A 72,089-nucleotide genomic window follows, 5' to 3' on the forward strand; every position below is an offset into this window, starting at 1 on the left:
AAATGACGACTGATGAACCAGAAAGTCTTGTCAGGATGTAGTTACTTGCCAAATCCCTAATTTTTGCCTAAATTGCCCCAGGGTGAGGTACTCAATCTAGCGGGATGCAAATATATTTCTTTTTTTCAAGTCTCTAATTTTTGCCTGGATTACCCTTGCGGATTCTCCACCGAGACGCTCATTTTTGCCTAAGCCGCCCTTTCGGGTTTTCAACTTAGCGAGCTATTCTGTTTTTTTTATTTGCATATACTTTTTTTTCTAGGCAAAGTATCTCTTGACTGCATCTGAATTCACAGGACGAGTGAAATCCTCCCCATCCATTGTTGTAAGCATCAAAGTTCCGCCTGAAAAGGCTCTCTTAACAACATATGGACCCTCGTAGTTTGGAGTCCACTTGCCCCTGGAATCGGGCGCGAAAGACAAAACTTTCTTGAGCACAAGGTCACCTTCTCGGAACACACGAGGCTTGACCTTCTTATCGAATGCCTTCTTCATTCTCAGCTGATATAACTGACCATGGCACATGGCAGTTAATCGCTTCTCTTCAATCAAATTCAACTGGTCATAACGACCCTGAATCCATTCAGCATCAGTCAACTAGGGACTTGAGGGTATAATTTTTCTTTTTTCCCTTGGAAAAATTTTGAAAAATTTTTCCTGATTTTTGATTTTTTCATATTTTTCACCCTCCTTTTTTTTTTTTTTTTTTTTTTTTTTTTATTTTGATTGCATTTGCAATGCCCCAGTTTGACTGGTTTGCTGATTCTCATGATACAGCTGAATGAGCCTCTTTGGTGCTCAAGAAGTTGGGTAATCTCATCAGGAATCCCCTTCAACATCATCTTCCTCGGCTTCGAATACAAAGAATTCAAGATTGGGAGACGGCGTTGGATCATTATGTTCAATGGATTTAGAAATCCCTGCATAATGATTTTGGATAATGAAAAGCTTTTGAATTTAAACAAGCAAATCATTTATGCAGATGAAAAAGCTGTTTTTGTTTTTCATGGTTTTTTTGTGATCACTGATTTCATGCAAAAAGCAAAAAGTGAAAACAAATGGAAAAACAAATGTTTAACAATGCATTAATTGAATGAAAACATCATTGTATATATGCTTTGCCAACAATGTCATCACTTCTCCTTTTGGCATGGGAGAAGGGTTTCACACAAAGTGAACAAATCACGCTGACTTATGAATGACCGTAGGAACATCCACAGCGACCCAATTGTGGCAGACACCACCAGGAATAACAAAATTGTTCAAGTCTTCTGCGTCTTCTTCAATGATAGCAGCAGCTTCTTCAGGTTGATCAGCATGGATGGAACCTCCACTCTTGAACAAATGCTCATTGAATGCCCCAGAACAGTAGCCTACGCCAGCCCGGGATTGGTTAACCAGGAATAAATCCATCAACAGCGTTAAGTCTGGCAAAAATCTCTCTGAGTTCACAGCTCTCTTGCTCAGGATGATCCATCACTCTGGCAGAGTTGGCTTTGGTATAGTACCGGCGAGGTGCGTCTTCAAAATAAATGAAGATCGCAGGGTCAGACCACTGGACGGGAGACCGGAACAAAACACTTGCTTATGCAAATGATGCATGAAGTGTTTATGCATATGCTTGTTTTTTATATCAAAGGAACCCGAGGGTTTTATTTGCAAACTTTGAAATATTTAAGCATTTTGATCATACATGAGAATATCTCATCAGATATATCAGGTGAAAAAATTTTCCCGGTTTTTTCATGTTTTGAAATTTTTTGCAAATAAACTCCTTTGAGTTCCTTGAAAATTCTCTTTTTTCTAATGATATGGATGCAGATGAATGCGTGAATGCATGAATGCAACAATCACACTCAAGGATCAAGCAAGTCACACCAAGCAAAGGTCGTGGGAAAGCTCATTGTATCCCTAATATCAATCATCCATTTTGGTGGATTTAGGTTCTCACCTTATCGACACCCAAGTTCCATTGATATTAACGGTACATGAACCGGTTCTAACATTCTTAATATCAACCAGCCGCTTTGGTGGATTTTAGGTTTTACACCTGATCCGGGATCCATTGATATTAACAATGTTTGAACGACTCAACCACGAATCATGGGTTTGTTGAGAGTCACGAGCATGGAGTCTCGGTTAAGAACCACCCAAAGGGAGTGTACTAGGGTTTAAACCTGCCAGACATGTTCTACCAGAGGTTCCCATAATCATCGTTCCATCTTTCGAATATTATCGGAGGAACGAATACTCGTATTCCAAGAATATTCTCAAGAGAAACTCTTATGAGTGTAGTATCGCGTAACAATCGTATCAGAACTGACATCTGAACGACCTCCGCACTACGGTCCTAAAAATAGGCCAAGATGGGTTTGGTAAACTAAGGTCCTTGGCTTCTGCGGCACATGATTGAAAGAATAATGCCTAACCACAAATAACTTGTGTGACATTATTAGTCCAACATGACCTCCACCAAGTGAATGGGCTCGCAAGTCAACTGGCTAAGGAATACTCCACACCAGTCAACAAGACTATGCCATTCTCCTATCCTAGAGTGCACTCGAGTTCGGGTATAGAACTCATCTCACAGATCACCAAAGCAAACAGCAATTGTATATCAAGCAATTCAAACATTACAATCAATACAGTTATCCCAAATTGTACAAAAATATGTCATATAACAAATAATAATATAGCACAACAAGGGTGAAAAGTAGGCAATACCACCAAGGATTCTGGTGAGTTTCCCCAGCAGAGTCGCCACTTTTCTGTAGCGGTGTATTCGTCGCTATATGATCTATCGATTAAACCATAAGCAAAGCATACAATGAAATTTTCGAGTCGCCACCGCACTTTTATTTATCCAAAGGACTGGCTAAAAAGCGAACAAAAGCCTAAGAAGTTTTACACGTAGAAAACTAATAAAAAGATCAGAGAGTCTGGGTAAGGGGTAAATTACGCAATGGGAAGGTGTTAGGCACCCACTACGTCCTAGGTACTCCTAGGGAGCCCTTTTCACACTTGTTGTATTAAATTGTTATTTATTATGACATAAGTATTGTGCAAACATGATTGGGATGATGAGAAAAGAATATACAATTTTTATTGGGTTATTGGGTTTGAACGGATGAACCCGCTGCCTACGTACCTTCCATCAAAGGTAAGGATCAAAACGCCGTAGTTCGGCTAAAAGATTTCCAAAAGTTGGTGGATTCAATTTTAAACAATAGCACTGAGGCTTTTCATTATCAATGGGAGAAAACTCGACCAAGACCAACATCCACCATGCGAGGATAGCTTCGACGTACTAGAGGGGTTAGCCCTGTTTTCAGTACGGAAGTCTTACTGTCGACTCACTAAAGATAAGGTGAGGTTTACATCAACCACAATGATAATTGAAACCTATGGCTAATGCATGAAAAGATTAACAATGGACAAAGCCAAAACAAGTGAATGGGTGAAGTTAATTGATTGTGATTATGAAAGTAGAGTCAAAGTATGATTAAGATTGATTCAAAGAAGTATTATGAAATGGAGTTTTGAAAAAAGTCAAGGACTTGGGGTCCAGGTTTTTAATTTGAAAACATGAAGAAGTTTGCACAATATCTATGTCAAGTTTGAAAGTGATGTGTGAAAAGGTTTAGGACATAATGAGGATGAATGGATGAAGATGGATTGTAAAACTTCTTAGAAGGTTCACCTCTTGAGATCATATGGGAGATGATTCAAGTGTGTCCTTTGGAATAAGCAATGAATAATAATAATGTAAGCAAGCAAATGATACCGGATGCCACTCAATGGTCTTACTCCAATCTCACAAACAAAAGCGGATATCGGATACCAATAGATGGATTTACACCAATCTCCTAAAACAAAATTGGATATCAGATGCCACTCAATGGACTTATACTAATCTCCTCAAACAAAGAAACTTGGATACCGGATGCCAATCTGTTTGGGCTTATACCAATATCCAACATATGATCATAGGAAAGCAAATGCCAACTTACAGGGACTTACAATTGCATCCTCACATAAACAAACAGAAGCAAAACATGGATGTCAGATGCAAATCTATATGGGCTTACTCTAACCTCCACAGTATGGTCCTAGGAATACAAATGCCAACTTGCAGGGACTTATAATTGTATCCTCACATACAAACAAACAAAGCAACATGTGATCACAGGAAAGCAAATGCCAACTTACAGGGACTTATAATTGCATCCTCACAATCAAAGAAAAGCAAAACAGAGACAAGATGAGTGGCCAAGGTGATGGTCTTATACTCACTTCCATATCCTAGGAGCAATGGCCAATGGATGGTCTTACAATTGTCCTCAATGGGTAAACAACAATGATAAGTCATAAAGACAAATGAGATGAATCATGCAATGATGAGCAATTAATGATGATAAATGCATAGAGTATACAAGCAAACATGTGCATATGAAACAATCAAGCAATCAATGAGAATCAAACAGCACACTCTATAACCATACAAGGAGGCTCATACAAGAGGGTTAGGCATTGAAGCCAACTGGAATAGGGTCAAAAGTTGCTCTTAACCTTGCCATTGAGGGGCTAAGGTGAAGCAGATGAAAGGATATGAGGGGTGTGCCTCATTGCTCTTATCCCTGGTCAGGGAGAGCATCTGAATATCAGAAGGTGTGGGAGTTCAGAAAGTAGGAACTCTCTCCACATTATTGACTCGATAGATCTTGGGCTTGGATCTCAATGCTACAACCATGTAATGGGAGCAAGGAGAAGACTCACAGAATAGTAGGGGATAGGTTGCTTATCCCTTTGATCTACCAATTGCCTTATTTGAAGGGCTTTTCCTGCTTGGGACAAAATTAAACACACACAAGCATTGCCTCTTAAGGAGGACTTCAGACAGTTTGCCCGACCAAATAACAGGCCGGGTCTCCAGACTACATGAAGAAAGAGGGATTACCTCAAAGCAAATTGCTAAATAGCAAAGCAAAGCAAGTTCAAAGAACTTAAGCAACTAATGGTACTTGATTTGAAGAACTCAATGGAACAGTGTTGTTTGGATGATGCAACTCGAAACAGATGAAGCTCTTGGTTTGAAATGATGGATGATGAAGTTATTTCAGCTCAAGAATGCACGAGATAGCTTGAATCAACTTCTGCCATGGCTAAGCTTCCAATGGAACAGTGGTTTTGGGCTGCTTACAGATGTAGAAATGTGATGAAAACAAGCTCACAAGGTTGCTTGGGTGATGGAACAATGCTAACCAGGTCGGGTTCTTTGAAGAATTTGGCAGATTTTTGGAAAATGGTCAAAAGGAGGTTTGAGAGAATGAATGTATTTTTCTGAGTTTGATGGCTGCTAGCTAGGGTTGAATGGGCTGAAAATGAGGTTATATATGTCTGTTTAGCATTGTTAATGAAGGCACTAATCAAAGTTAACTTAAATGAAGCCAATTTGCATTTTTGCTAACTTTGAGCCAATTGCAACAAGGAGGTATGGTCTGCCCGAGTTTGGGCCTCAAACATGTCTTAAATATCCTTCCAAACAATTCCCAAATGGCCAAATTGAGTAAAAATTGTTAAATCAAAAAGTCAACTTTTTCCACACTTGAATTCAAATAAGACAAGTCCAAAAATGCCATTTTGATCCATAGATTTTTGGTACATGAAATTTATATTTTTGGAAAGAGGAGATGAAATGTGGTTTGTAGGAAAAAAACCCCACCAAAATTGGCCAAATGGTTTGAGAGATATGGCCTTTTGAAGTTCATGAAATTGTGAAAATGAATTGATCATATCTTGCCAACCATACATGGGAATTGAGTGTTCTTGGACTTTTTGAAAATGGGAGAACAAGATCTTCAACTTTCATGTTGGGAAAAAATTCATTTGAAGCTTGTATCATGATGTAAGTTTAAGATCAAGAAGTTTCCATTTTTGGCAAATTTGAATTACAGGTCAACTTTCTATTTTGGGAAATTTTCTGTTTGACTTGATTTTCTTCCATGATGAGGTTGGACATGCATGCTTATAAGAGGCTTATATAAGCATGAATGAACTCCTTCAAATCAATTCCATCCATCAAATCATTGATTAAATCCACAGTTGACCAAGTTTGACTTTCTGTTGACTTTTCTAGGTTTTGCATGATTGAACCACTTCTGATGAATTCCAAACCCTAATTCCTTGAGAACTTGATTCCAAATGATGTCCCAAGTCATATGAACTCTTGATTATTGATCATGGTGCCCAAATTCTGCAAGAATGGCCACCATCCACTACAATGACTGACTTTGACTGATTTTGACCTAATTGCTGATGATTGCTTCAGCTGCAAGCAACAAGGTTAGAATGACAATATTTTTGTACTTTTTGGTTAGTAAACATATGAAAAGCAAAGATATACAAATGCAAGACATGCTTGGTGATCAAGAATCAAACTCACAAGGCAAACTACCCACTAGGAGGGGAGCTAGGGCATGCAATGGTCCTTGAGGCCATGATATGATATGATATGGCCCATGAGGGATCTTGGGGCCAAAATTGGGGTCTTACACATCCGAAGTGGAAAGATACAGGCAGCTACCTCTACAAGCAGCAAAAAGTCCTACCATGGGAAGAATGAATCAAATGCTGTGTACGGTCAAAAGAATCATAATAAGAAAAATGGTGACCATGCCGTTGGAGCAGTGACAATCGCAGCCCCGCCAGCTCAAAACTTCCAGCACAGACAAGACTGACCAAGAAGGCAGTTCACCAAGATCAATATGACCTTGGTTCAGGCACTGCAAAGTATGCTAAAGGCAAACTTAATCACTCTCAGAGGTCCTCCTGCAAATGTCAACACTACTTCGCCTCGTTATAATTCCAATGCCAGGTGTGCATATCACTCCGATAGCCCCGGGCATGATACAAACGATTGTTGGTTGTTGAAGAACAAAATTCAGGATATGATCGACGCTGGGGAAATTGAATTCGAGCCTCCGGAGACTCCTAATGTCATCACTGCACCTATGCCTAATCATGACAAGGCTGTTAATGCTCTCGATGACGATTCTCTCATCACTGTTGTAGCGGACTTAACATCTCCTCTCCTGGCCATCAAGAAGAAGTTATTGCAAGCTGGTTTATTTCCAGGTTGTGCTGAAAATTGCGATCTCTGTATATCCCGACCCAATGATTGCCTGAAGTTGAGAGGTGGTATTCAACGGCTTATGGACGATCATACCATTCTCTTCGAAAAGGTTCCTCAGGTGGAAGACCCTGTGGAAGAAATATCTGTGATTGCAAGGTCCAAAGTTCCAGTGAAGATTACTGCTCCCAGAGTACCCGTAAAGATTACTGCTGAGCCCAAGGTAGCCCCCCTGATCATTACTGCACCTGGCCCAGTACCGTATTCTTCAAGCAAAGCCATTCCGTGGAATTATGGAGGTGATGTTTACATCCATGGCGTAAAGCAAGTTGGTGATTCTGCTAATCCTAATGACATTGTTGGGACTAGTAAAGTTACTCGAAGCGGAAGGATCTTCTTTCCAGAAATCTCACCTCCAGTTCCCGAAAACCGAGGAAAGGAACCAGTCAACCCTTCTCAGTCAGAGATACCGATCGAAGCTACTACTGAAGACGTCGCCAAACGAGAAATGGAAGAAGTGCTGAAAATCATCCGCAAGAGTGATTTTGATGTTGTAGAACAGTTGGGGCATACCCCGTCTAAGATCTCGATGTTATCCTTGTTGTTATCTTCTGAATCTCATGCCCATGCCTTGATAAAATTCTTGAAGACTGCTCATGTACCTCAGGAAACATCCGTCGATCAATTCGAAAACTATGTTGCTAACCTGACTGTTGACGATGGCCTAGGTTTTTCCAATGCTGACCTGACACCAGCAGGGAAGAATCACAATAAAGCCCTGCATATCTCCATTGAGTGTAAAGGGATCACCCTGTCTCATGTGTTGATCGATAATGGCTCTTCTTTGAATGTGTTACCGAAAGCCGTGCTCGATAAACTTGACTGTAAAGGCATTGAATTGAAGCCTAGTGACATTGTGGTGCGTGCTTACGATGGTGCAAAGAGTGTTGTCCATGGTGAAGTCGTCCTCCCTATCAAGATAGGACCTCAAGTCTTCAACACTACCTTTCATGTAATGAACATTCGCCCCGCCTATTCCTGCTTGCTGGGACGCCCTTGAATTCATGGGGCAGGCGCTGTAGCTTCGTCTCTCCATCAAAAGCTGAGATATCCAATAGAGGGTAAGATTGTCACTGTGTGCGGGGAAGAGGAGTATATCGTCAGTAGTGTGCATACCTTCAGATATGTTGAGATGGATGGTGAATTCTTCGAGACTCCGTCTCAGTCATTTGAAGTGGTTCCTCCGCCCAGTCCTGTCCTTAAGCCAACTCCCCTTGTGCCCGAGGTTATTCGAGCTCCTCCGGCCATGGTTTCCCTGAAGGACGCTCAAGCTGTGGTTGAAGATGGTGGCTGTACTGGCTGGGGTCAACTGATCAACATACCCTACAAGTCTGATAAATATGGTCTGGGATTTAGCTCTGAAAAGATGGTCAAAGATCAAATCAATGCTGTAGAAGATGCTGACAGTAATTGCGACCTGGATAGCTGGATCTACCCAACAATTGGTGACGGACTCAATAATTGGAAGGCTGAAGACACTATCTCGATCTCCTTTAGTCAGGAGTAATTGTTATTATCCATTTAGTATTGCAATTTTTTTAATTTTTCAATTGAAGCATTGTGTCTACGCCCGGAGCACAATAGCTAATTTGTTAAGGGTTTGTCATTTCATAAGCATATTCATATTCAATAAATCAATGGACTTTTTGCATTCAAATATTGCGCTCTTTATCTTTCCTGTCGTCTTTCAAACGAGCTATGTTTTCTTACACACACTCACGTAACAAATTGCAGATCCGTATCCACTCTGGATCCTATTGATAATAATTCCGCTCCTGTTCATTATGACTTTGAAAATCCGATCTACCAAGCCGAGGATGGAAGGGAGGAAGATTGCGAAGTCTCTGGAGAACTCGCCAGATTGTTACTGCAAGAAGAAAGGACTATACAGCCGCATGAAGAGTCAATCGAAAGTGTAAATCTGGGTACTGAAGTAGACAAGAAAGTAGTCAGAATAGGAGCAGGCTTGGAAGACAGTATCAAAGAAAGATTGATTCAGATGTTACGTGACTACGTAGAGATTTTTGCTTGGTCTTATGAAGACATGCCCGGATTGGATACTGACATAGTAGTGCATCGTCTGCCAACGAAGGAAGACTGTCGTCCTGTCAAGCAAAAGGTTCGCCGCATGCGTCCTGAGATGTCTGAGAAAATCAAAGCCGAGGTTATGAAACAATTCAATGCCGGTTTTCTAGCCGTTACTTCTTATCCTCAATGGGTTGCTAATGTAGTACCAGTGCCGAAGAAGGATGGCAAGGTACGAATGTGTGTAGACTACAGAGATTTGAATAAAGCGAGTCCCAAAGACGACTTTCCACTCCCGCACATCGATGTTCTGGTAGATAACACCGCTCAACACAAAGTATTCTCCTTCATGGATGGATTCTCGGGTTATAATCAGATTAAGATGGCACCTGAGGACATGGAGAAAACTACGTTTGTGACGCAATGGGGCACTTTCTGCTACAAAGTAATGCCATTCGGTTTGAAGAATGCAGGAGCAACATACTAGCGTGCTATGGTAGTTTTGTTTCATGATATGATTCATCATGAGATAGAAGTATATATGGATGACATGATAGCCAGATCTCATACTGAAGAAGAACATCTCGATCATTTATACAAACTATTCGAGAGGTTGAAGAAGTACAAGTTGAGATTGAATCCGAACAAATGCACCTTTGGAGTAAGATCCGGTAAACTCTTGGGCTTTATTGTCAGTGGTAAAGGGATTGAGGTTGACCCGGCCAAGGTGAGAGCTATTCAAGAAATGCCAGTTCCCCGTACGGAGAAAGAAGTCAGAGGTTTCTTGGGACGCTTGAACTACATTGCCCGATTTATCTCCCACTTGACCGCTACCTGCAAACCCATCTTCAAATTACTGAGGAATAATCAAGAGATGATGTGGAATGACGAATGTCAAGAGGCTTTTGACAAAATCAAGAAATATCTCCAGGAACCTCCAATTCTGATACCACCAGTTGAAGGAAGACCTCTAATCATGTATTTGACCGTGTTAGAAAGTTCAATGGGGTGCGTGTTGGGGCAACATGACGAGTCTGGTCGAAAAGAGCATGCCATATACTACCTGAGCAAAAAGTTTACCGACTGTGAAACAAGATACTCACTGCTCGAGAGAACTTGTTGTGTTTTGCCCTGGGCTGCTCGCCGACTAAGACAGTATATGTTGAATCATACCACTTTGTTGATTTCTAGGATGGATCCCATCAAATACATGTTCGAGAGACCTGCCCTCTCCGGAAGAATAGCGAGATGGCAGATGATCTTAACGGAGTACGACATCCAGTATACTACCCAGAAAGCCATCAAAGGAAGCGTGCTAGCTGATCATTTGGCTCATCAAGCGGTGGACGATTATCAATCTATGAATTTTGAGTTCCCGGATGAGGATGTCGTGCTTGTTACTGATGATGAAAAAATTAAACCGGATGAAGGACCCGAACTGGGATCCCGATGGACTATGGTTTTTGATGGATCTTCCAATGCATTGGGCAATGGTGTTGGCGTTGTAATCATTTCTCCCGGAGGTTACCATACACCTTTCACTGCTAGACTGTGTTTTCATTGTACCAATAATATGGCTGAGTATGAAGCATGTATTTTGGGACTCAAAGCTGCTATAGATCGGCGAATCAAGTTTTTGAGGGTGTACGGAGATTCGGCCTTGGTAATCAGTCAGATCAAAGGAGAATGGGATACTAAACATCCAAATCTCATCCCTTATCGAGAGCGGGTAATGACATTAATCCCATACTTTGAAGAGATTACATTTGAACATATTCCACGAGAGGAGAATCAGTTGGCAGACGCATTAGCTACCATGTCATCTATGTTCAGAGTCAGATGGGACAACGAAGCTCCCAGGATCACTATTGAACGATTGGATGAACCAGCACACTGTTATGAACTTAACACTGAGAGGGTGCAGGAGAAACCTTGGTTCCACGACGTAAAAAGATATTTAGAAGCTCAGGAATACCCTGAAGGGGCATCCATCAATGACAGAAAATTCCTGAGGAAGTTCTCCGCTAAATTCTTTCTGAGTAATGGAGTGTTATACAAACGTAATCATGATTCGACTCTGCTTCGCTGTGTGGATAGAAAGGAAGCAGAAAGGATTATGGAAGACATGCATGACGGTATTTTTGGGACTCATTCTAATGGACATACAATGGCCAAGAAGATTCTGAGATCAGGGTATTATTGGTCTACCATGGAAGCTGATTGCCACCATCACTCCAGAACCTGTCACAAGTGTCAGATCTATGCGGACAAAGTACATGTGCCTCCTGCTCCATTGAACGTGTTGACAGCACCTTGGCCCTTTGCAATGTGGGGCATCGATATGATTGGAGAGATTAAACCCACGGCTTCTAATGGACATCGCTTCATTCTCGTCGCTATTGATTACTTTACGAAGTGGGTAGAGGCAGCCTCATTCGCTTCTGTCACCAAGAACGCGGTGGCACGGTTCATCAAGAATAGCCTTATTTGTCGATACGGCATCCCTGAAAGAATTATCACTGACAATGGTACTAATTTGAACAACAAGATGATTACTGAACTCTGCACGCAGTTCAAAATTAAACACCATAACTCTTCTCCGTACCGGCCAAAGATGAATGGCGCCGTAGAGGCTGCTAATAAGAACATCAAGAAGATCATACAAAAGATGACAGTAACGTACAAAGACTGGCATGAGATGTTACCGTTTGCTCTCCATGGTTATCGCACTTCAGTACGCACTTCGACAGGGGCAACTCCTTTCTCTTTAGTCTACGGAACGGAAGCCATTTTACCAGTGGAAGTTCAGATTCCCTCTCTAAGGATCATGAAAGAGGCGGGTTTAGGCGAGGATGAATGGATTCAGACTCGGCTCGATCAGATAAATTTGATTGATGAGAAGAGACTTGCGGCTGTTTGTCACGGGCAGATATATCAGAAGTGCATGACCCAGGCATTTAACAAAAGAGTCAAGAGACAGATGTATCAAATTGGCGACTTGGTGATCAAGCGTATCATTCTACCACAAGGGGATCCCAGAGGCAAGTGGACTCCCACATACGAAGGGCCATTTGTGGTTAAGAAGGTATTCTCCGGTGGAGCCATGATACTTGCTACAATGGATGGCGAAGACTTCCCGCATCCTGTGAACGCGGACATAGTTAAAAAATACTACGCATAAAAGAGACCCGCTAGGTCGACGTATCTAGGCAAAAGTAAGGGCATCCCGGCGAACCAAAAGGGTTCGGGCAAAAATTAGGGATAAACATATAAAAACGTACACCCGGCAAGTCGAAAACCTGAAAAGGCGGCTTGGGCAAAAAAAGGGTATCTTGGTGGACTGAAAACCTGAAAAGGCGGTCCAGGCAAAAATTAGGGATTAAAGCGTATGACTACATCCCGTTCTCTGTCAGCTTCAACCAAGTTCAAGGGACTGAACAAGCCAATCACCTCTATCCGACAGCAGGAGATGAGATGCTTGAAGACATAATGACAGTAGTGAAATCAGAATCGATAGGACTTTCTCTGCATAGCTTTCTCTCTGTTTTCCTGGCAATGTCCTCTTACTAGGATGTCTGTCTCCTTGTACATAAATTGCCTATTTGTAGGCCCTCTGTCAAAATCAATCCAATTTTATTTCCAAAAGATGCTTTTGTTTTACTTCCTCTGTTTTGATTGCATAAACGTCCATTGATTTAATTTGAATTGATTTATGCATTTGAATATGATCAATATTTACAAAAATACATGCCTAAAATAGAAATAGCAATTACTACGAGACTTCAGGACCAAAGAGAAGGTCTAACCACGCTTTCCAATGAGTCCGTCGCTAATTCTGTCCCCCAACAAGAACCAGCTATTTCCCAGAAGAAATTAGCAAAACTGGACGAATTGGTCACCTCTTCTATCCCCAGCCAGGCTCTGTCAAATGTTTCTACCATTAGACAGAAGTCAAATGCCCCAGCTGAGACAGGGTCATCAATACCAATATCTCCGACCAGAAGAGGAGATTTATTTCCCCAGTAGAGTTCCCTGGAAGAATGTTCAGACGCATAGTGCATTCATTACATCATTTCATATTACATACCTGCATACCATGCTCACATTTACTTCATTCCGCATCATATACTTTACATCATTTCATAGCATGTATATGCATACCATGTTCGCAAGCATAAAGCATCTCATGCATCATGACATTGCATGAAACTAACGTTATTTTTCAGGCTAATTATCCTCCTGATCACATTCAAGATTCGAATACAGCTCTCAGATATAATCCATCTGACGAACGTTCTGACATCCTCCCAATGGTGGCATCTCTAAGCCCACCCCAGATATTCACTGCAAATACAACAAATATTATCAGATACAGCCTAACATACGGTTCATTCTGATTCAACCCAACATATGACTCCTTTAGCTCAGATACGGTCTAACGTACGATCCATTCTGACTTTCAACCAACTCCAATACGGTCTAACGTACGACCCATTTGGATACTCAAATCCTCAGATGCTGCCTAGCGTACGGTACATTCCGGGGTGTAGTCTAGCGTACGACTACTTTCTTCTTCAGATACAGCCTAACGTACGGCTCATTCTGCAAATCCAATACGGTCTAACGTACGACCCATTTGGACCTTCAACTCAGATACGATCTAACGTACGATCCATTCTGACTTTCAGCAACTCCAATACGGTCTAACGTACGACCCATTTGGATACTCAAATCCTCAGATGCTGCCTAGCGTACGGTACATTCCGGGGTGTAGTCTAGCGTACGACTACTTTCTTCTTCAGATACAGCCTAACGTACGGCTCATTCTGCAACTCCAATACGGTCTAACGTACGACCCATTTGGACCTTCAACTCAGATACGATCTAACGTACGATCCATTCTGACTTTCAGCAACTCCAATACGGTCTAACGTACGACCCATTTGGATACTCAAATCCTCAGATGCTGCCTAGCGTACGGTACATTCCGGGGTGTAGTCTAGCGTACGACTACTTTCTTCGTCAGATACAGCCTAGTGTACGGCTCATTCTGCAACTCAGATACGATCTAGCGTACGATCCCTTCTGATCTTTCATCCCCAGTAAAGCCATCCGCCTAATGAACAACTCACTCTGGTATTCAGACACGGTCTAACGTACGATCCATTCTGATCCCTTATCCCCAGCAGTATATAGCATACTCTGACTCCTCAGCGAAGTCAACAGCATAATGGATGACTCACTATACGGTCTAGCGTATGACCCGGTATGACACCCATGTCTCCAGGTATCGTCTAACGTACGACGTAATCTGGAGCTCTCATCATCAAACTACCTGGATGGCATCTTTAAGCCCATCTCCATCAAGACTAATTGACAGGTGCAAATTTTTGGGGCATTCTAGTGTTCAATAATCTTTCACCTCCAGACCACGAACGGCACATACCATTCTACTCTCTCGGTTCAAGAATATTGAACAGGGGCAGCTGTCATACCCCAAAATTTGCCCGTTGATATTACAAGGTATCTTTCGAGGCATCCCGACTTATTCTGCAAGGCGCTGATCTTAAAGGAACAAAAGCCCAGCTCACAACAGACCCAATCCAGAAGAGGCCCAAACTAGCTTGCTCGCTAGGCGAGCAACTCCCTCGCCTAGCGAAGCTCGCAAGTACCAGAATGGTTGGGCTTCATTCTGAGCCCATTAGGTCATAAACTGCATGCTCGCTAGGCGAGCAAATCCTTCGCCTAGCGAACCTTCGCTACAGGCTCGCCTAGCGAAGCTTGCGAATGTTATAATTTTCGGGCTTCAGTCTGAGCCCATTAGGTCACCACTACCACTATAAATACCAGCTCTTCAGCCACGAAAATGGACAGACACAAACAGAGAGACCAAGACGGACAGAGAAGGACGGAAACCCTGGCGTAGAAACCCTGCTAACCTAGAGAATTCAGAGTAAGGAACCCTGAAGGCAGCTCATCCGCACCGAAGCTACCGCCGCCCAACTCAATCCGGCATCCAGAGTGATCAACCCCTTTCAACATCGCAATTGCACACAGGTTTGCGTATCACCACTGTTTTACGTTTCCAATCGACATTCTTTACATACATGATGCATTACGATTAAAGTTTTGATATGCAATTTGATTTCACATGTGAATCCAAGTATGTCTGAACATCCTGTATAATTGTCTATGCTATGCCTGTAATCCAATGCCATGAAAGTTCAGGTTTCCGGAGATCATGCTGCCATCAAATCCAAAACCCGTGGCCACTCGCTAGCACATCGCTAAGCGAGCCTGCAGCGAGCATTCGCTGAGCCTTCGCTAGGCGAGGCAGGAGCGAACGAAGCAGTGGCTGTTTTGCTTCTTTGCTGCGGTGCCTTATGTTTGTCCGATCAATATTCATGATAATTCTGCATTATTTGGTCTGATTTAGGGACTGTTATATTGTGGGGCAATTTCCCATTGTACTTTACTTTGGTACTCTAACCCGTGTGTTGAATTGTGTAAAGGCTACAGATTCTCGAAGAAACGGCTGGCCAGGTGTTCCACCCTATGTGTGGGATACCCTTATGGAAATTCACTCTGAATTACTCAATTAATTTTAATGTAGTGCTTTTAATGTATTATTGTTAATGTATTGATTTTAATGTGGAGATTCATCCTAATTACCTAATTAACTTTAAAATATGGACTTTAAATAAATGACATCGGACCTCTCTTTGTTACCCCACGATTACGTAATACGGTCATGTCCCGCGAATATGGGGATACCCTTAGCAAAGACCCTTCGGTTAAATCATCATAAAATAAATCATGGCCCCTCGGATGTTGCCTTCGAAAATACGATTTTGTCCCTCGATGACCCTTCGGTGTAGCCTATGGCTGAATGATGATAGTCCCTTCGAATGCTAAGGTATCCTCACAACTGTTGCCTTCCATGACCAGCCGATGACCCTACGATGACCCTTCTACATCCCAAGGATAAAAATTACTTACTTCTCAATAGTAAGGACAGTTTTACCCTCATAAGGATAGGAAATACCCATAACGACCTTAGGAAGGTATAACCCTTAATTGCTCATTCATAACCACTTTCAAAACAACTTTCAAAACTAAACAACTTCCCTTTTCAAAACAACTTTCAAAACTAAACGAGATAACCACTTTGTATACATTCATACAAGAATCATTACAAAGTTAAATTCTCCTTTTCAAAACATTTTCTACACATTTTTCAAACACTTGTTCAAACAAGAAAAACATAAATGATTGAGCAATTAAGAGCCCATGGATAACCATGGATACAAAGGGTGCTAACACCTTCCCTTTGTATAATGTACCTCCCGAACTTAAGAATCTAAATTAAGGTCTTTCCTGTTCTTTTCCACCTTTCCTTATGGGATAAAAGAAAAATCGGTGGCGACTCTTGCTAACCGCAACATTGCGATTAAAAACACAATAAAGTCAGTTCACCGTATGACACATGGCTAATCATAATAACATGTTTCTTGATGGAACACAGGTTTGACAATTTTGTTTTGAAACCACTAAATATGAAATAGACTAATAACTTCAAAACTAAGAAGGTTTGCGAATGATTTTAGTTCAAACTGTTTAGAACCACCAGATATTTGGCTAACCTATGTCCAATAGTTCAATAAAAAGTTAATATGCTTGATAATATTAAATATATACCCACCTGTCGCAACCTGAAAAATACAGTGTGCGAAAAAAACAACCGGCGAAAGAAAAAGACAGAAGAGTCGCCACCGTGCGTTATTTATCCCAAAGGAGGGAAAGGAAACGCTCGAAGTAAACCTGAAAAAAGGAAAGGAAAAGACAAGGTCTCGCAACCAAATCTTGGGTTCGGGAGTCGGTTATGCGAAGGGAAGGTATTAGCACCCCTACACATCCATAGTACTCTACGGGATCCACTTTTGTAGTTTTTGTCTAAAGGGTGTGGGTTTATCTTATGCTGTTTGCCAAAAAAAAACAAAAAAAAGGGTTAAATGAAAATGACTCGCGCAGATGTTGCATCCACTGCATACGTATCTCATCTGAATATGAGAATCAGAGTCTTCGTAGCTCGGCTGACCTATGGGTTGGGGGATGTGTGCTCGCTAAGACATCGCGTCTTATGCCTACGTATCTCATCTGGAATGAGAATCAGAGCAAGCCGTAGTTCGGCTGACTACGGGGTTATGGATTGGGTTTTGGACGAACGACGTCACTACGCAATCTACCGGATGCTCGACCTTCGGAGACTTACTCGCCTGTAGTAGAAGGAGTAAACGTGTTGCTATGGAGAAGAACAATCAATAAAGGGTATGAGTTTGGGATGCTCAAGGGCAAAAAGGCAGTCCTTGACGAAGGAACCGCGCTACCTGCAGGGATATGAATACAAAACACAAAACATGTATCTCAGAGTAAAATGCCACCAAGGGGCTCAAACATTGCCTCCTATCGAGGTCTTCCAGCTAAGAAAACGATAAAATATGAGAAAGGGAAAAAATTACCACACGGATAAAGATCCGAAGCTATAGCAGTTAAAGGGGCAAGAAACCCTGAAATGTCTCCAGCTGGACCGTCAAAGGAAATCAGTCAACACGAATAATCAGAATAAAACTCCAGGGGGTATCCCACAAATAAAGTGGGAAACCACGCGAGTATCTCTGCGAAAGCCATGTGAGCCCTCACAAAACTCGACAAAGGGTTAGAGTAGTAGGATGAAATCAAGAGAAAACAATGCCATGGAAACACAAGACAGGTTAGAATAAACAAAATAGGGTAACCCAGAGTTGCCCCTAAATCAAAATGTAACCACATGAATAATTCCATCAAAATTCACAAAAGGCTCACAAAAAGGTATCAAATTCACCCATAATACCTCATACATTTAGAGCATTCAAATAAAAGGCATAAAGATGATGGATATAGGGCAAACCTGATTGGAGAGCTTGATTGAGTTGCGCCCGTGAGGTTTACAAGTTGAGTTCCTTTCAGGGTTTGGAGGTTGCTCTGAACTCTGTTGGCTTTTCTCTCACTATCTTTTCCTCAGGGTTTTGCTTCTCTTCCTTCTTTCTCCAGTGAATCTCCCAGTGTAACTCCCAGTGTGTTTTCCTCTACTGAAACTTCAGTATTTATAGACTGATTTTCGTGGGTAATGGGCTCAAATGAGGGAGACCCAAGTCCAAAATAATTTGTTATATTTTATTTATTTATTTATTTTTATTTATTTAATTAATTAATTAATTAATTAATTAATTAATTAAATTATTTTTCTTTTTTTTTTTTTTCGTTTTTTTTTTTTTCCAGAAAAAATGAAGGGTAAATTTTGGGGTATTACAGCTGCCCCTATTCAATCAACTGGAGACCCGGAAAGAAGATGGCAGTTGCTTTCGTACTTTCGAGGTATCAAGGGATTGAATATAATAAAAGCCCAAAAATTTGCACTGAAGTGAAGTGAAGTAACAATGTCTGTCAGAATTAGCAAAGAGGTGGTCTTGAAAGAAGAATTCGTCTGGTACGGTGAGAGTCAGTTTGAATATCGAAAAAGAATGTTAAACTGGATACCAAAATAAATGGTAACACAGAAATAACCATGGCTTGAATGCCGCTCATCAGTCTGAATACTGGAAAGGATTTCGATCTGAACATCGGAAAATGGGCCTGAATGCCACAAGTCGCATCGACCTGAACGTCGGAACCTTCTTCGATCTGAACATCGGAAAATTGGCCTGAATGCCACTTCGATCTGAATATCGGAAAATTGGCCTGAATGCCACTTCGATCTGAATACCGGAAAACTGGCCTGAATGCCACAAGTTGCATCGACCTGAACGTCGGAAACTTCTTCGATCTGAACATCGGAACACTGGCCTGAATGCCACTTCGATCTGAATATCGGAACACTGGCCTGAATGCCACAAGTTGCATCGACCTGAACGTCGGAAACTTCTTTGATCTGAACATCGGAACACTGGCCTGAATGCCACTTCGGTCTGGATACCGGAAAACTGGCCTGAATGCCACTTCGGTCTGGATACCAGAAAACTGGTCTGAATGCCACTTCGGTCTGGATACCGGGAAAACTGGCCTGAATGCCACAAGTTGCATCGACCTGAACGTCGGAAACTTCTTCGATCTGAACATCGGAACACTGGCCTGAATGCCACTTCGGTCTGGATACCGGAAAACTTCATGCCTGTCAGCATTGGCAGAAATAGGGAATGATAATAGAGGCGGCGCATGGGCTAATGACACTTGTTGGGGATAACAAAGGTAAGTCATGAACAATCTTCAGTCTGAGTACTGGAAACAACTTCTAGCTTATCACTTGGGATACCGAGAATGTTTTATGCTTACATGCGTATGTTTGAATTTTTCAATGGCGTAATGCTCCATGAAAATGGAAATGCTACGCGATTTGGAAGGATGCAATGCAATATGATTCTACATGCAGGGATGCGAAATGCTGGGTAGAATGCCAAGCTGAGGCAAGGGATCTGCTGGAGAAATGATCACCATCTTCTGGACCCTGGCAAGGCTGTTGGAGATGCACAGCGCAAAGAACTCTGTGGGGAGATGACTAGCCATGCGGTGTTCTGGCCATACCGAGACTCTGATCGGGGAAAGAATGGCATTGGAAGCCTGCTGCTGAGGAAAGCTACAATGGTTCTGGCAACCACGATTTGCGAGAGATGACTCAGCAGGGGGAGCAAACACTGATACGGTACCGAGGTTCTGCTTCAAGGAAAGAAACCATGGATCTGGCATTGGGATTATCGATCTGGCATCGAACTCTAAGGAGCAGCCACTTCTGCTGGGAAGATACAGTCTGGCACTGTCAACTCCGCTGAGGATATATAGTCTGACACTGTCAACTCTACTGGGGAGTGTATGTCTTGAAACAACCGCTTGGGGAAGTACGGTGGTGAGAAACTGCTGGGGATTGAAGAATCCAACACTCTGATCAGCTCTGCAGGGTCAAGACACTGAATTTGTCTGTTGGTGACTTCACTGGGGAAGATATTCACGATCATCTGCAGGGAATTTTAAGGAAATGCCCCGAGGGTATCTGTTCTGAATAGACGATCCAAAGCACTTAAAATTTACAGCAATTTTAAATGTTTATTAAGCATGTACCTGTAAAGCCCTTATGTGTCATGATGCAATGTTTATCAAAAATTCGGACGTCATTTTTGCAAACAAAACAGTAAAATGAAAATGAAAACAGAGATATACTGAATAACATGATTTTATTGATTGAATGGCCTCTGAATAGGCATTTACATTAGGAAGCAATCCCTGGAAAGAGGTAATCGCACAAAAGATAAAAACAGAAATTAATCTAATGGCAATGTGAAATGGATTTCTATTGGGTTCCAATTCTGCTATGACTTGCTCGTCTTCAAGATCCTCCAGATGATCAGCCTTCTGAAAAGGTGATTGGACTGTTTCCTACCTTTCGAAAATTTCCAGTCATTGGCACGAGATGAGATTTAGAACTACTCAGAACGCAGTCATTCGCTTAATCCCTAACTTTTGCCTGGATCGCCCTTTTCGGGTTTTCAATCCACCGGGATACCCATTTTTGCCTAAGTTGCCTTTTCAGGTTTTCAAGTTACCGGGTGTACGATCTTTTCATTTTTAATCCCTAATTCTTGCCCGAACCTTTTCATTTTCTTGGTTCGTCGGGATGCCCATTTTTTGCCTGGACTACTCTTTTTTACTGTCCAGCGGGTCTATTTTATGCGAAGTATTTTTTAACTGCGTCTGAGTTCACAGGGGAAGTGAGGTTTTCACCATCCATAGTTACAAGCATTAAAGCCCCACCATCAAAAACCTTGGTGACAATATACGGTCCATCATAGTTAGGAGTCCACTTGCCCCTGTGATCTGTCTGAGGAGGAAGGATCCTTTTCAACACTAAATCTCCGACTTGGAAACAACGAGGATGCACTTTCTGATCAAAGGCTCTCTTCAGCCGACTTTGATACAACTGCCCATGACAAATGGCTGCCATTCGCTTCTCTTCGATAAGACTCAACTCATTGAACCTTGTCCGAATCCATTCAGCTTCGTCTAGCTTGATATCCAACAAGACTCTTAGATAAGGGATCTCCACTTCAACAGGTAGGACTGCTTCCATACCATACACAAGGGAGTAGGGGGTTGCCCCGGTCGATGTACGTACTGAAGTACGGTACCCATGCAAGGCGAAAGGTAGCATCTCATGCCAATCTCTGTACGTGACGACCATCTTCTGCACAATCTTCTTTATGTTCTTATTTTCCGCCTCAACAACGTCGTTCATCTTAGGGCGGTAAGGGGAAGAGTTGTGATGCTGAATGTTGAAGTTCTGACACAACTCCTTCATCATTTTGTTGTTGAGATTAGAACCATTATCAGTAATGATTCTTTCGGGAATCCCATAGCGACAAATAATTTCTTTCTTGATGAAACGGGCAACCACATGTCTGGTGACATTCGCGAACGACGCTGCCTCGACCCACTTGGTGAAATAGTCGATGGCAACAAGGATGAAGCGATGCCCATTGGAAGCAGTCGGCTCAATCTTTCCAATCATGTCAATACCCCACATGGCAAACGGCCACGACGAAGACATCACATTCAGAGGATTCGGCGGTACATGCACCTTATCAGCATAAATCTGGCATTTATGACACTTCCGAGCATACTTGAAACAATCTGATTCCATGGTCATCCAATAATAACCCGCTCTCAACAATTTCTTAGCCATTGCATGTCCACCGGCATGAGTACCGAAGGAACCTTCATGAACTTCCTGCATTAACATGTCCGCCTCGTGTCTGTCCACGCATTTGAGCAAAACCATGTCGAAGTTCCTCTTATACAGCACATCGTCTTTGTTCAAGAAGAAACTGCCTGCCAATCTTCTCAAAGTCTTTCTGTCATTGTTGGATGCCCCTGCAGGGTACTCTTGATTCTTCAGAAAGCACTTGATATCGTGATACCAGGGCTTGTCATCGACTACCAGTTCAGCAGCAAACACATACGCGGCCCTGTCAAGGCGCATCACATCGATCCTGGGAGCATGGTTCCAACGAATTACCTTGATCATGGAGGATAGAGTAGCAAGTGCGCCTGCCATCTGGTTCCCATCACGAGGTATATGATACAATTTTACCGTTGTGAAGAAAGTCGAAAGTCTTCTCGTGTAGTCTCTGTAGGGGATCAGAGTGGGTTGGAGAGTATTCCAATCACCATTCACTTGATTGATCACCAGAGCTGAATCTCCGAAGATGTCCAGAGTCTTGATTCTCAGATCAATGGCTTGCTCAATACCCAAGATACAGGCCTCGTACTCAGCTTCATTATTTGTGCACTCAAAAGTCAAACGAGCGGTGAAAGGCATGTGGGCACCCTTCGGAGTAGTAATGACAGCGCCAATTCCACTACCTCTAGCATTGACAGCCCCATCAAACAACAAAGTCCACTTTTCGTTTGGATCAGGTCCCTCCTCAACAACTGGCTCTTCACAGTCTTTCATCTTGAGGAACATGATGTCTTCATCAGGGAATTCAAACTTCATTGGCTCATAATCATCAATCGGTTGCTCGGCAAGGTAGTCTGACAGAATACTCCCTTTGATGGCCTTCTGTGACGTGTACTGAATATCATACTCTGTTAAAATCATTTGCCAACGAGCGACCCTTCCGGTGAGAGCTGGCTTCTCGAATATGTATTTCACTGGATCCATCTTAGAAATCAACAAGGTAGTATGGTTCAACATATACTGTCTCAGTCGGCGAGCAGCCCAGGCCAAAGCACAGCAAGTTTTCTCAGGCTGCGAATATTTGATTTCACAGTCGGTAAACTTTTTGCTAAGGTAGTATATGGCATGCTCTTTTCGACCAGACTCGTCATGCTGTCCCAATACACACCCCATCGAGGTCTCGGTCACTGATAGGTACATTATCAGAGGTCTCCCAGGAACTGGAGGTATAAGGATCGGAGGTTTCTGTAGATACTCTTTTATCTTCTCGAAAGCCCTTTGACAATCTTCATTCCACCTGATAGCCTGATCCTTCCTCAGCAATTTGAAAATTGGCTCACACGTGGTTGTTAGGTGAGAGATGAACCTTGCAATGTAGTTCAACCTCCCTAAGAAACTACGGACTTGCTTCTCTGTTCTTGGCTCAGACATTTCCTGTATTGCTTTCACTTTGTCAGGATCCACCTCAATCCCTTTTCCGCTAACAATAAAACCCAGCAATTTTCCCGATCTCACCCCGAAAGTGCACTTATTCGGATTAAGTCTCAGTTTGAATTTCCTCAAACGCTCAAACAGTTTCTGCAAATTCAACAAATGTTCTTCTTCTGTCTGAGATTTGGCAATCATATCGTCCACATAAACCTCGATTTCATGATGAATCATATCATGGAACAGAGTCACCATTGCTCGCTGATATGTTGCTCCGGCATTTTTCAGACCAAACGGCATCACCTTGTAGCAGAAGGTGCCCCAAGGGGTTATGAAAGTTGTCTTTTCCATGTCCTCTGGTGCCATCTTGATTTGGTTATAGCCAGAAAAGCCATCCATGAAGGAGAATACCGAGAACTGAGCTGTATTATCCACCAAAATGTCGATGTGAGGTAATGGGAAATCATCTTTAGGGCTAGCTCTGTTCAGATCCCGGTAGTCGACACACATCCGTACCTTTCCATCCTTCTTAGGTACTGGGACGATGTTTGCAACCCATGGCGGATAATTGGTGACTGCTAGAAACCCTGCATCCAACTGCTTTTGCACTTCTTCCTTTATCTTGACAGCCATCTCTGGTCTTGTTCTTCTGAGCTTCTGCTTGACCGGAGGACAACCTTTTTTGAGAGGCAAGCGGTGTACCATGATGTCTGTGTCCAGCCCAGGCATGTCCTGATAAGACCAGGCGAAGATGTCAACGTAATCTTGCAGCAATTCAATCAGCCATTTTTTCACATCATCTCTCAAAGCAGCCCCTATCTTGATTTCTCTCTTGGCGTCATCGGTGCCGAGATTAATCACTTCAACAGACTCTCGATGCGGTTGAATAACCCTTTCCTCTTGTTTCAATAACCTGGTAAGTGTAGCGGTGTATTCGTCGCTATATGATCTATCGATTAAATCATAAGCAAGGGATACATTGAAATTTCGAGTCGCCACCGCACTTTTATTTATCCAAAGGACTGGCTAAAAAGCGAACAAAAGCCTAAGAAGTTTTACACGTAGAAAACTAATAAAAGATCAGAGAGTCTGGGTAAGGGGTAAGTTACGCAATGGGAAGGTGTTAGGCACCCACTACGTCCTAGGTACTCCTAGGGAGCCCTTTTTACACTTGTTGTAAAAGATTGTTATTTGTTATGACATAAAGATTGTGCAAACATGATTGGGATGATGAGAAAAGAATGTACATTTTATTGGGTTTGAACGGATGAACCCGTTGCCTACGTACCTTCCATCAAAGGTAAGGATCAAAACGCCGTAGTTCGGCTAAAAGATTTCCAAAGGTTGGTGGATTCAATTTTAAACACAAGCACTGAGGCTTTTCATTATCAATGGGAGAAAACTCGACCAAGAACAACATCCACCATGTGAGGACAGCTTCGACGCACTAGAGGGGTTAACCCTGTTTCAGTACGGAAGTCTTACTGTCGACTCACTAAGGATAGGTAAGATTTACATCAACCACAATGATAATTGAAACCTATGGCTAATGCATGAAAAGATTAATGGACAAAGCCAAAACAAGTGAATGAGTGAAGTTAATTGATTGTGATTATGAAAAGTGAAGTCAAAGTATGATTAAGATTGATTCAAAGAGGTATTATGAAATGGAGTTTGAAAAATGAGTCAAGGACTTGGGTCCAGGTTTTTAGTTTGAAAACATGAAGATGTTTGCACAACACTTATGTTAAGTTCGAAATCAAAGTGTGAAAAGGTTTAGGACACAATGAGAGATGAATGAATGAGGATGGAAAGTAAAACTTCTCAGGGGTTCACTTCTTGAGATCATATAGGGTATGATTCAAGTGTGTCCTTTGGAATGGAAAATAAGTAATGATAAAATAAGCAAACAAAATGATACTGGATGCCACTCAATGGTCTTACTCCAATCTCACAAACAAAAGCGGATATCGGATACCAATAGCTGGATTTACACCAATCTCCTAAAACAGAAATGGATATCAGAGGCCACTCGATGGTCTTACACTAATCTCCTCAAAAAGAAAACAAGAATGAAATATGGAAATCAACTGCCAATCTGTCTGGTCTTAGGTTAATTCCGGACATGATCATAGGAAAGCAAATGCCAACTTGTGGGACTTACAATTGCATCCTCTCATACAAACAAAGAAAGCAAAACATGGATGTCAGATGCCAATTTGTCTGGGCTTACTCTGACATACACAATATGATCCTAGGAAAACAAATGCCAACTTGTGGGACTTACAATTGTATCCTCTCATACAAACAACGCAACAAACAAAGATAAGATGAGTGGCCAATGTGATGGTCTTATACTCACTTCCATATCATAGGAACAAATGCCAACTCGTGGGACTTACAATTGTCCTCAATGGGTAAACAAAAGTGACAATGTCACACAGACAAAGAGATGATCATGCATTAATGGCAATTGATGATAATAAATGCATAACATACAAGCAAATAGGTGCATATGAAGCAATCAATCAATCAGTGAGAATCAAACAGCACACTCTATAGCCAAACAAGGGGGCTCACACAAGAGGGTTTGACTATGAAAGTCCACTGTAATAGGTAAATGTCGCTCTTAACCTTGCCATTGAGGGGCTAAGGTGAAGCGGATGAAAGGAGATGAGGGGTGTGCCTCATTGCTTCTATCCCTGATCAGGGAGAGCATCAAATAATAGAAAGTGGGGGAGTTCAGAAAGATGGAACTCTCTCCCCATTATTGACTCGATTGATCTTGGGTTTTTATCTCAATGCTACAACCATGTAATGGGAGCAAGGAGAGGACTCACTGAATAGTAGGGGATAGGTTGCTTATCCCTTTGATCTACCAATTGCCTTATTTGAAGGACTTTTCCTGCTTGGGACAATTTTAAACACACACAAGCATGGCCTCTTAAGGAGGACTTCAGACAGTTTGCCCGGCCAAATAACAGGCCGGGTCTCCAGACTACATGAAGTAAAAGAGATTATACCTCAAGCAATTTTGCTAAAAAGCAAAGCAAAGCAAGTTCAGAGAACTTAAGCAACTAAGGGTACCAAATCTGCAGAACTGAGCTGATTTGTGATTGCTTGAACTCCAATGGTTGAAACAGGGGTTCTTTATGCTTCCAAATGATGATTGGTGAAGCAATCTTGGCTTGAAACAAACTAAATTAGCTCTGCATAACTTCTGCCATTGATGATGCCTTGACCAAACAGCCGCGAAAATGATGGTTACAGATGGGGTTTGAAGGTTGAAACCAACTCACAATGGTGTTTGAATGGTGATGCAACAAGCTAGCTCGTGGTTTTTAGAGTTTGTGAGCAGAAAATTCAAAATGGCCAAAATGCAAATCGAGAGAAATGAGAGGTGTTTTGTGGTCTGCAGCTGCTACTAGGGTTACAAATGGCCAGAAAATCATTTATATATGACTGTTTAACAATTGGTAATGGAGTGCTTAAACAAGATTAGTTCATTTTAACCAAATTGCAAAATTGCTAAGTCGAAGAATATGGAAGTGGAGGTGTAATGATCTGCACGAAATGGGCTTGTAAACAGGCTGCAAATGACCCTTAATTTTGCTGTTTTAAGTCTGCCAATGAAGTGCTAAGTGTGTCTTACTTCAATGAAACAAAATGCATTATTTGCCAATTGTGAACCAAAGGTGCATATGGAGGTGGTATGATGGGATGCTGCTCGAACTTGGGCTTGGAACATCTTGCAAATAACATATTAAACACATCCCAATTGGCCAATTGTGTCAAAAATGTTTAAATCAAAAAGTCAACTATTGGTCAAACTTGATTTTTAAATGAAACAAGTCAAAAAAATGCCATTTTGATTGGCAAGGTTTTGGTACATGATGTTTATATTTTGGAAAGAGGAGGAAAAATGTGGTTTGTAGGAAAAAACCCCACCAAATTTGGCCTTATGGTTCATGAGATATGGCTTGTTGAAGTTCACAAATTTGTGAAAATGGATTGATCATATCTTGCTAACCATTCATGGGATTTGGGTGTTCTTGGACTTTTTGAAAATGGGAGAACAAGATCTTCAACTTTCATGTTGGGCAAAAATTCATATGAAGCTTGTATCATGATGCAAGCTGAGGATCAAGAAGTTTCCATTTTTGGCAGTTAAAATTACAGGTCCAGTTTCTATTTTTGGAAATTTTCTGATTGGCTTCAAATTCTTCAATGATGTTGATTGCCATGACACATGAGGCCTATTAGGACATGAATAAGCTCTCTCAAACCATTTCCATCCATCAAAACCAAAGAATCAACCACAGTTGACCAACTTTGACTTATCTAGGGTTTTGGATGACTGAAGCACTTCTGATGAATTCCAAACCCTAATTCCTTGAGACCTTGACTTCAAATGATGTCCCAAGTTGTATGGACTCTTGATTATTGATCATGGTGCCCAAATTCCACCGGAATGGCCACCATCCACTGCTTTGACTGACTGTTGACTGTCTTTGACCTAATTGACTGGTTGTGCATGAACTGATGACCTCTGAACATCCAACCCTTGACTTAAACACTTCAAATGGACCTTCAAGTCATGTGAACTTGCTGGACAAACCTTAGGGCCTTGGCTCCTTGAGAAACACCCTTGCTTGCTTGGTTGACTGATCTCCTGATCAGTTTGACCTAATTCTTGACTTGCTTGCTCTTGAGGCAACTGGGGACAATGCAATGCTATGCAATGGACCATGATATGCTATGACCTAATATGAGAATGTATGTACAATGATAGGTGCAAATTTGAGGTGCTACAGCTGCCCCTATTCAATCAGCTGGGAACCCGAACGGATGATAGCAGTGACTGTCAGACTTTCAGGGTAAACAGGGATTGAATACAAAAGAACCGTAGAAATTTGCACCGACTGGATATAATACAAAAAGAACCACGTCATTTACCGATGACAAACTGCATGACAACTTCAGAAAAGCACAACCATTTACCGATGGTTAAAACTTTGATATTTACCGATATCAACTTCAGCCAGACCATTTACCGATGGCTGCTGGGAAAACATCTTGAGAAAAACAGAACCATTTACCGATGGTTAAAAACTTGATATTTACCGATATCAACTTCAGCCAGACCATTTACCGATGGCTGCTGGAAAATAATTTGATGTTGAAAAGGAAGCAAAACCATTTACCGATGGTGGCTTCAAAGAAACTTGACATTTACCGATGTCAAACTTAGCAAGACCATTTACCGATGGCTGCTGCAACTGGGAACTCGATATTTACCGATATCGAAGAAAGCTGGGCCATTTACCGATGGCATCTCCGCTTGGGGAAGAACAAAATCTTTGTGGTGATACCAGACAAGACGTTTACCGACGACTTCTGGGGATTTCTGATTTTATTAACAAGAGAACAAAGAAATGACCAGACATTTACCGATGACTGGGGTGAGACACGATGTTTACCGACATCGAAAGATGATGTTTACCGACATCAAAAAGAATGACCAGACATTTACCGATGACTGGGGTGAGACACGATGTTTACCGACATCGAAAGATGATGTTTACCGACATCAAAAAGAATGACCAGACATTTACCGATGACTGGGGTGAGGAATTTATTGGGAAGAGACAAACAAATATTTGCAACTGAAAACCAGGTAGGACATTTACAGATGACTCTACTGGGGATTTTTGTTGGGGGATTATCAGACATTTACCGATGACTGAAAGAAAGACTCGATGTTTACCGACACCGAAACAATGGCGTTTACCGACACCAAAAAATAACCAGACATTTACCGATGACTGGGTGAGACTCAATGTTTACCGACATCGAAAGATGATGTTTACCGACATCAAAAAAGAATGACCAGACATTTACCGATGACTGGGTGGAACTCAATGTTTACCGACATCGAAGCAATGGTGTTTACCGACACCAAAAAGAAACACACGCGGGTGCTGACATGACACTTACTGGTATCACAAGGTCAAAACTGGGATATGTTAAGGCAAGACTGATCACTTGCTAGGGGTCTCGCTGGGGAGAAACAAATTTTCTGTCACCATCGGGTGAGGAAATAAACCTCTGTCACCATCGGGTGAGGAAATAAACCTCTGTGGGGATAACAATTCTGAATGCTGTCAAAGCAACTGTAGCTGACTTGCTGTGCTGATGTTGAAGAAAAAGATCCGCCTCTGCCGGGGATAAAGTCTGATGTGGTTTCGAACACATGAATGCATATGTTTGAATTTTTCTATGGCGTAATGCTCCATATGGGATGGAAATGCTACGCAGTTTTGAGGATGCAATGATTACTATATGCAATGCAATATGATAAGAACTCTGCGGGAGAAATACACAGGACGACTGTGTTGAGGAATCTTCAAGATCAATCCACTGGGGGGAAACAAAACAACTGCTGGGGAACCAACAACACAAATCCACTAGAGGAGGAAGCAATTTGCTGGGGAGTAAAAAAAAGCAACTCTGCTAGGGGAAAGCAAAGGTAAGCTGCTGAAGATAGCCCAATCAATCCACAAAAATTCCGTTTGGGGAAATGAAAGCTCCGCTGGGGGAAACTAAACCAGGCAACTCTCTGGGGGTAAGGCTCATATAAACCTTAGATAAAATAGGCCCTGCTTTGGGGAATAACCGCTACTCCGCCGGGGACGACCCACAATGTTCACAAGTAGAAACGACTCAGCTGGGGATGTAGGCATCCGTCTGTCATGGACCCCTGTCCAATCCACTGGTAGGATGAACTCTGCTGGAGAGATAACTGCTTCGCTGGGGAAGGCTCAAACAAACCATATCTAGGAGAATGATCCCGTCTGGGGAAAGCACTGCTGGGGAATGCTCATAGATGACGACCTTACTGGGGAAAATACTCATAGGTGACGACCTGCAAATTGGAACAACAAATGCCCCAGGGAGTACATGGACAAGATACGGTCAAGTGTCCTCAACATTCAAAATGATTTTCAAATGTTTTAATCTTTCTGCACGTCATTGTTTAGCCTTCATGTTTTTATATGCAATGTTTATCAAAAATTCGGACGTTTTTGCAAGCAAAACAGTAAAAGTAAAAACAAGAGAGCAATTTATCTGAATAACGACTTTTATTGATTGAAAGTGTGCCTGAAGAGGCAAATACATTGGGAAACAATTCCTAGGAAGAGGTAATTGCGCACAAAAGGAAAAATAAACTATCCTAATGGCAATGTGAACACGGCATTCATTGTTTCCCAACTCTGTTATAACTCATAGATCATCAGTTTCCTCCCAATTCCTTGCTTTCTGAGAAGAATGACTGGACCGATCACATCTGTCGAGATGGCAGCTGACGAAGCATGATGAAGTACAGATAACTCAGACTGTAGTCTTCGCTTTAATCCCTCTTTTGGCTGGATCGCCCTTTCGGGTTTTCAATCCACCGGGATACCCATTTTTGCCTAAGCCGCCCTTGCGGGTTTTCGACTTACCGGGTGTACAATTTTTTCATTTTTTATCCCTAACTTTTGCCCGAACCTTTTCTTTCTGTTTTTTTGGTCCGCCGGGATGCCCATTTTTGCCTGGATTCTTTTATTCTTTTTGTCCAGCGGGTTAATTTATGCGAAGTATTTTTTGACTACGTCTGAGTTGACAGGGGAAGGAAAATCTTCACCATCCATTGTTGTAAGCATCAAGGCTCCACCGGAGAAGACCTTCTTCACAACATATGGACCTTCGTAATTAGGAGTCCACTTGCCCCTGTTATCTGTACCGGGAGGAAGGATCCTCTTCAAAACTAGATCGCCAGTTTGAAATGTCCGAGGACGCACTTTCTGATCAAAGGCTCGCTTCATCCTTCTCTGGTATAACTGCCCATGGCACACAGCTGCTAGCCGTCTCTCTTCGATAAGGCTTAACTCGTTAAACCTTGTACGAATCCACTCGGCTTCGTCCAGCTTGACATCCAATAATACCCTCAGAGAAGGGATCTCCACCTCAACTGGTAGGACTGCTTCCATACCATACACAAGGGAGTAGGGGGTTGCCCCGGTCGACGTACGTACTGAAGTACGGTACCCATGCAAAGCGAAAGGCAACATCTCATGCCAATCTTTGTACGTAACGACCATCTTTTGCACAATCTTCTTGATATTCTTGTTAGCCGCCTCAACAGCACCATTCATCTTTGGTCTGTAAGGAGAAGAATTGTGATGTTCAATCTTGAAATCTCTGCACAGTTCTTTCATCATCTTGTTGTTGAGATTCGAACCATTGTCAGTGATGATTCTCTCAGGGACTCCATAACGACAGATGATTTCTTTCTTGATGAACCGGGCAACCACTTGTTTGGTGACGTTGGCATAAGAAGCTGCTTCCACCCATTTGGTGAAGTAATCAATCGCAACCAAGATGAAGCGATGTCCATTAGAAGCAGTCGGCTCAATCCTCCCAATCATATCAATGCCCCACATGGCAAACAGCCAAGGCGAGTTCATGACATTCAACGGGCTTGGTGGTACATGCACCTTATCAGCATAGATTTGACACTTATGGCATTTCCGAGCATATTTGAAGCAATCGGATTCCATAGTCATCCAGTAATATCCGGCTCTCAGCAATTTCTTCGACATTGCATGACCACCAGCGTGGGTACCAAACGAACCCTCGTGCACTTCTTGCATTAACATGTCTGCTTCGTGTCTATCCACGCATCTGAGCAAGACCATGTCAAAGTTTCTCTTGTATAGCACATCATCCTGATTCAGATAAAAGCTTCCAGCTAGCCTTCTCAGGGTCTTCTTATCATTCCTCGACGCACCCTCCGGATACTCTTGAGTCTTGAGGAAATTCTTGATGTCAAAGTACCACGGCTTATCATCAATAGCATTAACAGACTCGGCTGCGAACACATATGCAGGCCTTTCGAGTCGATTCACTGCAATATGTGGCACATGATTCCACCAATGAACTTTTATCATGGAAGATAAAGTAGCCAATGCATCAGCCATCTGATTCTCATCCCGAGGGACATGATACAATTTAACCTTCTTGAAGAACGTCAGTATTCTTCTGGTGTAATCTCTATACGGAATCAGATGCGGCTGATTTGTATTCCAATCTCCATTGACCTGATTGATCACTAGAGCAGAATCTCCAAAAATGTCAAGTGTTTTGATCCTCAGATCAATGGCTTCTTCTATCCCCATGATACAAGCCTCATACTCAGCTTCATTGTTGGTGACGTCGAATGTCAATCTGGCAGAGAAAGGTATATGAGCACCTTTGGGATTGATCAACACTGCCCCAACACCATTACCGTTCATATTCACAGCCCCATCAAACATCAGTGTCCACTTGTCATCAGGATCCGGTCCTTCCTCGACAAGCGGCTCTTCACAGTCTTTCGTCTTCAGATACATGATGTCTTCATCAGGGAATTCAAACATCATAGGCTGATAGTCGTCGATCGGCTGTTCGGCAAGATAGTCTGACAGAATACTACCTTTGATGGCCTTCTGAGACGTGTACTGAATGTCATACTCCGTTAAGATCATCTGCCAACGGGCAACACGTCCGGTGAGAGCTGGCTTCTCAAAGATGTATTTGACTGGATCCATCCTAGAAATCAACAGAGTAGTATGGTTCAACATATACTGCCTTAGTCGGCGAGCAGCCCAGGCCAAAGCACAGCAAGTTTTCTCGAGCAGTGAATATCTTGTTTCACAGTCGGTAAACTTTTTGCTTAGGTAGTATATGGCATGCTCTTTTCGACCAGACTCGTCATGCTGACCCAATACACACCCCATCGAGGTCTCGGTGACTGATAGGTACATTATCAGTGGTCTCCCTGGAACTGGAGGTATCAGGATTGGAGGTTTCTGTAGATATTCTTTGATTTTGTCAAAAGCTTTCTGACAGTCATCATTCCATTTGATCGCCTGGTTTTTTCTGAGTAGTTTGAAAATTGGTTCACATGTGGCAGTTAGATGAGATATGAACCTTGCAATGTAGTTCAACCTCCCTAAAAACCCACGGACTTGCTTTTCTGTCTTCGGTTCAGGCATCTCTTGAATAGCTTTGACTTTTGCTGGGTCGACCTCAATCCCTTTCTCACTGACAATGAAGCCTAAGAGCTTCCCAGATCTCACTCCAAACGTACACTTGTTCGGATTCAGCCTCAGCTTGAATTTGACCAGTCTGTCAAACAACTTCTGCAAATTAACCAGGTGCTCCTCTTCTGTCTGCGACTTCGCAATCATATCATCCACGTACACTTCGATCTCTTTGTGCATCATGTCATGAAAGAGAGTCGTCATTGCCCTCTGATAGGTAGCACCGACATTCTTCAGCCCAAATGGCATCACTTTGTAGCAGAATGTGCCCCAAGGTGTAATGAATGTCGTCTTTTCCATGTCCTCTGGCGCCATCTTGATCTGGTTATAGCCCGAGAAACCGTCCATGAAAGAGAATACCGAGGATTGAGCTGTATTATCCACCAATACATCAATGTGAGGTAATGGGAAATCATCTTTCGGACTCGCCCTATTCAAATCTCGGTAATCGACACACATCCTGACCTTGCCATCCTTCTTCGGCACGGGAACAATGTTGGCAACCCACGGCGGGTAACTTGTAACAGCCAGGAAACCTGCATCCCACTGCTTCTGAACCTCCTCCTTGATCTTGACAGCCATATCAGGACTAGTTCTGCGAAGCTTCTGCTTGACCGACGGGCACTCTTCTCTAAGAGGTAACCGATGCACCACAATGTCTGTATCCAACCCAGGCATATCTTGGTATGACCAGGCGAATATTTCCACATATTCTTTCAGCATCTCGACTAACCTCCTCTTGACAGAGTCTTCTAAAGCAGCCCCGATCTTGATCTCTCTTCTGGCGTCCTCAGTACCCAGATTGACAATTTCCAACTCCTCCTGATGAGGTTGGATGACCCTTTCCTCTTGCTTCAGTAGTCTGACCAATTCTGCAGGGAGTTCACAGTCTTCCTCACTCTCCTCTTCAGCTTGGTAGATGGGATTGTTGAAATCATACTGAGCCATAACAGAGTCGTTCACAGTGGATGCCAAAAGATCAACTCTGCATGTTTAATGTTTTGTTTTTAGAAAAAGATTTCAATAAAGTCACAAAAAAAACAAAAACATTGCCATTTTTATTTTTTTTGAAAAAGTGGAAAACAGAAAAATAGAAAGACAAAGATCTCAAAATTTGATTGAAAAACGTCCTTTATTTATAAACATTGTGAACATGATGTGGCCCTACAATGAACCACTACGCCTTGGGCAGAACGTAGGGTTTTCATGCAAAATGAAAAACAAAAGAAAATTACTCTGTCAGTAGAGTAACTTGGACCACTTCTTCAGCCGTCCAATTGTTGATAGACTCGCCTGGTGCACAAGGGCGGACCCAGACATCCAAATCACAAACACTGTCTTCACCATCAGTAGTAAAGACATCTCCATGGTTCATCAGCCCAGCGCTGGTGAAGGTACTCGGACCTGCTTGTACATGCTGCTCTGCTTGGAGAGGCTCGTACCCAATGCCGAACTTGTCTTCCTTCACTGGTAAGTCAACCATCTTGCCCCAACCTTCAGCTCTACCGGAGTCAACCACTTCTTTGGCCTGCTTGTACGACGTAATCGAAGCACCTGGCTTCCTCTGCTCAGCACAAGCTACCCTTTCAAGCGCCACAGTCTCAAATGCCTGGCACAGGGTTTCGTGGATCTCGCCATCCACCTCAACATATTTGAATGAGGAGAGATGACTCACCAGAATTTCTTCTTCGCCACATACGGTCACAATCTGACCGTTCCAGACATACTTGAGCTTTTGGTGGAGAGTTGACGAGACTGCTCCAGCGGCGTGTATCCAAGGACGCCCCAACAAACAGCTATAAGCAGGCTGAATGTCCATCACGTAGAATACGATGTCGAATACCTCCGGACCTATCTTTACCGGCAAGGTGACTTCACCAAACACAGACCGTTTGGATCCGTCGAATGCACGCACAATCAGGTCACTGGGAGTGAGCACAACTCCCTCGACATCGATCTTCTTCAGTATCTGCTTCGGCAGGACATTCAGGGACGACCCGGTGTCCACTAGCACGTGAGATAATACAGCACCTTTGCACTCCATAGTGATGTGCAAGGCTTTGTTGTGATTGCGGCCCTCAGGCGTTAGGTCTAGGTCAATGAAACCCACACCGTGCCGGGTACTCACATTGGCTAGTACACCCTCCAGCTGGTTGACAGATATCTCTTGCGGGACGTATGCCATATTCAGCATCTTCAGCAAAGCGTCCCGATGTGCCTCAGAACACATCAGCAAAGAGAGTATCGAAATCTTTGACGGAGTTTGATTGAGCTGATCTACTATCTTGTAGTCACTCTTTTTGATAATCTTCATGAACTCCTCAACATCCTTTTCGAAAGAACCCTCAGCCTCCTTCTGAGCCGGTTCCTCATCAACCACACTTTGCTTGCCCTTAGCCCTTGCGGATGCCTCAGCAGTAGCATCCCTCAAAGGCTGAGGAGCAAACAGTCGTCCACTCCTAGTGAAACCTCCTGGCCCTCCGACATTGTCCACCACAGGACTTGCAACCGCAGGAGTTCTCACAGGAGCACTGATAGTAACAGGTGCTTGCACAGCTGGTCTTGTCTGACTACCAGCCCTTCTATCATTGCGATAGGCGTTGTCGTACCTCCATGGAACAGCCCTACTATTTTCAACTTGCCTTCTGCCAGGCGCGACAATAGTAGTTGGTGCACGGATGGTTACCGGGGCTGGAATGGTAACCGGAGTATTGTTCGTGGTAGGTGCACTGACAGCCCCTCGCCCTCGTCCTTCAGACGGCTTGAAATAAATAGTGACAGTAGACACTGCCCCATTACCCTTAACGGCCCGGCTGAACTGGAGACAACCTTCATCAATCAGTTTCTGAATACCAGCCTTCAACTGGTCACAACCATTGGTAGCTTCTGAACAACCCTCACAGTCTTCTTTACAACCTGGGTCCACACCCCCTTTCAGCAGACGGCCCTTTACTGTCAACAGAGAAGTCTGAATGTCTTCAACATTAACCACCAAGTCTTCAGCCTCTCCTTCTTCAACATTGTTCACCCTATGCCCGCCATGCTGAGGCATAGGATTGTTTACTACATTTGGCACTGGAGCAAAGTTGATCGCTTTAGCATCGATCAAGTCTTGAACCTTATGTTGCAAAGCCCGACATCTTTCAATATGGTGGCCTGGTGCTCCAGAGTGAAAATCACAACGGACGTTTGCATCATAGCCAGGAGGCAGCACTGTCGGAGTAGCCATTGTACGCAATTCCACAAACCCTAACCGGAGTAGTTCGGGTAACAATTCGGCGTACGTCATGGGCAATGGGTCAAATCTTCTATCAGGATTCAACCTTTGCCTCTGCTGAAAAGGACGTTGCTGTTGTTGTTGTTGTTGCGGTTGTTGTTGCTGAACCCTTTGTTGTTGTGGACGAGGTTGAGGTGCAGGAATGGTCACTGCAGCCACTGGACGATACTGATCTTTGGTAGCCTTTGCTCTGTACACACCCCCTCTGTGCTGTACAGCATTGGTCTCTCCTTCTCTACGGCGAGGTGCCCCAGAGAAGGGTTTCTTGGAAGAAGATAAGGAACCTGCATCATGAATCCTCCCAGCTTTGATTAAACTTTCAGTTCTTTCACCACAGATGACGACGTCAGAAAAACTTCCGAATGGGCAACTTCCCATCCGGTCCATATACACACCTTGCAGAGTGCTGATAAACATGTCAGTCAACTCCCTTTCCAGCATAGGGGGTTGAACTCTCGCAGCCAACTCGCGCCACCTCTGGGCGTACTCTTTGAAACTTTCGTTGTTCTTCTGACAAAGACTCTGCAGCTGAGTCCTGGTCGGAGCCATGTCCATATTATGCTTGTACTGTCTGAGGAACGCCTCACCCAGATCTCTCCAGCATCTGATGGAATCCCGCTTCAACTCTATATACCAATCCAAAGACGCCCCAGATAGGCTGTCTTGGAAGAAATACATCCACATCTTCTCATCATCAGTGTATGCGGATATCTTTCTGTAGTATGCCTGCACGTGGGTGCGAGGGCAGGAGGTACCGTTGTATTTGTCAAATGACGGCGCCTTGAATTTGTGCGGGATTCTCAGTCCTTCAACCAATCCCATGTTGGTAACATCAAAACCGAGGGAGTTTTGACATTCCATTGCCCTGATCTTCTCAGCAAGGGCCTCAACTTTGCGATCTCTCGCGTCATTTCTACCCAAGATATCGTCGTCCTCGCTGAGCATAGTGAACAAATCCTCTTGTCTGTCGACAATCGGAATTCTGTTACGGGCTGGAGCATGAATGACTCTGGCACTAGCAACATCCGGAGCAATCGGTTGACCGTCAACTCGGATACCCCTCAACTCTTCACCCACAGCGTAGTTGTTGACGGGAATAGCAGCAGCAGGAGTGTCAGGAACTGGATTTCCTTCTTGCAGAGGCTGATTGGGCGGTGGAATAACAGCTTCTTGCCTCTGAACCAGTGCTCGGAGTTCTTCTTGCCCTTGCGCAACCCCTTGCATCATGTGCATGAACTGGGCCATGTTAGCCCTCATCTCGGCTAACTCGGCTTGTACTTGATCCATGTTGCGTTGATGGTTGAGTCGCGTTGAGTAGCGGTGCGGCCTTTGATCAGCTATCCTGTCTGGACACAGGAATCAAAGTAAGAAGACGGCCTGAGAACACCTGTTTATGCAAAGATGATGCATGCAATGCTTGTGCAAATGCTTTGTTTTCAAGGAACCCTTAGGGTATTATTTGCAGTATTTTGAATATTTAAACATTTTAATTGCTCATGGAAATATTTCATTCAATATATTGAGACAAAGAAATACAGCATTTTTGATTTATTACAAAGAGAAAAGGTAAATGACATCCTATGGATCCCTAGAAGCTCGGGATGCTGGAAGACGAGAAGTGCACAACTTCTTGATCTCCCTCTCATAGGCAGCCTCCATGTCAGCTTTCTCTTTTGCAAGTCGATCATACTTCCTCTTCCAGAATTTGGACGACTGAGGAAGCAGAGAAGTCCAGGCGTCGTTCGGATCATCGATCACTCGGTGCTCGAGAAATTCAATCATATCGTCCTTCTCCTTGAGCTGCTGCAGCAATTCCTCTCTTTCACGGATCCAAGCACGCGAAAGATCTTCTTCTCTCAACTCCTCTACACGTTGGGTAGGGAGGGTTGAAGGCCCAGCCATATCCAACGGTGTAGGTCTCGGATGATCGTACGGCATCAGGTAGGTGGCAGCTCTCTGTCTGACCCAAGAGGTGTATGGCTCCAAAGCAATGCAGTTTTTTGGACCCAACTCATTCCTACTCTTCTTGTGAATACTGCGCCAAGCACGGATAAATCTGGCTTTCAGGCCTTGGGGATCTTTACCCTCCTGGAAGAACACACCTTCTAACAGGATGCTATTAGGTTTATCCTTCAGGGGGAACCCAAGCTGACGTCGTGCAAGGATAGGATTGTAGGTAATCCCGCCACATGTACCAAGAAGAGGCACATTAGGGAATTCCCCACAATAGTCGATGATCTGAACGGTGTCATACACGCGATCATACCAGGTGATGTCATCATTGGTGAGAGACATGAGTCTCTGAGACCACCGTAGACATCCCTTGTTCTCCTTGAAAGCAACTGTCTGCGGCAAGTGCGAAATAAACCACTTGTACAGCAGGGGTAAACAGCAGACAATGACTCCTCCATTCTTCATATTCCTCAGGTGCATGGATACATACGCATCACCCAACAAGGTCGGAACTGGATTAAGGACTGAAAAGATCCTAATGGCGTTCATGTCCACGAACTTGTCGAAGTTGGGAAACAGCACCAATCCATAGATGAGCAGTACAAATAGAGCCTCAAAGGCGTCCTCACTCATGGCCTTCCCATAAAAGGTAGCTTGGGCAATGAGGAACTCGGAAGGAAAACCCTGAATCCCGCCTTTGGTAGTCAGATTAGCTCCAATCAGATCTTCATCTACGTGCAACAGACTAGCAATCTCTCGAGCAGATGGAATACTCTCTAGGCCACTGAACGACACCTGATCCAGAATAGGAATCCCAATGAGATGAGAGTACTCTTCCAAAGTCGGCAACAGCTGGAAGTCCGGAAATAAGAAGCAATGATGCAACGGATCGTAGAACTGAGCCAAGGTACTCATCAACCCTTCGTCAACCTGAGTGGTGAGCAGAGGCAGAAGCTTCCCATAACGAGCTTTGAAACCCAAGGGATCTAATACATATGATGTCAGATTCCTTAACTCTTTTACATCGGGCTGCTTAAAGCTGTACTTCTTTGTATGCCTCTTTGGTCTTTCCATTATCTGAAAATTTTGCAAAATAACCCTTTAAGTTCCTTGAAAATTTTCTTTTTCTGATGATGACATGTATGCGGATGAATGCATGAATGCATGAATGCAACAAACACACTCAAGGATCAAGCAAGGCACACCATACAAAGGTCGTGGGAAAGCTCTATGTATCCTTAATATCAATCATCCATTTTGGTGGATTTAGGTTTTCACCTTATCAACACCCAAGTTCCATTGATATTAACGGTACATGAACCGGTTCAAACATCCCTAATATCAACCAGCCGCTTTGGTGGATTTAGGTTTTACACCTGATCCGGGATCCATTGATATTAACAATGTTTGAACGACTCAACCACGAATCATGGGTTTGTTGAGAGTCACGAGCATGGAGTCTCGGTTAAGAACCACCCAAAGGGAGTGTACTAGGGTTTAAACCTGCCAGACATGTTCTATCAGAGGTTCCCATAATCATCGTTCCATCTTTCGAATATTATCGGAGGAACGAATACTCGTATTCCAAGAATATTCTCAAGAGAAACTCTTATGAGTGTAGTATCGCGTAACAATCGTATCAGAACTAACATCTGAACGACCTCCGCACTACGGTCCTAAAAATAGGCCAAGATGGGTTTGGTAAACTAAGGTCCTTGGCTTCTGCGGCACATGATTGAAAGAATAATGCCTAACCACAAATAACTTGTGTGACATTGTTAGTTCAACATGACCTCCACCAAGTGAATGGGCTCGCAAGTCAACTGGCTAAGGAATACTCCACACCAGTCAACAAGACTATGCCATTCTCCTATCCTAGAGTGCACTCGAGTTCGGGTATTGAACTCATCTCACAGATCACCAAAGCAAACAGCAATGTATATCAAGCAATTCACACATTACAATCAATACAGTCATCCCAAATTGTACAAAAATATGTCATATAACAAATAATAATATAGCACAACAAGGGTGAAAAGTAGGCAATACCACCAAGGATTCTGGTGAGATATCCCCAGCAGAGTCGCCACTTTTCTGTAGCGGTGTATTCGTCGCTATATGATCTATCGATTAAATCATAAGCAAGGGATACATTGAAATTTCGAGTCGCCACCGCACTTTTATTTATCCAAAGGACTGGCTAAAAAGCGAACAAAAGCCTAAGAAGTTTTACACGTAGAAAACTAATAAAAGATCAGAGAGTCTGGGTAAGGGGTAAGTTACGCAATGGGAAGGTGTTAGGCACCCACTACGTCCTAGGTACTCCTAGGGAGCCCTTTTTACACTTGTTGTAAAAGATTGTTATTTGTTATGACATAAAGATTGTGCAAACATGATTGGGATGATGAGAAAAGAATGTACATTTTATTGGGTTTGAACGGATGAACCCGTTGCCTACGTACCTTCCATCAAAGGTAAGGATCAAAACGCCGTAGTTCGGCTAAAAGATTTCCAAAGGTTGGTGGATTCAATTTTAAACACAAGCACTGAGGCTTTTCATTATCAATGGGAGAAAACTCGACCAAGAACAACATCCACCATGTGAGGACAGCTTCGACGCACTAGAGGGGTTAACCCTGTTTCAGTACGGAAGTCTTACTGTCGACTCACTAAGGATAGGTAAGATTTACATCAACCACAATGATAATTGAAACCTATGGCTAATGCATGAAAAGATTAATGGACAAAGCCAAAACAAGTGAATGAGTGAAGTTAATTGATTGTGATTATGAAAAGTGAAGTCAAAGTATGATTAAGATTGATTCAAAGAGGTATTATGAAATGGAGTTTGAAAAATGAGTCAAGGACTTGGGTCCAGGTTTTTAGTTTGAAAACATGAAGATGTTTGCACAACACTTATGTTAAGTTCGAAATCAAAGTGTGAAAAGGTTTAGGACACAATGAGAGATGAATGAATGAGGATGGAAAGTAAAACTTCTCAGGGGTTCACTTCTTGAGATCATATAGGGTATGATTCAAGTGTGTCCTTTGGAATGGAAAATAAGTAATGATAAAATAAGCAAACAAAATGATACTGGATGCCACTCAATGGTCTTACTCCAATCTCACAAACAAAAGCGGATATCGGATACCAATAGCTGGATTTACACCAATCTCCTAAAACAGAAATGGATATCAGAGGCCACTCGATGGTCTTACACTAATCTCCTCAAAAAGAAAACAAGAATGAAATATGGAAATCAACTGCCAATCTGTCTGGTCTTAGGTTAATTCCGGACATGATCATAGGAAAGCAAATGCCAACTTGTGGGACTTACAATTGCATCCTCTCATACAAACAAAGAAAGCAAAACATGGATGTCAGATGCCAATTTGTCTGGGCTTACTCTGACATACACAATATGATCCTAGGAAAACAAATGCCAACTTGTGGGACTTACAATTGTATCCTCTCATACAAACAACGCAACAAACAAAGATAAGATGAGTGGCCAATGTGATGGTCTTATACTCACTTCCATATCATAGGAACAAATGCCAACTCGTGGGACTTACAATTGTCCTCAATGGGTAAACAAAAGTGACAATGTCACACAGACAAAGAGATGATCATGCATTAATGGCAATTGATGATAATAAATGCATAACATACAAGCAAATAGGTGCATATGAAGCAATCAATCAATCAGTGAGAATCAAACAGCACACTCTATAGCCAAACAAGGGGGCTCACACAAGAGGGTTTGACTATGAAAGTCCACTGTAATAGGTAAATGTCGCTCTTAACCTTGCCATTGAGGGGCTAAGGTGAAGCGGATGAAAGGAGATGAGGGGTGTGCCTCATTGCTTCTATCCCTGATCAGGGAGAGCATCAAATAATAGAAAGTGGGGGAGTTCAGAAAGATGGAACTCTCTCCCCATTATTGACTCGATTGATCTTGGGTTTTTATCTCAATGCTACAACCATGTAATGGGAGCAAGGAGAGGACTCACTGAATAGTAGGGGATAGGTTGCTTATCCCTTTGATCTACCAATTGCCTTATTTGAAGGACTTTTCCTGCTTGGGACAATTTTAAACACACACAAGCATGGCCTCTTAAGGAGGACTTCAGACAGTTTGCCCGGCCAAATAACAGGCCGGGTCTCCAGACTACATGAAGTAAAAGAGATTATACCTCAAGCAATTTTGCTAAAAAGCAAAGCAAAGCAAGTTCAGAGAACTTAAGCAACTAAGGGTACCAAATCTGCAGAACTGAGCTGATTTGTGATTGCTTGAACTCCAATGGTTGAAACAGGGGTTCTTTATGCTTCCAAATGATGATTGGTGAAGCAATCTTGGCTTGAAACAAACTAAATTAGCTCTGCATAACTTCTGCCATTGATGATGCCTTGACCAAACAGCCGCGAAAATGATGGTTACAGATGGGGTTTGAAGGTTGAAACCAACTCACAATGGTGTTTGAATGGTGATGCAACAAGCTAGCTCGTGGTTTTTAGAGTTTGTGAGCAGAAAATTCAAAATGGCCAAAATGCAAATCGAGAGAAATGAGAGGTGTTCTGTGGTCTGCAGCTGCTACTAGGGTTACAAATGGCCAGAAAATCATTTATATATGACTGTTTAACAATTGGTAATGGAGTGCTTAAACAAGATTAGTTCATTTTAACCAAATTGCAAAATTGCTAAGTCGAAGAATATGGAAGTGGAGGTGTAATGATCTGCACGAAATGGGCTTGTAAACAGGCTGCAAATGACCCTTAATTTTGCTGTTTTAAGTCTGCCAATGAAGTGCTAAGTGTGTCTTACTTCAATGAAACAAAAATGCATTATTTGCCAATTGTGAACCAAAGGTGCATATGGAGGTGGTATGATGGGATGCTGCTCGAACTTGGGCTTGGAACATCTTGCAAATAACATATTAAACACATCCCAATTGGCCAATTGTGTCAAAAATGTTTAAATCAAAAAGTCAACTATTGGTCAAACTTGATTTTTAAATGAAACAAGTCAAAAAAATGCCATTTTGATTGGCAAGGTTTTGGTACATGATGTTTATATTTTGGAAAGAGGAGGAAAAATGTGGTTTGTAGGAAAAAACCCCACCAAATTTGGCCTTATGGTTCATGAGATATGGCTTGTTGAAGTTCACAAATTTGTGAAAATGGATTGATCATATCTTGCTAACCATTCATGGGATTTGGGTGTTCTTGGACTTTTTGAAAATGGGAGAACAAGATCTTCAACTTTCATGTTGGGCAAAAATTCATTTGAAGCTTGTATCATGATGCAAGCTGAGGATCAAGAAGTTTCCATTTTTGGCAGTTAAAATTACAGGTCCAGTTTCTATTTTTGGAAATTTTCTGATTGGCTTCAAATTCTTCAATGATGTTGATTGCCATGACACATGAGGCCTATTAGGACATGAATAAGCTCTCTCAAACCATTTCCATCCATCAAAACCAAAGAATCAACCACAGTTGACCAACTTTGACTTATCTAGGGTTTTGGATGACTGAAGCACTTCTGATGAATTCCAAACCCTAATTCCTTGAGACCTTGACTTCAAATGATGTCCCAAGTTGTATGGACTCTTGATTATTGATCATGGTGCCCAAATTCCACAGGAATGGCCACCATCCACTGCTTTGACTGACTGTTGACTGTCTTTGACCTAATTGACTGGTTGTGCATGAACTGATGACCTCTGAACATCCAACCCTTGACTTAAACACTTCAAATGGACCTTCAAGTCATGTGAACTTGCTGGACAAACCTTAGGGCCTTGGCTCCTTGAGAAACACCCTTGCTTGCTTGGTTGACTGATCTCCTGATCAGTTTGACCTAATTCTTGACTTGCTTGCTCTTGAGGCAACTGGGGACAATGCAATGCTATGCAATGGACCATGATATGCTATGACCTAATATGAGAATGTATGTACAATGATAGGTGCAAATTTGAGGTGCTACAGTAAGTTCTTCAGGGAGTTCACAGTCTTCATCACCCTCTTCTTCAGCTTGAAAGATTGGATTTTCAAAGTCGAAGCGAGCCATAGCAGAACCGTTATCAATAGGATCCGGTGTTGTGCATCTGCATGAGTGATGGTATGTGCTTATGAGTGTGAACAAGAAGTGAAAACTAAAAAAAACATTGCCATTTTTTTATTTTGAAAAACTGCAAAAATAGAAAGACAGGGAACGAAATATTTGAATGCAAAAAGACGTCCTTTATTTATGATAAAAAATGCAAGTGTCACATAGATGGGCCCTACAATGAGTCATTACGCCCTGGGCGGAACGTAAGACTTGGATATGCATGAATAAACAAAGAAAATTACTCTTCAAGAAGAGTGACTTGGATAATCTCTTCAGAGGACCAATTGTTGATGACTTCACCCGGGATCCTCGGACGCACCCAGTTGTCAATGTCACAATCACTATCCCCATCTTCTTCGTTGACTGCAGAGACTTGACCATACTGAATGATGCCAGCACTGGAGAAAGTGATCGGCCCCTGAAGAGTCTGAGGCGTTGAAGTACACACATCCGAAACATCGGAATCCATTTCAGTTACATCATGGATTACATAATCAGTAGGAACAACATCTGCGAATTCATTAGTAGCATCTTCAAACCCTTCTTCCTCAACCCCTTCCGCAGACTCTTGGACAGACAGACCCTCAACCTGGAGGATACCTTTGTCGAGCAAGGCCTGGATACCCTGCTGTAGCTTCAAACAACCTCCACTCTGAGTAGCACAATCCAAACAACCCTTCCCACAACCGGGGAAAACATCGGCCTTCAGCAAGCATCCTTTGATATCCAACAATGGAGTCTTCAACTTCAACACATCCTTAATGGGCTTGGCTTTTCCCTCTATCATATTAACGTTCGCACCACCATGCTGGGGCATGGGATTGTTGACGACATTCGGAGCTGGTGCAAGGTCGATGGCCTTTGAATCTATGAGATCCTGAACTACGTGCTTAAAAGCTTTGCAGTTCTCAATATTGTGGCCAGGTGCCCCAGAGTGGAAGCTACACCTAGTGTTGGCGTCGTAACCCACCGGAAGTCTACCAACAGGAGGAGCCAGAGTGCGCAATTGCACAAGTTGTAGTTGTTGAAGACTAGAAAGCAACTGAGCGTACGACATTGGAAGGGTGTCGAAACGCCGGTCCATCATCCTTTGCCTCTGTTGATAAGCGGGTCTGTTACCCGGTTGTTGCTGCTGTTGATACTGAGCTGGTTGACGTTATGATTGTTGTTGTTGTAGTGGTGCTGCAGCTGGAATGGTCACCAATGCGGCAGTACCTGTTATGCAAGACATGCTAATGAATATGCAAATGCAATGACATGTTTATCAATTCCAAAAGGTATTCTACCTCCTTGATTCCAGTCTCACATTTGATAAACAGCGTAAGAAGAAAACCCCGACTAGAATCAAGAAGAAGATTTAAACCTCCTTGAAAAGGATAAACATGTGTTAAATGATATGAATGCAAATGATGTGATGATGTGAATGCAATGCAGTGGTATGTCAATCAGGATTGCTATATCTGCTTGAACATCTGTCAGGTTGCACTGTCTGGAGAGAAATTAAGAGCACACCAAACAAAGGTCATGGGATGGATCATGTTATCCTTAATATCAACCACCCATTTTGGCGGATTATGGTTTACATCTTATCAACACCCGAGTTTCATTGATATTAAGGATACCTGATCGGATCAACCATGAATCAAGGGTTTGTCGCAAGTCACGAGCATGGAGTTTAGGTTAAGAACCACCCAAAAGGAGTGTACTAAGGTTTAAACCTGCCAAACATGTTCTACAAAAGGTTCCCATAGTCATAATCCCATCTTTCGGATATTATTAGAGGAACGACTACTCGTATTCCAACAATATTCTCAAGAGAGACTCTTATGAGTGTAGTATCGCGTAACAATCGTATCAAATCTTACATTTGAACGACTTTCGCACTACGTCCTACGAATAGGCCAAGATGGGTTAGGTAAACTAAGGTCCTTGGCTTCTTAGGTCTATATTGGAACAAGTAATGTCTAACCACAACTTACTTATGTGACATTATTGATCTCAACATGATCTCCACCAAGTGAATGGGCTTGCAAGTCAACTCGCTAAGGAATACTCCACACAAGTTGACAGGACTATGCCATTCTCCTATCTTAAGTGCACTCGAGTTCGGGTATAGAACTCATCTCATAAAGATCACCAAGCAGCCAGCCAACAGAAACAGATACAACAATGATATGTACACAATGTAATAAGGTAAAGCAGGTAAATAAATAACTGTACAAAAGCATGAACACCCAATAAACAAACAAACTACAAAAGCTAGGAGGGACTTGCTTAGGGAAGATGGACCAGCAAGAGGTCAACTTCTTAAACTCCCCAGCAGAGTCGCCAGCTGTCGCAACCTGAAAAATACAGTGTGCGAAAAAAACAACCGGCGAAAGAAAAAGACAGAAGAGTCGCCACCGTGCGTTATTCATCCCAAAGGAGGGAAAGGAAACGCTCGAAGTAAACCTGAAAAAAGGAAAGGAAAAGACAAGGTCTCGCAACCAAATCTTGGGTTCGGGAGTCGGTTATGCGAAGGGAAGGTATTAGCACCCCTACACATCCATAGTACTCTACGGGATCCACTTTTGTAGTTTTTGTCTAAAGGGTGTGGGTTTATCTTATGCTGTTTGCCAAAAAAACAAAAAAAAGGGTTAAATGAAAATGACTCGCGCGGATGTTGCATCCACTGCATACGTATCTCATCTGAATATGAGAATCAGAGTCTTCGTAGCTCGGCTGACCTATGGGTTGGGGGATGTGTGCTCGCTAAGACATCGCGTCTTATACCTACGTATCTCATCTGGAATGAGAATCAGAGCAAGCCGTAGTTCGGCTGACTACGGGGTTATGGATTGGGTTTTGGACGAACGACGTCACTACGCAATCTACCGGATGCTCGACCTTCGGAGACTTACTCGCCTGTAGTAGAAGGAGTAAACGTGTTGCTATGGAGAAGAACAATCAATAAAGGGTATGAGTTTGGGATGCTCAAGGGCAAAAAGGCAGTCCTTGACGAAGGAACCGCGCTACCTGCAGGGATATGAATACAAAACACAAAACATGTATCTCAGAGTAAAATGCCACCAAGGGGCTCAAATATTGCCTCCTATCGAGGTCTTCCAGCTAAGAAAACGATAAAATATGAGAAAGGGAAAAAATTACCACACGGATAAAGATCCGAAGCTATAGCAGTTAAAGGGGCAAGAAACCCTGAAATGTCTCCAGCTGGACCGTCAAAGGAAATCAGTCAACACGAATAATCAGAATAAAACTCCAGGGGGTATCCCACAAATAAAGTGGGAAACCACGCGAGTATCTCTGCGAAAGCCATGTGAGCCCTCACAAAACTCGACAAAGGGTTAGAGTAGTAGGATGAAATCAAGAGAAAACAATGCCATGGAAACACAAGACAGGTTAGAATAAACAAAATAGGGTAACCCAGAGTTGCCCCTAAATCAAAATGTAACCACATGAATAATTCCATCAAAATTCACAAAAGGCTCACAAAAAGGTATCAAATTCACCCATAATACCTCATACATTTAGAGCATTCAAATAAAAGGCATAAAGATGATGGATATAGGGCAAACCTGATTGGAGAGCTTGATTGAGTTGCGCCCGTGAGGTTTACAAGTTGAGTTCCTTTCAGGGTTTGGAGGTTGCTCTGAACTCTGTTGGCTTTTCTCTCACTATCTTTTCCTCAGGGTTTTGCTTCTCTTCCTTCTTTCTCCAGTGAATCTCCCAGTGTAACTCCCAGTGTGTTTTCCTCTACTGAAACTTCAGTATTTATAGACTGATTTTCGTGGGTAATGGGCTCAAATGAGGGAGACCCAAGTCCAAAATAATTTGTTATATTTTATTTATTTTATTTATTTATTTATTTAATTAATTAATTAATTAATTAATTAATTAATTAGTTAATTAATTAATTAATTAAATTATTTTTCTTTTTTTCTTTTTTTTTTTTCGTTTTTTTTTTTTCCAGGAAAAATGAAGGGTAAATTTTGGGGTATTACACCACCATACCAAAATCGTCAAATTTTGTAGCATATAAGTATTAAGGGTTAGTTGCATCCTTTTGCAACAACCTTTATATTTTTCCTTGTCTTAACTCTCATTCGTTTAATGATAGCTCCAACATGGCCAATCATAATAGCAAGTTATCTTGATAGAACTCATTTCACATCTCTTTTTAGCAGGTCTAACATAAGTCCAAGATAATGGACTTATTGAAGAAATCCTACCTTCCCTGATAAATGACAACCTGAACAACTTGTTGAACTTGATGCTATCTAGGGAACAAGTCCATAATAAAATGTTTTCTATTAAAAAGATAGTGCACCAGATCCTGATGGTTTTGGTTCTTTCTTTTTTCAAACTTATTGGTATTAAGGAAGATATTTTCAATGTTGTGATGGATTTTGTTTTCACCACAACATGATTATGCCTAATATGTGTGGTTTTATGTATTCAACAGGTATAACAAAGTTTTGATGATGAAAAAGAGTTAAAATAAAATATCAATAATAACATCAACTGAAAACAAAGTTTAACACAAATCGAAAAACAATAAGTTTTTGATGATTAGTTCAAAATAATCAAATGCCAAAGAACATCATCAAGAAACAACGCTAATTGCTAAAATCTCGCCTATGATCTTGTGTTATTTAGTTTATCTTTTCTATAGGATAAAAATTTAATATTAAGTGTATTGCTCTCAAAGTACTAGTGTCATATGACACACATACTCAAAATTGTTTTCAAACTTTATCTGATTTCAAAATTGTAGTATAATCGATTATAATATTTACTTAATCGATTATACAGTGAAATTTTACTTATAATTAATTATGGAGCTTAAGTAATATATTATGGGATGAACTCGCTCGATAATCAATTAAGAAGCCTAATAATCAATTATGTTTCAGATCCAATAATTTTTTTACTATTTATGAGCTCATAATTGATTATGGTTACATCCTAATCGATTATGATTCAGATTCGACCCTAAAAGCCTTTACTTTATTGGATAAATATTTTACTATGAAATGAGGACAAATATTGCGCCACATAAAAAATAGCCAAAGGACACATGATCACCATCAAACAATCAACAGAGAAATCAGCACACCATCAGAAACTAACACATTTGCATGAACATAAAAAAACATCACAAGAACCAACACCTTTGCAGGAACATAAAAAAACATCACAGGAACCAATAAACCATCTATACATCATGCTAATAGGAAATATGTTACGCATATTCTTACTCGTGTTATGTTCTTTGGATGACAAGATGTTAGACATAATATCTAGGATAATGTGTATGACAAGTTAAATGCATAGTAGACAAAATATAAACAAAATATAATTAACACAGGAATCGGTAACCTATTTTGGTGCAAAACCAACTACGTTTGAAGGGCGTTAAACAAACGAAAGGAAATTCACTCTTAATAGTCAGAAGTACAAATTGGACTTAGTTGAACCCTCCTAGTTCAATGCCTCTTTTTCTAATACTACCCGTGAATTTTTATTCAGGACTCCCTATAGAAAGAAATTCACTCCTAGAAATTAAAAGTACATTTGGTCTTATGTGAACTCACTTTGCCCAAGGTCACTTTCCTAACACTATCCGTGAAGATTCGAGCAGGGCTCCCCCTAAATCTGAGACATCTCTCACTTTCACTCGACCACTCTCCTAAGTGTTTATTCAATTATAAAGATGAAATATAAGAATGTAATACAACTCAAAATTCTATTATGATAATTTAGAATTGATGCCCAAGAATAAAGTGTACAAACTACAAAAACAAGACTCAACTAAAACTCTCTATGCAATAGATATTTTCTCTGAAGTTATGAGTCTTCACAAAGGAGATTACCTCTTTATGTAGAACAAAATTCCAGCTCCAAAGTCTTGTAGGGTTTTGTCATGAATTCGACTTGAATCTCAAAATCACAAGAATCAATCTTCAATAATTTGATTGAAAAGCTTGATTGATTAAATCTTGAACAAATTTGATTCAAGCTAAATCATTTCTTAATACAAAAGGCATAAATACAATCCAAAACACTTATGATTCTAATTGTATATAAAAGGAAACACTTCAACAAAAGCGTGATAATTGTCTCAAAATACTTGTGCGCGAAACAACCTAAAATGAGATAAGATGCCTCACACGTGAAATATTTTGCTTGACATCTTTCCACGTAAAATAATTTTGAATTTTGAACAAATAAAATAAAATATTTACTTGATATAAATAATAATTCCAACTTCTCAAGTAAAATACTAAGAAAAGTCTCTTGACTATATCAAATTCAATCTTGTTTCCTTTAAATAAAAAAGCACTCAATCAATCAAATCGTTGATTGTATATTAAGGAGAAACAACTTTCATTTAAATAAAAAAGCTTCAAATATTTGAATAAATGCAAATTCAAATCTCTTGTTTAAACCATATTCAATTAATATTTCTCCAAATAAATATATAATTTAATCAAATCTTTTCCAAACTGATTTGGATTAAAATGTTTTTTTCTAAATGCAACTTCAACATACTTTTGGAATAATTAAAACTGAACAAAACTTGAATAAAATCTGAAGCAAATCAGAAACCAACCTGAGTAGCACACACGTAAGGATGTCACATAACATATCAAGGAATCTTGCTACACACTTTTCTTACACAAGTTTGCAAATCAAACATTTCTTTCAAAGCAACTTCAGCAGAATATTGGACTGAACAAACCTGAATCAAATCTTGTAATAACCTCTAAAATCAAATACAATATTAAATGAGCCAAGATGTGCTCAATAACTTTTGAGACATATTCTTTCCATTTTTCCTATAAAAATAAGCCAATCGAAATGTAACATCAATCTTTCCCTTTGGTTATTTTTTAGGAAAAACACATATTAAACACTTCTTTAAAGAACCCACCATAGATAGTAAACAAATAATATCATCAACGATAACTGGGCCCTTTTCTCCCCCTATTTGCCTCAAGAGGGACAAAGAATATAGGACCACCATCAAACAATCAACAGAGAAATCAACACACCATCAAGAGCCAACAACTTTGCAGGAACATAAAAAAAAACTTCACAGGAAGCAACAAACCATCAGTAGATCCTGCCAACGGGAAACATATTATGCATATTTTTACCTACATTCTTCCAGATTAGATTATCAGAGTGCAGGAAAACCAAAAACTTGTTAGCTAAACAACATCCATAAGTAGGAACTTACATAACAACAACATACAACGTCTTATGAACACCAGGTAGAAGCAGCATCGTTTATGCATATCATCATATCATTATCTCTCACTAATTACCTCCAAATGGTCAAGGGGTAATAGAAATATTCATCCTAGAATGGACACAAGTACCAAACAAGAACACAAGAAAACATACTACAAAGGAGCACCAAAATTGCTGTAACAAAAACACTAGATTGAGATGAAGAAAATCCAACAAATTTGGGAAACCACACAATTTTTTTAATAATACGAGACTATTTCTCTCATGAATAAAAGTCTTTCAGAATATGACTTCTCATAGGCCCATATAAAATTTCTTCATCAAAAACTAGACTAGTTTCATCAATAGGAGCAATAATGTGTATCACAATGTCAACATGTTTCCCAACAATCAACATGTAACTCAAAGTCAAAACACTTGGAGCATCATCAATCCCATCAACACAAATAACAATGTCTTTTTTTTATCACTCAAAATACCATAGATTAAAGAGGGAACACCAATAGGCGGCTGGATGACATGAGACTTAGTATGTTTAACAAATTGATAAAGATAACATTCTCCATATTCCAAGGCAGTAGCAGTAGATTGCATTTGATTATAGACTTAGCTTTTTAACAAGACCTTCACAAACACCTTTTCTAGCAGTTGATATGACAGTAATTTCTTCAATAATAAGTCCCTTGAGAATGTGACTTTTCATCGGCCCAAGTATAGGTTCCATATTAGGCATATCTTCATAACCAACTAAACCAGATTCATCAATAACAAAAACATTATGAAGACTAATGTCAGGGACATGTTTCCTAGCAAATAATTTATAACTGAAATTCAGCACCCTATGAGTATCATCATCATTCTTTACACCATAAAATAAAGAGAGGAAGTCAATCGAAATTTTAGCTACAAATTCCTTCACCGACTTAGGATAATAGGATCCCTAATTCTAAGTTGCAGCAGTCCCTCAATGTGAGAAACTGCAACTATTATAATAGTGAATTTTTCTGCCTAAAACAATTATTCTAAAGCTCTGATAATTCTAATAAAACTTGGATAATGAAAACCTAAATTTTATGGCTATATATAGTGCTTGGGACTCTGAAAATAGGTTGAATTCATGTAGGAGTCGAGGAGAAATTTATGCTAAAGTGAGAGGAAACTGGGCCAACTTGTTTCTATTTTTCTGCTCTCAAAGTCCTTGGCGGACGCCATGGCCTCATGGAGAATGCCATTAGTGCAAAGTGGGGGAACATGGTCTTCAAGATCCACGACGAACATCATGGCCCTCATTGCAAACGCCAGAGTTCTGAAATGTTCCTTCTTGACTTTTCTTCCGGCCGAGGTGGCTTTTAGGCAACAATAATCGACTATTTGAAGAGCCTAATCGATTAGACTCAGGACCTAATCTATTAGATGTATTATTTGACCCATGGATTGTTTCCTTTTTTGAGCCACACTTTCTACTATATAAAGAAGGCCTTTCCTCACTTCATTTCACCCCAGAATTTGGAACTTTCCTAATTCTTTACAATTCATCTCTCTCTTTAAATATTTTCTTTTTAATAAAGTTTCCTTAGCGCCTTGCGAGTGATAACTACTTGTGATGAGAGAGTTGTGTCAGTGTCATGCAACTGCTTTTATTTTCAAGAGTGTGATACTCTTGAAGAATTGAGTTTGGTTCTTGAGATCAAGCAATTGGAAACTCTTTGTTTGGTAATAGAACTAAGCGGGAAAAATTTATGTTTGGTTATTATAATTAGCATGTGAAATCTCTACTCGGTTCGTGATCTTAACCCGTGGAAAAGCTCTCTTTTGGTTGGGGGGATATGCCAGTGTAAAATCTCTCGATTCACTTGTATCAAAGGTTCATGGGCAAAAACTATAAAATCTCAATATCATAGTGATATCTCAAGAAGATCTCTTGGAGACAGGACTATACCAACGTTCGGCCAAACCTGAATAAATCTCTGGTGCTATCTTTCTATCCATAATCTCTTTAATTTTGGTTGTTTATTTTTCTATTTTACATTTTCTTTGCACTATATTTCTCTTTGATCTTGAGATACTAACACAATTTGCTTCTTAAGTAATAAAATGTTTAAATTAATTGCGAATTTTGAATACCACAATTCACCCTTCCCCCCCCCCCCCCCCCCCCCCCTCTCTTTGTGCTTGGAGTCACTTGTCCAATAGTTATTTCTCATGCACTAGTGGGCAAGCAAGAAGAGACATCTACAAGCTAGTTGAGACAAATCAGCAAAACACATTAAAGGGACAAGAAATATCGATATTCCATCCCATATTTTTTATGCAAATGATGTCATGTTATTTTACATAGGCTCATCCTCTAACATTCATATTTTATCTTTCTTTTTTTGCTTTGCTCAAGTTTAAGGTCAATTGACCAACCCTAAAAAATCCATAAGTTATAGTAGATCTATGTCTTAGACAAGAATGAATCATATTGTCAGGTCATTTGTTTTCAATCTTTACACTCTCCATTTATTATATTTGGGAGGTCTTATATTTATAGGCAAGCCTAAAGCTATCTATATAATCAAAAGTATGGTGCATAGCATGTTAGTCTACTAAATAACCATTTATTCGTGACGTACCTGCTAAATAAAAATCTTGGAGAAAACCCCTACAATTTTGCTTAGAGTCGTGACATGCAAAATAGAAAGATAGTCATTAGGGCTTAGAAAACTAGTTGTCCAATTATAAAAATTTGTTTTATAAAAATTCTTTAGATTAATTTTATCATTAAAAAATAGATGTAGCAGCGGAATAGAGGAAAAAGAAAGAAGAAGACATGAAGAGAAAGCGATAAGGCGTAAAGAAAATAAAGCAACGAAAATTAAAGAGAGAATGGAAAAAGAGTGTGGATCATAGATTTATACATGTTAGGCATAACCACTTAGCCTACTCCTATCCCCAAGACTTTTCTCTTGAGAGCTCCATAAAATATGTGAGCTTTTCACAGGTTATATCCATAAACCTTCTTACACATAAATGGAGATTTTAACTGATTAATCTCAAGAACCAAACAACAAATTCCTTTTTTCATATTACAAAAGAGATTACACCCTCTTTAGTAAATTTCAATAATTATATAGCATTAGAACAATTCTCAAAGATATTTTCCATTCTCAAAGCACTAAGGAAATTTTGTGAAGTAATAGAAAAAAATGAAGTAGAATAGAGTAAAAATGCAAAACAATGACTATAGATTCAATTTCTGGTGTAACAAAGAAATGAGGAGAAACCTTCTATTTAAAGGAGAAAAATTTGCTAAAAAGGATAAAAATCTATGAGTTTTTAAAAGAAAAATACTCATTTTAGTCCCTTACCTTTATCTTGGGGTCCATTTTGACATACATCTGACTAGGGGTGTACGCAGGTTGGGTTGGACCGGGTTTGGCCTAACCCGTTACCCAACCCGTTCAAAATTCAATGGGTTGAGTCCGTCGTCTAACCCGCAATTTCATTGTCAAAACCGACCCGAACCAACTCGTTCATTAATGGGTCGGGTTGGGTTGGGTTCACGGGTTATGATTCAAATAAAATATATATTTTTTATGATTCTTTTAATTGGTTTTAAAAAAAATGTAACACAACTCAATATAATCATACTCATTTATAACACTCAAATTAAATGAAACACGTCATATAATATTTAATAAAATACATCAACTTGACATAATATTTTATAATAGTATAAAATTCAACGAGACATGTTATTTTCATAAAATATATTAGTTAAAAATGATACAAAAGAAAATAAGAAAAACATTTAATCTTAGAATTACGTAAATTCATTGCTTTAGTAGTATTGTTGGTGGAGAATAATTTTTTTAAAGAAAAATTATGGTTATTAGTGAGTGTCGCACCTTGAAAAATGAGAATACGACTTAAGTGAAGCGCAATCGCACACTCGCATGATGGACTAAACAGAGTCGCTACCAAACTTTATTTATTCCTAAAAAGGAAAGGGGAAATATCGATAAAACTCAAGAAAAAACGACAATGATTATGGTCGTCGTAACCAATATTAGGGTTCAGGAGTCGATTACGCAAGGGGGAACCATTAGGTTAGTTGTGCGCGTTAGCGTTAGTTGGAAATGTTAGGTTTCTCAAGTTATTAGGTGGGAAAGAAAGAATAGAAGAGAGAAGAATGTTTTTTGATTTTGCAACGAAGGAGACTAAACCTAAGTTTTTTATTAATGGGCCTGACAAGATTTACAAATCATGCTTCTACGTATCTCCGGGTGCAATAGAGAACTCAAGGCTTACATAATTCTGGGTAGAAAAATATTTGTTTGTTGGTCGATTTTAGAGAAAGTTATATTGTATTAATCAACGACAATATTGTTGTACCCAAAACGATGCGGAGCAGAAGTATACCACACATCGAATGAATTTACAAATCAACATTCGGAAAAAGCGTCACTTATCTTAACTCAACAATTATGGCCGAAACATTGCTTTACATCATCTTAACACAATATGTCTTTCGTTTATGAAAAGGTTTTTCTGATCGATCGCACGACGGTGAAAAAAGAGTTTGATTGGTTTAATGTATTTTTGGGCTTGAAAGACGAGTATTTATGACTCGCAAGCTCTTACAACTTGGGTCTAATACTCGGGATTACGTCTGGACCTTTCACCCAGGTAATCTTTTCCTTTCAATTTTATTGAGAAAAGAAGTTTGAATATTTACAAATATTTTGAAGAGAAGACGAATACATAAGGCTTACAAGTTCTTACAACTTGGACCTAATATTCGGGATTACGACTGGATATTCCATCCAGGGTAATCTTTTCTTTAGGTTTTGTTATGAAAATGGTTTGAAGTGACTTATGGGTAACTGAAATGCAGACGAGTAAATGCGAGCACGCAAAAAAAATAGCTCATTGTAAGAAGGCCCAAGAGTAAGCCACGGGATTGAAACCGAGATCGAGAGCACTGAATGAATATATGCATCCAAACGGTTCTCGAAAACCAAATTGAATTTTAACTTCGAAATCACAATGAAATAGATTAAATAAATGATCAAACAAATCATATAGAAATCAAATAATAATTAATCAGTTAAAACAATAATTAACTTAAACAAATAAAATTCTAAACAAATAATTAACTAGTCAATAAAATTTATCAAATTAAAAGAAGGTAATAAAAATACTAAGGATGTACAAAATGATCATGGGGTGTGAAAAATAGAATATGGGCCTAAATCCATTATTAAAACAAAAACAAATTCATAATATAATTAATTTTAAATTAAACAAATACAAATAGAATGTAAAAAAAAAGAACACATATAACATAGAAATAGAAGTAGCAGCGCCCCACTTAGTAAACTGTTTTTTTTTTTCAAATTTTAAAACAACTAGTAAACAATTGCCAAGTGTCATAATTATTATAAAAAAAACAATTAATAAATAAGGAAATATAGCAATTGAAACACAAATATCCCTTGTTGCATCGTGCAAAAAAAAGTAGAGAAACAAAACAAACTTTTTTCATCTCTTGCCCTCTCAATCTCCCATCCCTATTATGATCTCTCTTATATTCAAACACAAACACACAGTAGAAAACACATAATAAAGGAGAATGAAAAAAGAGGATATATGAAAGCTATAGACGACGTGCATTTTTTCCAACGACGAACTTGGGGTCACTTACGGTTTTAGCTTTGTGCGGCGAGATTCAGAATGGTTGAGATTATACTGTTCGTACTTTTCATAAGTGTGTGTGTATCACCGTGATGTTGTTGTGTTGTTGTTCGGTAAGGTGGTAAATGTTTGGTTAAATGGAGATAAAGTAGTAGTGGATTGGTTCTTATGAAGTAGAAACTGAAGGTTGTAAATAATATGTTCTTCTTAGTTTTCCAAAAAAAACCCGAAAGAACCGTGTCCTTGGTGGATGGGGGCGCCATTTGTGAGTGGTGGATTGGTTGAAACTCTCTCCTCCTTTTTGTTATGACCAAATATACAATATATATATATATATATATATATATATATAATATATATATATATATTATATATATATATATATATATATATATATTATATATATATATATATAAAATGAAACATCTAGGGTCGTAATAATTTTCTAAATGTCAAAAATGTCCTTAATGAGTGTTATTGATGTAAAATAATTTTGAAACAAGTTAAATCAAATAAAATTACACTAGTTTAAATAATCAAAATTAATTAGAAACAAAAACATAGAAAATTCTATTTATTTATTTTGAACATTTTGATAAAGAGATGAAAATAAAATGTCTCAAAATGAATAAAGGTCGGGCGAAAAAGTGCTCGAAAAATTAAAATGAATGCACCAAAATGATCAGTGCAAAATAAACTTATTGGAAAAATACAGCGTTTTTTTTTAATTTTGAAATAAATTTTGATCGGTTAAACAGACTCGAGTTGATCAAAAAGTGGCCAAAAAATTAGCTGAAAAATAAATTGAGCATACCAGATTAAACTACGCGAAACGTAGATTAATAAAGTTGATGTCTGGAAGCTTGATTTTAAAAAAATTCGTCCACTGATTTGACGCACATCCGTCGATTAATTCAACCGGTTTGTCTGTAGATCTGAAAAAATTATTTCGACTGATATTCTAGGCACTATGTGGTATAGAATGCATGGTATGCTATGTAGAGATGCAATAGCTATGATGAATGTACAAAATATGTGATTTAGGGTCAAAATCGGGGTATGACAGTGAGATATTAATTTTATTTTTTTATTTAAAATAATAATAAAACTCATACGAAATTACTAAAGACAAATCAATGGATTGGGTGTTGAATTGTAACTCCTTGTGTCGAAGCATGTTGATCGACAGGAACAAGGAAGTATCGAACCACCTAGTGTGTTAAGTTGTGTTAGTGTGTAGTAGTGTCAAAGCATGTTGCTTCACACAGGATTTTGACTTAGGCTTATTTTAGTAGTGTTAGCTATTTTGGACTTTTATAGTTTTGGGCTTTGCCTTGAGGTCCAAGTTAACCTAAATCTATAAATAGAGGGAGTAACCCTTATTTTTGTAATGAAGTGAATAGTGTATTCATAACATTGTATTCATAGTATTTTACAATTGCAAAGTGAATAAGAAGTTTTCCATAATTTATGGACAGAGAGAAACTCTGCAAAATTTAATTCTTCTTCTCCTTCATCGTTCTTTACTTTCTTTATTTCTCCATTGTTCTTCTCTTTTAATTTTTATTGTGTGGGTGGTAATAATCTTGTTCGTCAAGATTGATTGAAATTCTCCATAAGTTTTGGTGGATTTCCAACATCTGGTATCAAGAGCTTCGATTTAATCGATCATGGGAAGAAAATCACCATGTCAGCTAATCATCCAAACAAGCATTTTCCAGCCAATCTTCTGATTCTCAAGAACAACAATCATGAGAATTGGTGCAAGCAGATAAAAGTTGTGTTATGTTATCAAGATCTTTGGGATCTTGCGAAGGAAAGAGTAGCAACGCTTGCAGAAGATGCGACAGATCAAGAAAAGGATGCACATAAAGAATTGAAGAAGAAAGATTATAAAGCTCTCTTTATAACCCATCAATGTGTTGATGAAAATAACTTTGAAAAGGTTAGTGATGCAGAGTCAGCGAAAGAAGCATGGGAAATTATGGAGAAATTGTTTGGAGGCGCGGGGAAGGTGAAAGAGGTGAGGTTACAAACTCACAAAAGAACGTAAGAATTGCTTCAGATGGAAGACAATGAAAGCATGACTGATTTCTTCATCAAGGTTACGAAATTGGTGAATAAAATCAAGGTATGTGGAGAAGTGTTGACATCAAGATTTGTTGTTGGAAAGATCTTGAGGTTGTTGGCTCTAAAGTTCGACCATATGGTAGTAGCCATAGAAGAGTCGAAAGATTTGTAAAAACGGACAAAGGAAGAGCTTCAAGGGACACTTGAATCTCATGAACAAAGAATGGCTGAAAGAGCTGCAGGAAAGTCGAAGAGTGATATGACTTTGCAGGCGCAATCAACAAAAGAAAGGAAAGGCAAAGGAAGCTGGAATGGCAACAAAGGCATAGGAGGTTACAATAATTCGACCGGTCGAAATCATCAAGAAGGAAAATGATAGAATCAGAGAAAACTCTATAACCAAGGTAACCAAAGATGTGGTGTTGTAGGTAGAGGAAGAGGTCGTGGTCAAAAGCCAGACAAGAGTCACATTCAGTGTTACAATTGTCATAAGTATGGTCATTATTCTAGTGATTGTCCAGAAAAGTAGAAGAATCAAGAAACTTATGCAAAGCTGACGAAACATGAAGAAGAAGAGACATTGCTGATGGTTACAACAAGATATGAAGAGAGATTCAAGGACCAGTGGTACTTGAACTCAGGATGCTCATCACACATGTCTGGAAGGAAAGATTGGTTTGTCAACATAAAGCCCTTAATGAAGAACATGGTGAAATTTGCAAATGACAATACTCTAGCAGTTGAAGGTGTTGGTGATGTTCTGATTATGAGGAAAGATGGCAAGAGGTCAGTAATTTCAAATATGTTGTATATACCAGGCATGAAGAGCAATTTTCTCAACATAGGGTAGTTAGTCGAAAAGAACTACAAGCTGTCAATCAAAGACAAGATGATGAGAGTTCTCGACTCAAATGGAAAGTTGATCTTGAAGGCTCAAATGTCTCAGAATAGAACCTTCAATATTGAACTGAATGTGATGGAGCATAAGTGCCTTGCAAAAGCAATCAACATAGATGAATGGATATGGCATTATAGACTTGGTCATATCAATTTCAAAGACATCAGAGATTTGAAGAGAAGAAATATGGTTTCAGGATTACCAGAAATCGACATTCCAAATGAAGTGTGTGAAGAATGCGTGCAGACGAAGCAACATAAGAACAACTTCAGTAAGGATGCGGGAAGAAGGTCTAAGGCAATTCTTGAAGTCATATACTCCGATGTATGTGGCCCTCTCCAGGTGGATTCGATTGGAGGTAAAAAATACTTTATTACATTTATAGATGATTTTAGTCGAAAACTATGGTCTTACCTGATCAAGAAGAAAAGTGAAGTGATTGAGGTATTTGCCAAGTTTAAATTTATGGTCGAAAGACAGAGCGGTCGAAAGATCAAGATTTTGAGAACTGATGGTTGTAGAGAATATGTGTCGAAAGACTTCGACGGATCATGTGTGAAAGAAGAGATTGTGCATGAGGTGGTGCCACCCTACACTCTACAACATAATGGAGTCGTAGAAAGGAAGAATAGAACCATCATGAATATGGTTAGAAGTATGTTGTAAGGCAATCATCTACCCAACGAATTATGGGAAGAAACTATATCGACTGCGACATATATCCTGAACAGATGTCCGACGAAGAAGCTAGAAGGAATCACATAAAAAGAATATTGGTCTGGTGTCAAGCCTAGCTTGAGTCATCCGAGGCTGTTTGGATCTATAGCACATAGACATGTGCCAAATCAGTTGAGAAGAAAACTTGATGACAAGTCGAGTTAGATGATCCTTATAGGATATCATTCGACTGGAGGATATAAGTTGTTCGACCCAGTGAATAAGAAAGTGGCGATCAACAGGGACGTGATCATAGATGAGCTTAAAGAATGGGATTTGACTGATAATGTCAAGAAAGATTTAGTGAGAATCTTTTATGATGAACCAACTAGTGAAGTCGAAAGAGAAGTTTAATAGGAAGAAGTCATAGGTGAAGCAGGCCCAAGTAGACCTCAGAGAACAAGACACATGCATGCAAGGTTGCAAGAATGTGTGATTACACCAGATGATATGATTGATGAAGAAGCTAAGTTAGTACATTATGCTTTCTATGCAGATGTCGAACCCGTCAATGCAGTTGAGGCATTGAAGGATTCGAAGTGGATGAAAGCAATAGAAAAAGAGTTGAAGCCAATCGAAGTCAACAACACTTGGTCACTTATCGAATTTCCCAAAGACAAGAAGTAAATCGATGTGAAGTGGGTATACAAGGTGAAGTTGAATCCCAAAGGATAAGTGACTCCACATAAGGCGAGACTTGTGGTGAAAGGATTTCTTCAGAAAGAAGGAATCCACTTCGATGAAGTTTTTGCACCTGTTGCTAGGATCGAAACAATCAGGTTGGTTGTTGGTCTAGCAAATATAAACGACTGGCAGATGTGCCAGTTGGACGTGAAATATGCATTCCTGAATGAACCCTTAGAAGAAGAAGTTTATGTTGCACAACTAGCTGGGTTTGTGAAACATGTCGAAGAAAGAAAAGTGTACATGCTGCATAAAGCCCTGTACGGTCTTAAACAAGCTCCAAGAGCTTGGAACAATAAGATAGATGGATTTCTAAGGGAGAAGGAATTTGTAAAGTGAAAATCTGAACATGGAGTATATGTAAGAAGAAGCAAGAGTGAATTTCTTATACTATGCCTCTATGTCGATGCCCTGTTGATAACAGGTAGCTGCAAAAAGGAGATAGAAGACTTCAAAGGTAATCTCAACAAGGAATTCAAAATGTCAGATTTGGGTGACATTTCATACTTCCTTGTCATCAAATTCTACAAGAGTGGTAGAGGTTTGATGATGCACCAAAGAAGGTATGCAGGCGAAATACTCCAGAGATTTGAGATGCAAGATTACAACCTAACTTCGACTCCAGCTGAGCCTAGATTACAACTGTCGAAAGATTCATATGAAGATGGTGTCGACCCAACCCAATATATAAGACTTATTGGGTCACTTTGATACCTTTTCCATACAAGGTCTGGCTTAATATACAGTGTATGTATGATGAGTAGGTTCATGCAGAAGCCAAAGGTATCACATCTAGCAGCGGCGAAAAGGATACTAAGGTATTTGAAAGGAACTCTCAACTATGGCATTTTGTTTCCTGTAGCTGATGAAGGATAAGAATGCAAATTAGTAGGATACACCGACTCAAGTTGGTGTAGTGATACTGAGGATCGAAAATCCACAGCTGGCTATGTGTTTATGCTAGGTTGTGCACCAGTTGCTTGCAGTTCGAGAAAAGAGCCAGTAGTGGCATTATCGTTGTGTGAAGCAGAATACATAAATGTTTCTCTTTGTGCATGTCAAGCATCATGGATGGTGAATCTGGTCGAAAAGATAACAACGAAGAGTCATGGAGCAATTACCATGAAGATCGACAACATGTCAGCTATCAATCTGGCAAAGAATCCGATAGCATATGGTCGAAGCAAGCACATAGAAATGAGGTTCCATTATCTTCGAGAGCATGTAGCAGATGGGAAGATGAATGTGGAACACTGCAGAACAGAGAATCAGATTGCAGACATCATGACGAAGGGAATACAGGTTGAAGTGTTCATAAGACTAAGAGCTATGGTGAATGTAGATAGCTTAAACACAATGAATTAGGTGGTGTGTTGAATTGTAATTCCTTGTGTCGAAGCATGTTGCTCGACAGGAACAAGGAATTGTCAACCCACCTAGTGTGTTAAGTTGTGTTAGTGTGTCGAAGTGTTGAAGCATGTTACTTCACACATAATTTCGAATTAGGCCTATTTTAGTAGTGTTAGCTATTTTGGGCTTTGACTTGAGGTCCAAGTTAACCTAAATCTATAAATAGAGGGAGTAACTCTTATTTTTGAAATGAAGTGAATAGAGTATTCATAACATTGTATTCACAATATTTTGCAGTTGCAAAGTGAATAAGAAGTTTTTCACAGTTTGTGGATGTCACAACCTGAAAAATACAGTGTGCGAAAAAAACAACCGGCGAAAGGAAATGACAGAAGAGTCGCCACCGTGCGTTATTCATCCCAAAGGAGGGAAAGGAAACGCTCGAAGTAAACCTGAAAAAAGGAAAGGACAAGACGGGGTCTCGCAACCAAATCTTGGGTTCGGGAGTCGGTTATGCGAAGGGAAGGTATTAGCACCCCTACGCATCCTAGTACTCTACGGGATTCACTTTTGTAGTTCTTGTCTAAAGGGTGTGGGTTTATCTTGTGCTGTTTGCCAAAAAAAACAAAAAAGGGTTAAATGAAAATGAGTCGCGCAGATGTTGCATCCACTGCATACGTATCTCATCTGAATATGAGAATCAGAGTCTTCGTAGCTCGGCTGACCTATGGGTTGGGGGGATGTGTGCTCGCTAAGACATCGCGTCTTATGCCTACGTATCTCATCTGGAATGAGAATCAGAGCAAGCCGTAGTTCGGCTAACTACGGGGTTATGGATTGGGTTTTGGACGAACGACGTCACTACGCAATCTACCGGATGCTCGACCTTTGGAGACTTACTCGCCTGTAGTAGAAGGAGTAAACGTGTTGCTTTGGGTTTTAGGGTTTGGGATGCTCGAGGGCAAACAGACAGTCCTTGACGAAGGAACCGCGCTACATGTGGGGATATGAATACAAAACACAAAACATGTATCTCAAAGTAAAATGCCACCAGGGGCTCAAACATTGCCTCCTATCGAGGTCTTCCAGCTAAGAAAGCGATAAAGTATGAGAAAGGGAAAAAATTACCACACGGATAAAGATCCGAAGCTATAGCAGTTAAAGGGCAAGAAACCCTGAAATGTCTCCAGCTGGACCGTCAAAGGAAATCAGTCAACACGAATAATCAGAATAAAACTCCAGGGGGTATCCCACAAATAAAGTGGGAAACCACGCGAGTGTCTCTGCGAAAGCCATGTGAGCCCTCACAAAACTCGACAAAGGGTTAGAGCAGCAGGATGAAATCAAGAGAAAACAATGCCATGGAAACACAAGACAGGTTAGAATAAACAAAATAGGGTAACCCAGAGTTGCCCCTAAATCAAAATGTAACCACATGAATAATTCCATCAAAATTCACAAAAGGCTCACAAAAAAGGTATCAAATTCACCCATAATACCTCATACATTTAGTGCATTCAAATAAAAGGCATAAAGATGATGGATATAGGGCAAACCTGATTGGAGAGCTTGATTGAAATTGAGTTGCACCCGTGAGGTTTACAAGTTGAGTTCCCTTCAGGGTTTGGAGGCTGCTCTGAACTCTGTTAGTTCTTCTCTCACTATCTTTTTCCTCACGGTTTTATTCTAAGGAAACCTCAGAGTATTTTGCTTCTCTCCCTTTTTCTCAAGTGAATCTCCCAGTGTAACTCCAAGTGTCACTCCTCTACTGAAACTTCAGTATTTATAGACTGATTTTCGTGGGTAATGGGCTCAAATGAGGGAGACCCAAGTCCAAAATAATTTGTTATATTTTATTTATTTATTTAATTAATTAATTAATCAATTAATTAATTAAATAAAAAAAAATTCAGGAAAAATGAAGGGTAAATTTTGGGGTATTACAGCTGCCCCTATTCAATCAACTGGAGACCCGGAAAGAAGATGGCAACTGCTTTCGTACTTTCTTGGTATCAAGGGATTGAATACAATAAAAGCCCAAAAATTTGCACTGAAGTGAAGTGAAGTAACAATGTCTGTCAGAATCGGCAAAGAGGTGGTCTTGAAAGAAGAATCCGTCTGGTACGGTGAGAGTCAGTCTGAATATCGAAAAAGAATGTTAAACTGGATACCAAAATAAATGGTAACACAGAAATAACCATGGCCTGAATGCCGCTCATCAGTCTGAATACTGGAAAGGATTTCGATTTGAACATCGGAAAATGGGCCTGAATGCCACAAGTCGCATCGACCTGAACGTCGAAAACTTCTTCGATCTGAACATCGGAAAATTGGCCTGAATGCCACTTCGATCTGAATATCGCAAAATTGGCCTGAATGCCACAAGCTGCATCGACCTGAACGTTGGAAACTTCTTCGATCTGAACATCGGAACACTGGCCTGAATGCCACTTCGGTTTGGATACCGGAAAACTGGCCTGAATGCCACTTCGGTCTGGATACCGGAAAACTGGCTTGAATGCCACTTCGGTCTGGATACCGGAAAACTGGCCTGAATGCCACAAGTTGCATCGACCTGAACATCGGAAAACTTCATGCCTGTCAGCATTGACAGAAATAGGGAATGATAATAGAGGCGACGCATGGGCCAATGACACTTACTGGGGATAACAAAGGTAAGTCATGAACAATCTTCAGTCTGAGTACTGGAAACAACTTCTAGCTTATCACTTGGGATACCGAGAATGTTTTATGCTTACATGCGTATGTTTGAATTTTTCAATGGCGTAATGCTCCATGAAAATGGAAATGCTACGCGATTTGGAAGGATGCAATGCAATATGATTCTACATGCAGGGATGCGAAATGCTAGGTAGAATGCCAAGCTGAGGCAAGGGGATCTACTGGGGAAATGATCACCATCTTCTGGATCCTGGCAAGGCTGTTGGAGATGCACAGCGCAATGAACTCTGTGGGGAGATGACTAGCCATGCGGTGTTCTGGCCATACCGAGACTCTGATCATGGAAAGAATGGCATTGGAAGCCTGCTGCTGAGGAAAGCTACAATGGTTCTGGCAACCACGATTTGCGAGAGATGACTCAGCAGGGGGAGCAAACACTGATACGGTACCGAGGTTCTGCTTCAAGGAAAGAAACCATGGATCTGGCATTGGGATTATCGATCTGGCATCGAACTCTAAGGAGCAGCCACTTCTGCTGGGAAGATACAGTCTGCCACTGTCAACTCTGTTGGGGAGTGTATGTCCTGAAACAACCGCTTGGGGAAGTACGGTGGTGAGAAACTGCTGGGGATTTAAGAATCCAACGCTCTGATAAGCTCTACAGGGATAAGACACCAGATTCGTCTGTTGGCGACTTCACTGGGGAAGATATTCACGATCGTCCGCAGGGGATTTTAATGGAATGCCCCGAGGGTATCTGTTCTGAATAGACGATCCAAAGCACTTAAAATTTACAGCAATTTTAAATGTTTATTAAGCATGTACCTGTAAAGCCCTTATGTGTCATGATGCAATGTTTATCAAAAATTCGGACGTCATTTTTGCAAACAAAACAGTAAAATGAAAATGAAAACAGAGATATACTGAATAACATGATTTTATTGATTGAATGGCCTCTGAATAGGCATTTACATTAAGAAGCAATCCCTGGAAAGAGGTAATCGCACAATAGATAAAAACAGAAATTAATCTAATGGCAATGTGAAATGGATTTCTATTGGGTTCCAATTCTGCTATGACTTGCCCGTCTTCAAGATCCTCCAGATGATCAGCTTTCTGAAAGAGTGATTGGACTGTTTCCTATCCTTCAAAAATTTCCAGTCATTGGCACGAGATGAGATTCAGAACTACTCTGAACGCAGTCATTCGCTTAATCCCTAACTTTTTCCTGGATCGCCCTTTTCGGGTTTTCAATCCACTGGGATACCCATTTTTGCCTAAGTTGCCTTTTCAGGTTTTCAACTTACCGGGTGTACAATCTTTTTTTTTTATTTTTGTCCCTAATTTTTGCCCGAACCCTTTCATTTTCTTGGTTCGCCGGGACACCCATTTTTGTCTGGACTATTCTTTTTACTGTCCAGCGGGTCTATTTTATGCGAAGTATTTTTTATCTGCGTCTGAGTTCACAGGGGAAGTGAAGTTTTCACCATCCATAGTTGCAAGCATTAAGGCCCCACCATCAAAAACCTTGGTGACAATATACGGTCCATCATAGCTAGGAGTCCACTTGCCCCTGTGATCTGTCTGAGGAGGAAGGATCCTTTTCAACACTAAATCTCCGACTTGGAAACAACGAGGATGCACTTTCTGATCAAAGGCTTTCTTCATCCAACTCTGATACAACTGCCCACGACAAATGGCTGCCATTCGCTTCTCTTCGATAAGACTCAACTCATTGAACCTTGTCCGAATCCATTCAGCTTCGTCTAGCTTGACATCCAACAAGACTCTTAGAGAAGGAATCTCCACTTCAACAGGTAGGACTGCTTCCATACCATACACAAGGGAGTAAGGGGTTGCCCCGGTCGATGTACGTACTGAAGTGCGGTACCCATGCAAGGCGAAAGGTAGCATCTCATGCCAATCTCTGTACGTGACGACCATCTTCTGCACAATCTTCTTTATGTTCTTATTTGCCGCCTCAACATCGCCGTTCATCTTAGGGCGGTAAGGGGAAGAATTATGATGCTGAATGTTGAAGTTCTGACACAACTCCTTCATCATTTTGTTGTTGAGATTAGAACCATTATCAGTAATGATTCTTTCGGGAATCCCATAGCGACAAATGATTTCTTTCTTGATGAAACGGGCAACCACATGTCTGGTGACATTCGCGAACGACGCTGCCTCGACCCACTTGGTGAAATAGTCGATGGCAACAAGGATGAAGCGATGCCCATTGGAAGCAGTCGGCTCAATCTTTCCAATCATGTCAATGCCCCACATGGCAAACGGCCACGGCGAAGACATCACATTCAGAGGATTCGGCGGTACATGCACCTTATCAGCATAAATCTGGCATTTATGACACTTCCGAGCATACTTGAAACAATCTGATTCCATGGTCATCCAATAATAACCCGCTCTCAACAATTTCTTAGCCATTGCATGTCCGCCGGCATGAGTACCGAAGGAACCTTCATGAACTTCCTGTATTAATATGTCCGCCTCGTGTCTGTCCACACATCTGAGCAAAACCACGTCGAAGTTCCTCTTATACAACACATCGTCTTTGTTCAAGAAGAAACTGCCTGCCAATCTTCTCAAAGTCTTTCTGTCATTGTTGGATGCCCCTGCAGGGTACTCTTGATTCTTCAGAAAGCACTTGATATCGTGATACCATGGCTTTTCATCGACTACCAGTTCAGCAGCAAACACATACGCGGCCCTGTCAAGGCGCATCGCATCGATCCTGGGAGCATGGTTCCAACGAATTACCTTGATCATGGAGGATAGAGTAGCAAGTGCGTCTGCCATCTGGTTCTCATCACGAGGTATATGATACAATTTTACCGTTGTGAAGAAAGTCAAAAGTCTTCTCGTGTAATCTCTGTAGGGGACCAGAGTGGGCTGGAGAGTATTCCAATCACCATTTACTTGATTGATCACCAGAGCTGAATCTCCGAAGATGTCCAGAGTCTTGATTCTCAGATCAATGGCTTGCTCAATACCCAAGATACAGGCCTCGTACTCAGCTTCGTTATTTGTGCACTCAAAAGTCAAACGAGCGATGAAAGGCATGTGGGCACCCTTCGGAGTAGTAATGACAGCGCCAATTCCACTACCTCTAGCATTGACAGCCCCATCAAACAACAAAGTCCACTTTTCGTTTGGATCAGGTCCCTCCTCAACAACTGGCTCTTCACAGTCTTTCATCTTGAGGAACATGATGTCTTCATCAGGGAATTCAAACTTCATTGGCTCATAATCATCAATCGGTTGCTCGGCAAGGTAGTCTGACAGAATACTCCCTTTGATGGCCTTCTGTGACGTGTACTGAATATCATACTCTGTTAAAATCATTTGCCAACGAGCGACCCTTCCGGTGAGAGCTGGCTTCTCGAATATGTATTTCACTGGATCCATCTTAGAAATCAACAAGGTAGTATGGTTCAACATATACTGCCTCAATCGGCGAGCAGCCCAGGCCAAAGCACAACAAGTTTTCTCAAGCTGCGAATATTTGATTTCACAGTCGGTAAACTTTTTGCTAAGGTAGTATATGGCATGCTCTTTTCGACCAGACTCGTCATGTTGTCCCAATACACACCCCATCGAGTTCTCGGTCACTGACAGGTACATTATCAGAGGTCTCCCAGGAACTGGAGGTATAAGGATTGGAGGTTTCTGCAAATACTCTTTTATCTTCTCAAAAGCCCTTTGACAATCTTCATTCCACCTGATAGTCTGATCTTTCCTCAGCAATTTGAAAATTGGCTCACACGTGGTTGTTAGGTGAGAGATGAACCTTGCAATGTAGTTCAACCTCCCTAAGAAACTACGGACTTGCTTCTCTGTTCTTGGCTCTGGCATTTCCTATATCGCTTTTACTTTGTCAGGATCCACCTCAATCCCTTTTCCGCTAACAATAAAACCCAACAATTTTCCCGATCTCACCCCGAAAGTGCACTTGTTCGGATTAAGTCTCAGTTTGAATTTCCTCAAACGCTCAAACAGTTTCTGCAAATTCAACAAATGTTCTTCTTCTGTCTGAGATTTGGCAATCATATCATCAACATAAACCTCGATTTCATGATGAATCATATCATGGAACAGAGTTACCATTGCTCGCTGATATGTTGCTCCGGCATTTTTCAGACCAAACGGCATCACCTTGTAGCAGAAGGTGCCCCATGGGGTTATGAAAGTTGTCTTTTCCATGTCTTCTGGTGCCATCTTGATTTGGTTATAGCCAGAAAAGCCATCCATGAAGGAGAATACCGAGAACTGAGCTGTATTATCCACCAAAACATCGATGTGTGGTAATGGGAAATCATCTTTAGGGCTAGCTCTGTTCAGATCCCGATAGTCGACACACATCTGTACCTTTCCGTCCTTCTTAGGTACTGGGACGATGTTCGCAACCCATGGCGGATAATTGGTGACTGCTAGAAACCCTGCATCCAACTGCTTTTTCACTTCTTCCTTTATCTTGACAACCATCTCTGGTCTTGTTCTTCTGAGCTTCTGCTTGACCGGAGGACAACCTTCTTTGAGAGGCAAGCGGTGCACCACGATGTCTGTGTCCAGCCCAGGCATGTCCTGATAAGACCAGGCGAAGATGTCAACGTATTCTTGCAGCAATTCAATCAGCCCTTTCTTCACATCATCTCCCAAAGCAGCCCCTATCTTGATTTCTCTCTTGGCGTCCTCGGTGCCGAGATTAATCACTTCAACAGACTCTTGATGCGGTTGAATGACCCTTTCTTCCTGTTTTAATAACCTGGTAAGTTCTTCAGGGAGTTCACAGTCTTCATCACCCTCTTCTTCAGCTTGAAAGATTGGATTTTCAAAGTCGAAGCGAGCCATAGCAGAACCGTTATCAATAGGATCCGGTGTTGTGCATCTGCATGAGTGATGGTATGTGCTTATGAGTGTGAACAAGAAGTGAAAACTAAACAAAACATTGCCATTTTTTTATTTTGAAAAACTGCAAAAATAGAAAGACAGGGAACGAAATATTTGAATGCAAAAATACGTCCTTTATTTATGATAAAAATGCAAGTGTCACATAGATGGGCCCTACAATGAGTCATTACGCCCTGGGCGGAACGTAAGATTTGGATATGCATGAATAAACAAAGAAAATTACTCTTCAAGAAGAATGACTTGGATAGTCTCCTCAGAAGACCAATTGTTGATGACTTCACCCGGGATCCTCGGGCGCACCCAGTTGTCAATGTCACAATCACTATCCCCATCTTCTTCGTTGACTGCAGAGACTTGACCATACTGAATGATGCCAGCACTGGAGAAAGTGATCGGCCCCTGAAGTGTTGTAGAAGTCAAAACTGGCTGATACCCAATCCCGAACTTATCTTCTTTCACTGGTAATTCCAACAGACGCCCCCAACCGGGAGCAACACCTGAAACCACCACGGCATGTGCCTGCTTAAAGGATGAGATAGAGGCACCCGCTTTAACCTCTTCCACAGACTCTTGGACAGACAAATCTTCAACCTGGAGGATACCTTTGTCGAGCAAGGCCTGGATACCCTGTTGTAACTTCAAACAACCTCCGCCCTGAGTAGCACAATCCAAACAACCCTTCCCACAACCGCGGAAAACGTCGGCCTTCAACAAGCATCCTTTGACATCCGACAATGGAGTCTTCAGCTTCAACACATCCTTAATGGACTTGGCTTCTCCCTCTACCAAATTAACGTTCGCACCACCATGCTGGGGCATGGGATTGTTGACGACATTCGGAGCTGGTGCAAGGTCGATGGCCTTTGAATCTATGAGGTCCTGAACTACGTGCTTAAAAGCTTTGCAGTTCTCAATGTCATGGCCAGGTGCCCCAGAGTGGAAGCTACA

The sequence above is a fragment of the Lathyrus oleraceus genome, chromosome 4 (assembly GCF_024323335.1).
Source record: "Lathyrus oleraceus cultivar Zhongwan6 chromosome 4, CAAS_Psat_ZW6_1.0, whole genome shotgun sequence".
NCBI lineage: Eukaryota > Viridiplantae > Streptophyta > Magnoliopsida > Fabales > Fabaceae > Lathyrus > Lathyrus oleraceus.